At 51.5% G+C, this 68,578-nt stretch overlaps 2 protein-coding genes across 2 annotated transcripts; one reads left to right on the top strand and one right to left on the bottom strand.

Moving 5' to 3' along the window:
• Window positions 1-11,098: 11,098 nt before the first annotated feature.
• Window positions 11,099-12,480, bottom strand: LOC146171459 (uncharacterized). Its single transcript, XM_084586524.1, has one exon. The coding sequence runs from the start codon at window positions 12,478-12,480 to the stop codon at window positions 11,221-11,223; it is 1,260 nt and encodes a 419-aa protein (XP_084442650.1). The 3' UTR covers window positions 11,099-11,220.
• A 7,840-nt stretch (window positions 12,481-20,320) lies between these two features.
• On the top strand, window positions 20,321-32,119 carry LOC146171458 (uncharacterized). Its single transcript, XM_084586517.1, has 7 exons — window positions 20,321-20,325; window positions 20,984-21,192; window positions 23,447-23,497; window positions 24,796-24,909; window positions 28,176-28,420; window positions 31,089-31,248; window positions 31,869-32,119. The coding sequence occupies exons 1-7, from the start codon at window positions 20,321-20,323 to the stop codon at window positions 32,117-32,119; spliced, it is 1,035 nt and encodes a 344-aa protein (XP_084442643.1).
• The last annotated feature ends 36,459 nt before the right edge of the window (window positions 32,120-68,578 follow it).

Raw genomic sequence — 68,578 nt, 5'->3', positions numbered from 1 at the left:
GATGGCAATAATGGACCAGTTTCTCGGACATTCTCTCTGCCTTGGATCTGCCATTCTTTGAAGTTGGCAATAACGGACAAGTTTTTCAAAATTTTTCCCTGCACTGACTGTGCCATTTTTGGACGACGGCAGTATACTAGACAATTAATTTTCTACAATCGCTTTCCGAAGTAGGCCTCGCCGCGTTAAAACGTTTGCTACAGAGGAACATCGCTTGCTGCGTCGTTCGACTTTTTCTTACTCTGCGAGATCGACGCGATATTATTTTGCATGGCGTACATGAGCTCGCAGCTTGTGGGATATATACATGTATATCTTCTGCGTTAACTGCAGTAATTATCCATAAAAAAGGATACCTCGATCCGTATACCCATTCGATTCTCGGCAAAAGCAGGCGGACGTCAACACAAGGTAATGCAGCTGAAGTAACGTATGTCCATTTGTTACTATCTAATCGCTTGCTATAGCGCGTATACCTGACGCCCAGTCTTCGAGACTCTCGTGGAGCTGCTGAAAAGAGTTTTGTACGGCGCGCATTGCTGTCACTTATACGCGCGCGCTGGCTGTAGGCGAAGCTACGTATGTGTACCAGCAGGTACACGCATCACATTCGCGAGCCGTTCAAAATAAAGTGTCATCTCGATCTGCTGCACCGATCGCCGAAGACTGAGTGCCGGCACAACACAAAAAGTTGTGATCTGTGTATGAAACTTCTTTGCTACTTCTTTACGTGCACGCCAAATCTCCTAGAGGCGTTTGGCGATGACCAGCAGGTGGTGGTGGAAAACATATCTGATACAAATACAAGAGCTGACCATGAGCAGGCCGTCGAGGAATGTCGAGGCGAAGACGCGCTGCATCGCAATGCATGCGATTGTATACAGCAGGTAGCGCGAATAATCGATCTGTTTCCATACGAAGCAGTTTCTCTGCCGAAATTTTCGCGTACAGCAAGCAGCTTAAACCCCTGTAGGTTCAACGTAGCGCGAGTCGATCGAGTGGCGCCCCTCAGCCGTCGTCACACTTCGGTAAATCCCCATATAAATAGCCAGAAATAAATACTACAGTTCAACGCTGCTGTCCAGCGACTTGTGTGAAGCAGTGTATACAAACGGAAGACACGCTGGTTTTCACGCACGCGCGCAGCACAAACTGACAATTTATTGGTGGCACACTCGAACTTCGAATAGGACACCAATCGCCGCATTTCGGGCAGTGTGTAGACACAAGAAAAACAGTCGCTAAAGTTACCCACCACGCGGCTCACATTTGAGCAGTTGTGTCAACTTGGTTTGTCCTATAGTTACTACCAATAATAGATCGAAGCACATATGTGCAGCATCGTATCTGTCGTACCAAACCTATGCGAAAATCTCAGTTGATATGTCAGATATGCCGAACTTCAAATACTGACGTACCCGGGGTAAATCTTTAGGCTGGTGCGACGCATTTTTAGTTACAGCACCTAAATACAGCCGTATCTGAAAAAAAAAACGCATCAGGTCCTTGCGATGTACCTGTATCCATAGCCCCTTTAACAGTTTTTTTTAAGTGAAAATGCGCAGTTTCTTCGGAGGCATGCGAGTGCCCCCTTTTGATTGTCTCCTATTCGTCCTTTAAAGCAATGTGCAGTCATGCAATTATTGAAGTGACTGTGACATGAGACTGCTCAGCAGTAACAGAAGCATATTTAGCGTGCAGGTTTGATAGAACTTCGCCTTACTGGCTATATTTCATTTTCAACAAATTCAGTCAGATATATGTCTGCAAATTAATTGCCTCCACAACTGATCTTTTGGTTCAAATTTAAATAACTAGGTACAGAAACAAGTTATAGAAGCAACTCGATTATACCGTTAGATTTGCTGTTTGGTCATGCACTTGGATATCACCAACGCTTTTGTCAGTACTTCTATGACATTAGCAAAACTGCACAAGAACACATATACATGGCAGAACTTCGGTGCCAAGACGACATAAGACAGATCGAATTTAGGAAGCAGTAAGTGATACAGCATTACATAATGTGCACTAATTGCTCCTTGATACAACAGCTGAACATGTACTTATACAAGAAAGGAGACATTGGCTTATGACAAAAGGGCCATTTGTTCAACCTAAACCAGCTACACCAGTGTAGGAAATGTCAGATACCTATAATGTATTTTTGCTGCACTGGTGCAGCAGGTGTAGATTTAAAAAAATGGCCCTAAAATGACACCAAATGAAGTGTCCATTCCGCCACACTTTAGTAGCACTTGCAAGAGCTAACTTTTCTCTTCATCCTCCAGAATGTGCTACATCTTCCTTGCTATCATCTAATGCTTACATCTGCTTTTGAAGACGAGTAAAGATGGAAGTTCTATATTATTTAGAGTAGCTAACTTCCCACTGCATAATCAAAAGGAAAAAGTGTCTATAGATGTGTCATTTATTGCTGACACGTTGCAATGCTCATAACACGATTGAGATTCGTGATGGCACAATTACACAAAATGAAACATCCACAAGTAATTAAGCATTTCCATTGTTTTCTGCTAGCATTGAAGTTACATAAATGCATTTACTTAAACAACATCATTTCAAAAATGGCAGGATGAGCTTGAACACAAATTTGAATGCCAGGCGACTTCCACCAACATGTACAGCTGAGGAAAGAAAAATATAAACCTTGCTTTGGCATTCACATGCTTGTTCCTTTCATGTGCAAGGAGAAAAGCAAACCAGAACCTGTAATATGCACCTAACAAATAATGTTTTCAGAGTAATAGATCACAATATTTTAACCGCTGAAAAGTTCACGCCATCTGAAACTGATGAAAGCCATAGCTCTAGTATTCTTGAACTTGTAGTGTATTCGGTGTGCAGCAAGAAATTGTATTAGGTGCACAATCAATTTGCCTTCTTCGTACGGCACGGACAGATACATCAAGGCAGCCAATAAAATGCATTATAAAATCATGGTGTATATGCTTCCAATAAAATGCTTGATCGCACGTTCTATGCCGAGATACGCGCAGGTTACTTTGCTCGATATTCGTCAGCATTATGCACGTAGAACCCGTTGTTGCTATCAAAAAGGATGGATACTAATTTGAGATGTGTATGGTCACTGCACGCTATCTAGCAGTTTAATTGTATTCACTTCATCCATCAGATCTGATGGAACAGGGCATTACAGGAAGCTCACAACACGCCTGTGCGAATGAATGTTTACCAAGCTGTATTCTAATATAAGGCACGTTTTCATATATCTTATGTGACTCCAGTAGGTTAGGTATATAATAACTTGGATAAACTGTATAAGGGCATACACTTGTCAGTTTTGTGATGAGTGTGAGTTGACACTTCAAATGATAAATGTCTCGCTGCAATTAGCTCATGAACACCTATCAAGTTTTTCGTTTTCATTGTAACACTGTCGTCTTGATAAGAAAATTTGCCCACTGAAGAAACTGAATGTATGTTCTTTCATTGAAATAAGTTCATGAACTTTGAATGTCTCGGACTGAGAGAGTAATGAGACGTACTGCACACCTTTATAAAAATTCACTTTTCCCACAGTACACATTTCAGATTGAATTGAGTACAGATCCAAATTGAAGGCACCATTTATGGCTGCTTCTGAAGATATACCATCACAGACGAGAGAAGTGAATAAGTTTTGCACAGTATAGTTAAGATTCCAGGTCCACACCGATATGAAGACAAAAAGATATTTCCACGTTCTTTTATAAATTTGCCTTCATGTGCAACATTTTGTACTGTACACTGCATTTAGACTCATATGCACCAGGTTAGAGCCACCATGAAATTCTGACCTCTAAAGCTGCACACTTGTGGAGAACTAATAAATCATTACCTTTCATTTGACATGTAGTTTTACACAGCATCCCATTGATACAAGCCTAGTAATAATATAAGATAACAGCAATCCAGTTTAACCTAGAACAAAAATTATATAGTATGACAGTTCCATATGGCTGGTTGAAATAACTAGCCTGCCTTGTTCAGAATTAGTTGTTACCAGTACAATAACTGCTCAGGACTACATTTCTAACTGATGCTCCACCTGCAGCACTGAAGCCCTCTCATAATTCTCATAATTTCATCCACATGGTAGGAACAGCTCTTCTGCTAATTATGATAACCTGAACCAAATGATAGTTGTGCAATATTATCAGCACCACTGGTTCATGGCGAGTATTGCATTTGTGACCATTCAATTCTGCAAAAAAGGCAATATGGTGATTGCATGCATTAACAGCCTCACAAGGAAAATAAAAGGAAGTTAGTCTTTGGATACATCTGTGCCAAGTGACACGCAGAGGCTTGCATGTTATCATTGAAACATCTGTTGCATTCAGCAGATCCTCACTGACATTCACTGACCAATAGTGCTGGATTAAGGAAAACGGGGGCCCTAGGCTAAAGTGCATGTAACTCCCCCACCCCCCACCCCCGTGTTGTTCCTTCCTCAATCCCATACTACACTTCTGCAGTATACTCCATTTCATTCTAACTGCACAAACATAAAAAAAAATCAAGATGTGATCCCTGTGATTAGTGCAAGAGTGGTGCGTTAGCAGCACACAGAATACAAGCGCAGTAATTAACATTCAGACATAGAAGTAACAAATACTATTCTATCCTATTCTTGGACTCATTCTGACTTTGCCTATTTTTCTCCCCTAAAGTGGCAGAAAAGAACTGAAGGAACTTCGTGAGAGATATGTAGGGTAATAGAAATGCTGGCAGTGGAAATTTTCCTTCTTATTTCCTCTATTATTCCAACTGCATATTTTTTTTTATGTTATGCACCACCACAGGATAGAGGGACCAACAGGAAACACTCTCCAATCCTATAAGCAATTGGTGCAGATAACCTCACGTGAAAGGGACTAGCTCCGAGAGTGGTGGGGAATTCCTACTTTTGCAGCTCAACAAGGTCTCACCAACTGCTAAACAATTAAGTCCAATTAGGTGGAGGCCCTATCTCTTCATTCTGTTTTTTTCTCTCCAAACCTGTTGCTCATAAGTTTCATTGCTTATGAGTCCATATATGGAGCAGGTAAGAATGGGCCCCCTCCCCCTACCCTTGGAGATGAGGCCTGGGCTGCAGCCTTCACTTTGATCGAGTGCAGCTGACCAACACAGTCATGAAGCATCTTTTCTTGCAATTATGGCTGTTCTATTTGAATAACTTTATCACATGGTCAGGTAATGATAAGAACAAGTGGGCAAGTTGGTCAGACGTAGTTTCAACTGAGGCTGCTTAACAGCACAAGGCCTAGAAGAGATTTTCAGTACTGTATTCGTCCTGTAATATCCTCTAGGCCTTGTGATACTTCACTATGTCACTTGAAACTAGTCAGGTAATTAAATGAAATCTGGAATGATGCAAGCATACAGTAGCAATGGATATCACAAGACTAGGCCAGCTGCACAACACCAAGAGTCTATATGCCCCTGCAGTTTGCATAACCGTGCCAGGAATGGTGCCAATAATAAATTTCATTATATAAACTATACAGTTTTCCACTTAGATCATCATGTTCAAGCGCATGTCTTAAGCTTTATTTAATGTGTACTATAATGTTTGCACCTCTGCACTCATACATACTATCATTTGCATAAGTCATGAATTGGTGGCATATATTCACCATATATTTATTTGCACATGGTCTTATATGCAGTTGCTCACTTCAGGGTATTGCATTAAAATGCAACCGTTATTTTAATATTTTTCACATTGAGTAAATATTCGTTGGAGCATCCTTCACGAAATCAATAACCTTTAAGGTGCTGTAACTAGTATTGTGGTTTCCTTACCGAAATGCTAAAAAGTTCCTAAAGAGCACTGAGCTGGAAAGCACGTTTTACATGCAAGACCAGTGCACTTTCTCGCGTAGGCTAGAAATTTCAGCAAGCTAAAGATTGGCAGGTCATCTTTTGGCTTGTATTATTCATCATTGATTGCCTTTGTGTAACTCCTCTTGATCGCATTCTTGTTTATGGCATAGTACAGCAGTTAAAAGCTTATTTCACTCTAGTTATAGCAGGATGCTGGTTTACGGGGCACTGCTTTAGTTCCTTTAACCTAATATATTCTATAAATTGTTTCCATGGAGCCTGAGGGTTCCTTGGAGTGTTTATAGGGCTCCCCAAGAATCTCTATTTATGTATTACTTGAATTACTATAAAACCCCGGCCCTCAGTCCCCAGCGACTGCGAAACAATTGACCACGGCGGCGGTCAGACCTGTGACGCAGCAGGGGGGCTAAGAATTTCTGGCTCCGCTGGACAGGCCGCCATTAGAAACTGACCCTGGAAACGTTTAACGTTAGAACCCCAGCTAGTGAAGCAAGTCTAGCAGTGCTGTTAGAGGAACTAGAGAGTATGCAGCAATAGGATGTCATAGGGCTTAGTGAGGTTAGGAGGCCGAATGAGGCGTATACCGTACTGAAGGATGGGCATGTACTGTGTTATCGAGGTTTACCGGAGGGGCGAGATCTAGGAGTAGGTTTCCTTGTCAATAAGTGCATAGCGGGCAATATTGATGAATTCTATAGTATTAATGAGAGGGTGGCAGGCATAGTAGCTTAATAAGCGGTATAAACTGAAGGTTGTACAGGCCTATGCACCCACATGTAGTTATGATGACCAGGCAGTTGAAAGCTTTTATGAAGATGTATTATCGGCAATGCAAAAAGTAAAGACGCAGTATACTGTACTAATGGGCGACTTCAATGCCAAAGTAGGGAAAAAGCAGGCAGAAGACCAGGCAGTAGGTGACTATGGCATTGGCTCTAGGAATAGCAGGGGGGAGTTACTAGTTGAGTTTGCAGAGCACAATAACTTAAGAATCATGAATACCTTCTTCAGCAAACGGAAGAACCAGAAATGGACATGGAAAAGTCCAAATGGGGAGACTAAAAATGAAATTCACTTCATACTATGTTCAACCCCCACCATTATGCAAGATGTAGAGGCAATTGGGAAAGTGAGATGCAGTGACCACAGGATGGTGAGGTCCCGAATTAGCCTAAATGTGAATAAGGAACGCAGCAGATTAGTAAGAAAGAAACCCACCAACGAATTAGCGGTGAGGGCAGAAGAGTTCAGGATCTCGCTACAGAATAGATATTCAGCTCTAACCGAGGATGGCGACATTACCCTAGAAGCAATGAACAGTGACTTCAGAGATATCATTACTGAGTGCGCTGTAGAAGTAGGCGGCAGGATAGTTAGAGAGGATACCGTTAAGCTGTCTAAGGAGATGAAAGATTTGATTAAGAAATGCCAGAATATGAAAGCTTCAAATCCAACAAACCAGATAGAATTGGCCGAGATATCAAAGCTAATCAATAAGCGCAAGGTGGCCGATATAAGGAAGTATAACATAAAGAAAATTGTGCAAGCTGTGAAGAATGGGGGAGCCTTAAAGCGGTAAAAAAGAAATTGGGCATAGGCAAAAGCCAGATGCATGCGATAAGGGACAAGGCGGGCAGCGTCATCACGAATAGGACAAGATAGTCAAAGTAGCCAAGGAGTTCTATATAGATCTTTACAGTAGCCAAAGTAGTCAGGACCGTTATGAGATTGGCGGTAGGGAAAAATAGTCAGACATTCCTTCAGTGATGAAGGACGAGGTCAAGAAAGCATTAGAAACTATGAAAAGGGGGAAATCAGCTGGAGAGGATCAGATAACTGCAGATTTGTTAAAGGGCGTGGGGATATCGTGCTAGAAAAAGTGGTCACCCTGTATACGCCGTGCCTGGTGTCATCGACGGTACCGGAACCATGGAAGAATGCAAACAATATCCTCATTCATAAGAAAGGGGACTCTAAGGACCTTAAACATTACAGACCAATCAGCTTACTGTCTGTTACATATAAGGTATTTACTAAGATAATCGCTAATAGAATCAGACAACCTCAGACTGCAATCAAGCAAAGGATCAAGCAGGTTTTCGGAAACGGTACTCTACTATTGATCATATCGATACCATCAACCAGGTGATAGAAAAATGCTCGGAATATAACCAGACCTCATACATAGCATTCATTGATTATGAAAAAGCATTTGACTCAGTTGAAACCTCGGCGGTGATGCAGGCATTGCGAAATCAGGAGGTAGACGAGCCGTACGTGAAAGTGCTGGAAGATGCTATATATAGTGGCTGCACAGCAACCATAGTTCTGCACAAAGAAAGGTGTTAGGCAAGGAGACACGATCTCCCCAGTACTATTGACAGCTTGCTTAGAAGAAGTGTTCAGAGATTTGTAATGGGAGCAGTTAGGGATAAGGGTAGATGGAGAATATCTCAGTAATTTGCGATTTGCTGATGACATTGCCTTGCTAAAGTAACTTGGGGGATGAACTGCAAATAAAGATCGATGACCTCGACAAGTAGAACGGTAAGCTTAAAAATCAATATGCTGAACACTAAGGTAATGTTCAACAGCCTCGGGAAGGAACAGCAGTTTACGTTAGGTAGCGAAGCACTGGAAGTGGTAGGCGATTATGTCTACTTAGGACAGGTAGTAACTGCAGATCCAGACCATGAAAAGGAAATAACAAGAAGAATAAGATTGGGATGGAGCGCATTTGGTAAGCACTCGCAGATTATGACTAGCAGCTTACCGGTATTACTCAAGAGGAAAGTACACAACAGTTGCATCTTACCTGTAATCACCTATGGGGCTGAAATGTGGAGGCTAACCAAAAGGGTTCAACTTAAGTTGAGGACAACTCAGAGGGCTATGGGACGAAAAATGGTAGGGGTAACATTAAGAGATAGGAAGCTGCAAAGTGGGTCAGAGAAATAACTCAAGTTACTGACATTCTAGTGGAAATTACGAAGAAGAAATGGGCATGGGCAGGACACGTAGTGCTATGAGAGGATAACCGGTGGTCGCTTAGGGTTACAAACTAGATTCCAAGGGAAGGAAAGCGTAGCAGAGGGTGGCAGAAAGTTAGGTGGGCGGATGAGGTTAAGAAGTTCGCAGGGGTCAAGTGGATGTAGCTTTCACAGATCCGGGTTAATTGGAGAAATATGGGAGAGGCCTTTGCCCTGCAGTGGGTATAGTCAGGCTGATGACGATGAGGACGATGACGACGATGAATCTTTTTGTACTAAACTTTATTTTCTGCAAAGTGGCTTGTTGAGAGAGTTGGTTGGGCATTATATTAAAACAGTGCTAGGAACATGGACATTTTTTTATTTTCTGACTCATCACGTTATTTATTTGAGACTTTCATTATGCAGCTGGCCCACATAACTGATTGTGAGCATTTTTTAACTACTGTGAATCTGCAGACTTTCTTTTCAAGGTAGGTAGGCATGACAGTAAGAAAGACAAATGGAGTTTCTCAGCCGTAATTGAAAGCTATTTGTTTTCTTGACAGTTGAAATGATTGACTCCTGATTAACCGATCATTAGGTTCTGAGGTTGCTACTCATAATTTTTAGCATTGCATCTGTGGCAATCAGGCAGTACCCTTGAATGACCTAAACTTAAAAAAAAAGCCGAAATAAATATTTGATTAAATGGTGAGTACTATTGCAAACTGAAGTGTTGCATGACCCACATGTGTGTCATTGCAGCAGTTCAGATCTGCTTTCCTGGACACTGCAAACACATCTATTATACTGGGCACGGGGGTTTATGACCCTTTCAGGACCAAAAACTTATGGCCAAAGAAACTTGCATGACTACGATAACTTCATGAACACGTCATTTCCTGCCACAGCAATGTGTATGGTACAAAAGGAAATATGAGCCCTCTCAACTTTTTAAAGCGTGCAAATGAGGCTGACAAAAACACACTTGAAAAGAGTTTCTTCACGTGGAGCACGGAGCCAAACTGGTTGATGTCAGAGCACAGGACTTATTTGGCATGTGGTAATGTGATAAATGCCAAACCCCTCTATTTTTGAATCAATGTTATATTCTTATGATCAGTCGATTTTCCCTTTATTTGCAGAAGCCAGTGTTATTTTAATGTTATTCTTGCAGTTTTTAGGAATGAAATGCAATGTGTCACCCTATACATCTGCACTGCACTTTAGTTGTGAGAGCACATGCTGCCAGAAATGCCTGTAAATATCTGTATGTAATCTAGCATATAAAAGCCCTATCTTCAGTGAAAGTAACCTGTCATGAAAATGGAGTAATATATCAAACAGGTGAACAGATTTGTGATTTGTGAAGTTTAACATCTCAAAGGGACACTAGAGCTATGAGGTCTATTAAGTTACATCCTCCTATTACATTAATTTTTTGTAATAATGTCCATTGTGCACCACTTCATGCAGTTATGCCGCATATACCAATTTCTCTCACCCAAAACTTATCAATCCACATTAATATAGCCTTGTGTGCTCAATCCTTCATTGTTTTATTCTGTATGTCTATTTTATTAAATAGAATGAGAGATTTTGGTGAAAATGGGGAGCAGTCGAAGGCCCAACTGCAGCCATGCCAGCACGTTTGGGTGGCTCTGAAAAGAGCCGTTATCTTCGAAGTCCAAGCTCCAATGTGAGGCTGTAAGAAATGATGATCTACAAGTTGCTGTCCTTGGCACCAATAACTGTGGCCTGCATCTGAATATGAGGCTGCAAGTCCGATTCTCAGCAGCATTTCGATGAAGGCAAAAGACACGGAGGCATACCATGCTGTTCCCTCTTGATAGAGGTACATATTTTTTCATGCTGAAATAGCCATCTGACCCGTCGCAGTGACTTAATGGTTAAGGCGCTTGGCTGCTGAACCCAAGGAAGTGAGTTTTATCTTGCGGCCTTTTTTCAATGGACGCAAAAAGCAAGGAGCCCATGTAGTGTGTGATGTCAGTGCATATCAAAGAACCCCAAAGTGGAAGAGCTTCCCAGACAATTCCTGTATGGTACCCGCCGGGATGGCGCAGTGGTTACGGCACTTGACTACGGTTCCCAAGGATGCAGGATCGAATCTCGGTATCGGCGGCCGCTTTTCGATGGAGCCGAAAAGCAAGGCGTCCATGTGCTGTGCGATGTCAGTGCACGTTAAAGAACCCCAGGTGGTCGAAATTTCCGGAGTTCTCTACTGTGGCGTCTCTCATAGCCTGAGTCGCTTTGGGACGTTAAACCCACAAACCAAAACAAACTTCCTCTATGGTGGTTCTCATAGCCTAAGTTGCTTTTGGGCATGAAAGCAAACCAACAGCAATAAGAGATTTCACTGCAAGTGGAGAAGAGGAAAAATAATGTGCCCTCGCTTGTATTTAAGCTTCAAGCATTGAACTTGGTTCCTGATATACGAGAGAGGCCACATCTTAGCCTCTTGACTGAGAGCGCTGTAACGCCTTATGTGTAGCCGAGAGCTCTCAATTGGTGTTTTGAAGAAATCTCTGCCATTTGGCAAGATGCCAGCCTTGACATTATCTTCATGCACTTCAACAATGAGAACAGCACAGTTGTCTATTAAGAAGTAGTCGCCCACTTTCACATGTCGGTCAACTCTTGTACAAGTCTGTGTGCACTCCCTTGCTTCTGACATTCTGCGGCTGAGCTGTGCCAGTGGCTTGTTCGTAGTTCTCAGCTTCTTCTTAACCTTTCCTAAGTAACTTTCGAAAGGAAAAGCACTGAAATCATCCACAGGCCCATGCTGAAGACACTGATCTGCCAAGTGCACCAAACTGTGTACGTTGTACACCAGCTGCTTCACCCCATATAGTACACCGAACTGCTGAACAAAATACCTCAGCAAGTCCCGGGCAAAGCTGTTCAGAACTACATGGTATTCAGGTGCAGCGAGTATTCGCAAAGCCACATGTAACTGTAGGAAGTGTTCATACTTTTCTTTGGGCAGGAGAGATTTCAGAACAACAGGTCCTGGGTAGAGCAGAAATGTTCTGAATTCAGTCGCTTTCCAACGATCCAACTCCTCTGTTGCTCTGGGTTTTCGCTGGAAGGAACTTGGAAAAGCTTTAGCTGTTTCTCGCAACCTGTTGTTGAGTTCACTTCGCTCATCTCTGCTCAGTCGGGCAGCGTGCCCTTGCGAGACCCAATTTCTTAACAGCCGCCGCATTACACCCAGACAGACAAGGTGCATGTATTCCGTAGGAAAGCATGCCACCATATCAATATCCAACTTGGTGAAAGGGGAAACACCAGTGTGGTGCCGCTTATCTTCTTGTGCACGAAATGATACATCACTTCGCTGCGGTGCGTGAAGGTCAGGAAATGTCAGCCTGTTTTCCACATAGCGACCCTTTTGGCTGCATCTTTCACAAGCATGGTAGCCTCCGTGTCCTATAATTGCCTTTACAAAGCTCCTTGCTGGGGCATCGCAGATCACAGCTGTCAGTGTCACAGTGGCACTAGTCCCTTTCACAAGTAAACCGCTGCTGCTCAGACTGTAGACTTCGTCTAGGAATGGAGCGAGAAATTGCTCCAGACAAGGTGGCTTCCCTGCACCACAGTACACAGTGACCATAAATGGTGCAGAGTTCTTGAAGTTCGTTATGCAGCAAAGTATTGGCCACAAACCAGTCTGGCTGCTTTTATACAACGGCAGGCCATCTATGTTAGCATGCAGCCTGATGTTCTCGGGCACAGGTCCTTGCCCAATCGCTTGCTGGATGCCTTTGGCAAGGCCGAAATGAGCAAATGTGTCATTCTGCTCCAGCTGTGATCTCCTTTGCGTCCGCAGCACGGTCCTTGCATCTTTTGGGAGCTCCGGAATCCCGCGACGACGGCAAAAGTCGAGCATATCATTAAGCAAAGCATGTGTGATGTTGTGCTTGTTAGCTATGACAGCCAACTCCTCAGTCGCCGAGAGACTATGAAGAAAATTTTCATCAGGCTGACCCACATTCTCAGCCGCTGGACTGCTAGATGTCTCATCAGTTGACTCTTCCGAGCTTGTGGCATGATCATTTCTTGAATGTTCTGCAGCATATGAATCATCCATAGAAAGGTCTGAGCTTGAAGCCTCATCACTTAGCCTGCTGGCTGTGCTCAATGTGCTGCTCCCTGATGCATTATCACACTCGCGCACATATGGTGCTGGTGGATCTGCAGGTGGCCCGCTTCTACTGGTGCAAGCGTCGTCGGCGCAGACTCCGATTCTCCGACGCGTGGTTGCCTCGGACGGTGGCAGGGTGCGAACGTCGAGTAACGGTGCTTCACTCTGCGATTGTTTTCTGTCCCCGCGTTCTAAGCGTGACGACGCAGAATCGACCGGCCGCCCCGGAATACCGAGCTCTTGCAAGATCTCCCGGTATTCTTTCTCGACGATGCGGTACTTACGCCTTTTTGCGCTCATGACGAAACGCAACGCTCAGCGGTGAGAGACGAGGACCGAAACAGGTGCACAAAAAGACAACAGATGGATACGGGCCGCACCTCTACGCCGCAAAAACACAGCGATGAGAAGCGAGCGCGCGCTCGGAACCGCGTTGGAAGAAAGAGGTGCTCCGAAGGCGCCGTGCGGAGCCGAAGCAGCCACTTAGTGTGGGCGCCAGTGCACTGAACTATGGTCACCATAACTGTACTGTTCCGCACGGAGCGGCCGCCAAGGGCAGTGCCGGTGCTGAGGGTCGCTCGTTTTGCTGGCGCTTCTAACTGGGCGAACCTGCCACAGGCGCTTCATTTCGACGCGTATGATGTTCGCTTGCATGAAACTACTACTTTCGCATTCCACTCAACAATTAGACCCCTAATTCTCGAAACAACTGTCTCCTTCACGCTTGGCTAGATTTCAATGTATACTTTAACAGCTAGAGCAACTGCTTATATAACGGTACTGAGCTGAGAACATATAGAAGTTGCGGTTTGGCGCTGCTTTCACGCGTATATCGTGTTACGGCACATGTTAAATGGTGTAATAATTGATTTCAGAGTTTTCGTTTGTGAAAAGCAGCATCCATCTATACCAGGATACTTCTAAAACACCACGTAAGATACAAAAAAAGTATAAGCGATGAAGCGCAGGAAAACGACTGCGCATGTGATTGGTGTAAGCTTGGGATGCATATCAACTATCGGCAAGCACGTATGAGTATACATATACGCCGTAGGTATAAGCTGTCTACGAAACATCTGATGCCGATACAAAAAGTACAAGAAAGACTGTTGGCGGCGCACTATAACGGGATGGCACTTTAATTGCATATCACTGTATGCGCTTCCGATGCCCCGCGCGCGCCAGGCGTCTTCTGCTCGAGCACAGACGTTTCCCATACAGGAATAGCAAATACAGTTTATTTGCGCAGAAGGCAGTGTGAAAATTTATACCAGCTCATAATTAGGTGTTTACATAACGAAAAGAAGCATATATCATGTTAGAGGTGCCTGAATGCTAACTGAGGTTACAAAATTTCAGCGCGCCTGCCGCTGCTCCGTCCACTGACTCTGGCGGCCTCTTCCGAGCACACCAGCCAAGCTTTTTCGCGGCCCAGGCTTCGAAGCACTACTCTCTTACACTATGCAAAGAACCTCCTCGATCCGGACGCATGGAGAGAGAGAGAGAGAGAAAGAAAAAGAAATACCCGGATGCAAGTTGTCACGAAAAAGCGCCAACACTGTGCAGAAGAAGAAAAAAAAAAGGCTTGCAAACAGTAAACAGTTGTCACGAAAGAAAGCCAACATTGTGCAGAAAAAAGTAAAATGATTTAACGTTACGAGCGGTACGTAAATTAGATATAGCCACAGCAATTTTACCCATGAGCATAAATAATGCATATTTCCTTCATAACATCCATTCGTTTACAACTTCATCTACTTCAGCACTACGGCATTAGGTAAACACGCGTGTGTTTGCTTTCGTAACTTGCAAAAAAAAAACACGATGTGTAGCTCTTTAAAAAAAAAATGAAGTGCAGTAAGAACATAAAAACAAATCATGGTGCCGTTGTCAGCACTCAGCTTCAAAGAGCTGTTCTCCACTGCTTTACGCACTATCCCTGTAGGCATCCCTGGGCATCCCTTTAGCGCGCAAACCCGTTATCCCATTATTCCCCCGGTCATTTCGTGGTTCGTCTCCGTCGGCTACGGAAGCGCTTGCTTTGTTTTAGGCTGAACTTTGGCGTGGCGACTCGTCTGGGTGACCCACAGGAGCACGAAGGAACTTTTTACGTAAGTATGCATGTCGATCTTCATCCCCTTGCATATTAGTGGTCAATTAACAGCTAATTACTCGTGAACTTAATGCCACGAGAAACAATGAGCCCGACTCGCAAGTAGCCCTTATCTGTCCGTAGACATCATTGGTTGTATTTTGATTAACGCGTCTCTGTGCATCGCTTCTGCGAGGTTTCGTTTATATCGGGTGTGTGCATGGATATTATAACAAGCCTATAATTTTTGGCGCTAAACGAATGTTATGCTACTACTGCTCGTCATGGTTGCGATGACAGGCAAGTGCGAAGTAGTCGACAGCTTTTCATCGCAATTTTCGCGTTTGTAACGCTAATCGCTATTTAATATATGCGCTGTCATAGAAACCAGCCTACATGTCTTGTGCTTGAATGACGAATGTTTCCACGGCAGTGCTTTGTTTCGTTGCGAGTCCTTGTATGATGAGACAAATGTGAGCAGAACAGATGAGCGAACACAATTCTTTTTCAGCGCTGCCAGAAGCAATGCAAAACCTGCCAGTTATCTGCTCCAGAAGGAGTTTATTTATTTATCTATTTATTTATTCGTTAATTTATTTATACAGGTGCCTGCAGCACCTCAAGGGCATTACTGCTGAAGGGGGGAGGGGGGGGGGAGGTGACAACTGGAAGAAAACATGTATTCAATAAACATGAAAAAAAAAACTTAACAGCACAGTACAGTTGCTAAAAGCAAGAAAGTAACTTTTTGTCCCCTCCCACTTAACTGAGTTTTCTATCGCAAACCACGGTAAAAATTTTCCCACTCGTTTCCTGCTGGCATCCTACTGGTTCCCAGTAGTATTAGAACCACCAGCAGCTACTAGTAACAGTAGCTGATGGAATGTGTAGCAGCTGGGTTTCTGTCGTGAGCTGCTGAAAGTCAGACTTTGGTGCATTGTTTTCATGGGGTCCTTTTGGCCTAGGAATCATGGTGCAGCAGCTACCTTGGGCCATACAACCAAAACAATGATGACGGCAGAGGTTTTATTTCATGAATCATGCTTTATTATTACTTATGCCTACATAAGCTCTGCAGTTCGCTTGGCCACCCCTTAGTTTGAGATTGTGGTACTACCGCAGGTGTGCTCCAGCTCCAAATCAGATGGCGCCATGAAGTTAGCTGCACAGAAAAGGACTTGTTCCGAAAAACATGCTAGCAACACCATGCTACTGTTATTTACATTTTGAAAGCAGCCACTCATGAACCACACATGTGGTGAGAATCCACACGGGATCAGGTCAAGTGTAGTACAGTCAAGTCTACTTATAACAGATGCACTTATAATGAACGCTCACTCGTTATGAACGAGGGTCGGGGTACCGTCAAAATATGCATTAGGGCTACGAAACTGTCTCAGATTAAATGAACAACCGTGACCATACCACTTTGTTACAATAAAAAGAAAGGGGAAGCCTGGTGACCTGCCACACCACTGCAGTTGAAAGACGCACGCTTGCTGCGAATGCGGAGAACAACGAGCACATCCCAGGTATTGGCGCATCTAGTGTCCACCTACCATAGGACAGGTTACAAGGTCTGTCGGTGCACGTGTACCCTGGATGGGTAAAGAACCTAATGTAAAAGCAAATGAGTGGCAATCACGTAAAAGGACCAGTCAAAAACCACCATCTCCGATTTGAGTTATGAATAATAGTCGAGGTATGCGGTGCTCGCCCACCAAGACCGGCGTGTGTGTCATTGACAGAGTCGAATCTCGAGCTTCTGCACTGCTGCCACGTGGAGGCGGCACACAAGAAAACAGATGTGTAGTATGTCCTGTGCACACATGCACTGTAGTAGCTTGGGCACTGCTATCTTGTGGAGAATCGAAGAGTTGGGGGGCGAACTACGAAATAGCATAAGCGCCTCATTAGCTATCGCTATTCCGCGTTCATCAAGCAGCTGGTCCGCAGACTGTTTCGGGCAGGAGCATATGATCACGCTGCAAAGCTTAGAAGGCAGCTTGATAGTGTCCGATTTGAATAAACAGATGTCCAAAAACGACTCTTGGAAAAAAAACAAATGCCACTTTTGTAGAAGTTTGCATTATTTTGGCTGAAATAAGGGGAGTCCACTTCACATGAACTTTGGATACAACGAACAACATCCGTGCGATTGTTATAAGTGGGCTTGACTGTATAATCACATAGCCTTTAATGAAAATTTTTCATGAATGGTGCTCCACCAGAACTTGAGAAAGGGTGAAGGTGGGTCACACATTGTGTGCACTAGTGCATATTGAACCTAAACCCACACATACCAACTGTGTTCACTCAACACTGAGAACACCATTTCTAGGAGCAGTGTAAGTACATGGCCTTAGCATGAGGCCGTAAGTGCTGGTGCTACCAGTGAGGTTACAGGTATACACACCGTTAGCCAGACCTGGCTGCTCAGTGCTGAATGCTTTTGTCTTGTATGGAATGCCACACAAGACACACCTATACGCTGCAGTAGCTATAGTAGTATCAAGACATCCAAAAACGAATATCATTGAAAGCTAGCCTACTTGGGCTTCGATTGGCATTACTGTAAACAGTGCAGTCAATAACCAAGTGATGAAGTGGGGCACTTGTGTGACACTGCAGCAAGTGTCGCAAGGATTATATTACCTAATTGCTTCTGAGAACAGCCCACATAGTATCGCAGTGTATGCAACAGATCGAGCATCCAAATGCTGCTACACAGCGTATGCCATTAAAATTATTGTGGTACACATTACCAGAAAGCTAGCAAGAGTTCACGGTCACCAGTACTCTGCAAGCAAGTCTGTAATAACCTTTCTGTACATTGGATTCAGGTGGCATCACAGACACCATGACCAAGTCCAAGACATAGCTTCCACAGTGCATGTCGAAACATGCACCAATAAGCAGATTAGGGAAACCTTCAGCTTTCCACCAAGCTTCTAGTTTCAAACGCAGTGCCTGATGCAATGTCCGTGCTGCCAATCTAAACAATAGATAACAAAGAAGCCAACAGACACAGAGGGAGGCATAGGAGAAGGGTAAAAAAAATCCCTTATGCTTTCCTTTGTTTCAATGGCTGTTGGCTCCTTTGTTGTCTGTCATAACGAAGCCCCTCCCTACATTACTTTGCAAATCTGAAACATGTTACACAATAGTACACATTTCATTGAAGGTTATCACACCCGGAAGAGTTGCTTGTGATTAGCATCTAAAATTTTCATAAAAATCCATTTTCAAAAAAACAACTTGTAACAATTTTTGATGTGAGAGTGCAGTTTAAGGTAGCAACACAACGAAAACAACAATGCTCTCATCATAACAAATTGCCATATGCAGAACAGCAACAGCAAAGCACTGAAGAAAAAAAAAGATTTTCTGGATTGTTTTAGATGTGCTACAATGACGTATTATCATAGAAGTATTCACAAAATCCCTTTGTCTGTGCTTTGCTCCGTTCTCGTCCTTGCCGCTCTGAGCGCAGTACTCCTTTTTGTACCAAGGTAAGCGGTGAAAATAAATTAAATATATCGACTATAGCATTAATATCAGTACTGCGCGTTCTGCCTTCCGCGAAACTGCCGACGAAAGTAACTTTCCTCTGAGCATGCTGAGCTTTTTTCTCGCAAAGCTGCACTGCGATGTAGCTCCTCGAACTATAACCATAACCAGTAAAGGCGAGCATAACTTAGTTTTGAAAACGAACATCGTACTCTACTGCTACTGCGGCGTAGCGCATTAGCTCGGCCGGAGCTTCTGCTTTTTTTTTTTTCTTTCTTGCCTGTTTATATATCTCCAGGCTTGCTTCGTAGTTTAAACGTAACTATTATAGTACCGCTTCACGGGCAGCACTAACTCCAGGCTTGCTTCGTAGTTTAAACGTAACTATTATAGTACCGCTTCACGGGCAGCACTAACAATCAGAGGCTTTTAAGGTCACGTTTTATTATTATTTTTTCTTTTTTTTTTACTTGCGTACAAAAATACGGCCCATTTGGAATTACGGGGTCATACCACCTCACTTCGGTAGTTCGCTCCGTTTTCATCAGTAGTGGCCATCACTGCCGGACATGCTTGCGTTACGGTTGGTCTTCCCCAGTGTCATAAATTAGTCCTCGCAAATCTGCCAGGTAGCAACAATCCAATCGGACATGTGTTTTTACGGGTCACAGATAAGTCAAATATACTTAGGCAGAACTACGAGCCAACAAAAGTGATCACCTCACTTGGTAGTTCACTCGATTTTGATCAGCGGCGGTCATCATTGCCGGGCTTACGTGCCTGAGAACCGCTGTGCCCGTTTGCGTTGCTGTTTTCCATTCATTTAAATGAGTCTTAGCAAAACCGCCGGACCTGAGCCCTAACGCGTTACACAAGTCGTGAAGACCCACAACACGAGAGAGAAATAAGCTTTTACTCACAATTGCAGCGCGGTGCAAGGCCTTGTAGAAGAGTCGTTTTACATTTTTGCGTCTTGCCAGATTGTCATATCGCTCAAATTTACGTAGAAATGCTCTAAAATAATTCATACCAAACATGTTAAAAGCGCAAAATACTCGCGGTGCATCGCGCTCGTAAACACGCATTGGTACACAGGCACGAACATCTGTCGCCAAATTCGGCACTCCCTCAAGATATTACACTGCGTAGACTTCAGGACAGCCACTTTTGGCTTGTGGAGGCTCAAGTGGCTCAAGCCTATGGCTCAAGCCGTAGGACGTGGTCACAGGTGCTAGAAACCTGCAATTGTCAAACTGTAATGCAAGAAATACGTGACATATTAAAAATTATTTACATTATTTAAAAAATAACTTCTTGTACATAATTGTATTCGCTGCACTTAGAGAGTTAATGCCGATTTGTCATAAGACGCGTGCGTCGTCTGCTGCGCTAGCAGACAGCAGAAGTAAACAGTAACGTGCACTATGCTATAATAAAGGAAATGTTTCTTCTAAATGATAAAACTTCTTGTGTCCCTGACGCTTGGAATACCTCATAGCGATATTCCACTATGTGGCTACTGCTCGAGAGAAAAAAAAAAAAACAGACATATGCTTAGCTTGTTTGGAAAATTGCCTGTTCTTCGATCGTCTACCGTTGTATTTCAGCCCACTATAATTCTTATAATGTAACCTAGACTTACCAGAACCATGTTTTAAATATTGGTACATAGTTTCCGTTCTTTTTTTTTTAGTGAAATGCGTAGAAATGCGGTAAGTGTATGCAACAAGCTTTTGTATGGGACTGCATAAACTCAAATGCATGCTTTTGTACACCTTCAAGCCAACTGAAGATCGTCGGGTCGTCTGCTGGTTTCAGCAGACACCAGTACAAACCAGTAGCTCCCAGCCAGCACGAAACGAGCAGGAAATTTTCACCTGATTTTCATGGTTAGGATACATGTGACATGAAATACTGGGTGAAAATCTCAAGCAATGTGTTTCCTGTCTCTCTTGCTCGTTTGGCCTTTTCTTGCATTTTGCTTTTTTTTTCATCCCCGTGCTCCTGGTAAAGTGCACTCAGTGCAATATTCAAGTTTTATGCTATGATGCTGGCTGTGATATGTGCATTTCGTTCGCATGACGACAGGCAGAAAGATTGCTTAAATAAATCCCAGATTGCAAGCACTTGTGACACACGTAACTGTCAACTTGCTTTTGATGAAAGTTCAGGAGTGTGGTGCGGCACAGAACGAGGTGGATGTGAGAGTAGCGACGTCAGTTGTAGAGGGGCACTATAGTTTATGGCTAGCCTAACAGGAGTACTTAGAGAATATCACAATAATTCTCTTGGCTGTAGGGCTTAGACACTGGGCTGCAAAAAGTTTTTTACACTTCTCTATTAATATTTTGTCCTGTTTTCTCCACGCAGCATGTCGAAACCATTCGCATTGGTGAAATTCCCAGATGAGGAGGACAGCTTGGCAGCTGTGCCGGTGGGCTGGCTTGATGGCGACAGCCATTGCTTCTGGCCTATGGCCAGCCCAACGGCAGTGATTCGCCTGGCAAAGAGCCAGGCTGATAGAAATGCCAGCGGGCACCAATGGACACGGTGCCCAGTGACAGTGGTTGCCTCTTGCCGTAAGTATAGTCACATTGTAGACTATGTAAAGATGATGATGATCTGGCTAGCAATCGTAAAGAGCTCTTTAAGAAATTCTTTGAGCCTTCAACTCTATGTGACTAAATTACGACTAAGAAGTTGTAATTTAGCAGCCACTTAGCCAGTTATAAAAAAACAAAGAGGAATGAACTGTTCTCTGTAAGCCGATCGAAGGCGACTTTTGAAACATACTAGTGCCTTATTCTTGAAGTCCTACAGTTTTCAGCGTAACTGCTGGAGTCAACATGCAAAATAATTACAGTTAAGACAGAAAAGTTTAATGCGGTTCAGTTTTTTTTTCTTCCAGTTTTAAGTAAGCGTGCTGCAGCAGCTAAGCGTCAGGCACTTTGCTGCTGGGACGAGTCCCTGTGTTACGTGCATGCAGTGAAATGGAGCAGTGCAGAATGTGCTTGTGCAGTATAGTATCAGTGCTTGTTAAACTATCCCACTTGATGTAAATTAGTGTTCTTTCACAATGTTGTCCTTCTTTGCAAGCATTGACCTTGATGCCCCTTTTACACTACACGAGCTTGAAGCTGCACTTCTTGCTAACGCCACTCGGTCGGCTCCTGGTGAAGATGGAATCACTTACTCTGCTAACGCAAAAGATAACGCAAAAGAGTACCTTCTCAACCTCTATAACACCGCCTGGGAAGAAGGCTCTCTGCCATCTCCTCCGTAGCCATGTGTTGCATAGTTTTTAAACCCTAGAAATTGGAAACACGTTTTAATTGTAAATATAAAAGAATGCCTCTGCCACATGAGTGTTTCAATGGCATTCAAACATGGATGGAGTCTGTTGGCTGAACTGACTGGTGACTGCAGTTACAAGGGCAGCTGAACAAGCGTCAATTCGGCAAAGTAGCCTAGAACTTCTTTTACATACAGCAGTATCATGCACTTTCGGATGTGTATGTGTTATGGCCAAGCGTTGAGGAATGATATCAATGAAATTTATAAAGAAGGGCAGGTCGTTCAACCAATTGCATGTTTGTGCTTCTATGGAAGTCTATGATCCTACTTCCAAGTTTCGATGACCGGGGTTGTTGCATATTCTAAAAAATGCGATATGTAATTGTGATCAGGAAGCCCCTTCCATTAAGAGTGACCGCCATAATTAAATGCTCACAAGATGTCATGACAGACAGCAGAGCGTCAGCAATGAGGTAATATGTCAAAGAACAGATTTCTTTTATTTTTATACATGACTAGCCATATTAGCAGTGTGCATCTTAGGGGAGTGCTTGACGAACATTGCTACCAAGCAAACAATAAATGTAATATGTGTTTTTGCCGGCATAAAGGCATGATCAGTTGGGCTGGGCAATAGATGTCTTACATATAGCTTATTATGCGGCAATCTGCCGCGTCATACCGGCAGCTACAGCAGCACTATCAGCAGTCTAGTGCTTTCAGACCCGCAATGCCAAAGAAGCTGATCAGCAGATGGTTGCTTGATCTGTCATAGGCTGATCGAAAACCACTTCGTTGAGGCAATGGCCTAAGTAGTTGCACTTGTCTGTGCCTTAACCATTTAAGAAAATGAAATAAACAGCACTTCAATGTTCAAACTTTAACGTTTATGAGCAGTGAGCTATGCCAGAAATTTCAGTCAACATGGCCAGTTCTACAACAGGTAAACCTAGCAAAACATTGAGTTGGCCATGCTAGTTGGCACAGCTATACCAACTAGCTGTATACCAACCTATGGTCATGATACTACAGCGTAAGAAAAGAAAGAGGGATCAGAGAAAGGAAAACACGGGACAAGCGCTGACTTACAATTAAGGGTTTTCTTTACCAATGATTTGGTATATAAAGAAACACTCAAAGGTGTGAAAGTGTTGATGCAGATAAACCATATAACACAACACTAAAGCCCACTCTGATATGTATGCAACCTCCAAGCATTCTCAAGAAAGGCAATCTCCCTGTCACTTAGAAAACTTTTTTTGCCTACGCAGTTATCTTGATCCAATATATAAATCCTCAACCAGTTCCTGTGTTGTCTAATCATCATGGGTGTAGTGCAGGTGTAGTACAAATTTCATTCATTTCATATTAATTCTTTGCAGGTTCTTACAAGAGCGCCGAAAAAAAGATGCGAAAATATGAATTCACATCTGCTGTGGAGACGTCGGCAGTTTCTGGTAATTATAATTCCTGGAGTTATAATTAACAAAAAATTATTTGCATACTGAAGATGATATTAATGTGCAATTCTTTCTTTAGGAAACGAGGGCCATGAAGATTTGCCCGTGGAAGTGGAGCTGCCATCACCTCGTATGTTATGAATTGTCATCGACATTTAATCTATAAGCTTGATTTTAGTTCAGATTGTGAATATATGGCAGTAGGTGCTTGCAAGAGCTGCAAAAAAAAAAACTGTAGCTCATTGCACTCTCAGAGAAATAGAACACATTTACCGTATATTCTCATGTCAGTATACAGATGTCAGTAACCATTTCTTGGCAAACTGCCAGTTGCCCGCAGTTCTAGGGTAATTTTAGTTTACTCAAGAGGTAAAGATGCAGTGTTGAAATTTCTAGTAGACTGCTTGAAATTGGAATGATTAAATTTCTTGAGTTAGGCAAGCATGGCCAGATGTACACGTGTCACATGCTCATTTAGTATTGAGTGATTTTGGCTCCTTGAATAAGGAAAAAATAGTAATATCTTGTTAATTTGGCCTTCAAGGGATCAAGAAAAATATTCAAATTATTGAATGATACTATATACTGCCAAAAACCTCCTGCATCACAGTAGTTTTATGTGATGAATGCCAGAAATATGGTTGTCTGTACTTGAGAGGTAAAAACTTATTAACATTGATCATTTTCCATGGCTACATCAAGTACTTTGCTTTGTGCACAATGTCAGGAGTGTTGAACAATTGCTATAATATGATGCCTGCATAGCCCTTTTCACAGTGCAGTACAGTAGCAGTAATGCCTCTTCACAAATGGCACTGCTGTGTTTCAAAAATGCTTGCATGGACCATGGCTCTTGATGGCAGCGGCAGAATGTTGTGAATTTAACAAAAGTGAAACAGTGCTGCTGGGATATATTTGACAGACGGGGGACTTTTTATCCTAGTCACTCTTCTGCTATAGTGTGCATGATTGATGCGTGTGCACGGGCGCCACTGTTCCATGCGACTCAAGCTGAGAGGTCTATTTTGGGAATTGCTGTCTTTCTGGGTTGCATAAATTAACACAACTTGGGGTTTGAAATAGGTGCCTTTTACTGTTACCTGGCAAAGAATGGTCAAACAAAACACCACCTCACTTTAATCTGGACAGTATGAAGGAGCACTGAACAGGGTAAATGGGGTACACCTCAGTTTGCAGGTCGAGCCAACGTTTCGACAAGAGAATTTGTCTCCGCCTAGACGAAGACAAGTCCACTTATCGAAACGTTGGATCGACCTGCGAACTGAGGCGTACTCCACTTACCCTTGTTCAGTGCTCGTTCATACCGTGTAAACCATCTTCTTCCTCTCGTTCTACCTTTAATCTGGACAGTTTGTTTATTATTTTTTGTGCCTCCTGCATTACCACTAATGATGTTTCGTGTTCCAGCACCTCTGAATGAAGGCGCTGAAGTGCCAGCAGTGGCACTTTCTGAAGCTGTCGGCAGGGAAAGTGCAGCCCTGAGCTCCGAGGAGGCTGCCAATGAAAGTGGGACTGTTGAAGGTGAAATTTTCACTTTGTTTTCTTTTTTTAATGTAAAATAACCTAGAGCAAAAAAACAGGAATGCTAGCCAAACATGGGGACAATGTGAGAGGATGGGACAAATGTTTGTCCTGTCTTACCAATTTTTCCCCGTCTGATTTTCACTCCTATTTCTCTGCTATCAAGTAATGCTCTCAGCTAGAGGTTAGACCTGTTTAGCCTTAAAAAAAAGCAGCAAATTTTATTTTCCTCAGTATATCCTATGCTAGTGAACTGAAGTTGGCATTGCCAGAAATATCTAGAGAATAAATATTTAGGAAGGTATTACACGGAGTTCACGATCAGACTGAAATTATGTTCTTTGAAAGTGATAACTCTGAAAATGTTTACTGGTATTCTTCAAAGACAGTCTCTACTGAACCAAAGTAATGCTAAAACATACAACCTAGTATTTCGATTCGCTTTCAGCTTTTGTCATTCATACTGCACTGGCTGCTGTAGTTAGTAACTTTTGTTGTCATCTTTTGGATCCTGGCATTGCTGCTGTCTCTCTCTGCCTACGATCACCAGAAAGCCATCACATTTAATGTACTGCGTGCAGTGGTCCAATGTTCTGTGCTTTTTCTTCTTGCAGAATAATTTATTCACTTCCAGGGGCATACAGGTCAAAGGGGCTCATATTTTAACTTTTGTTGTCTTTGATAGTATCTTAAAAGTTCATTAGCTGGAAGCGAATGCAGTGCCTCAGATGGAGTGTAAAATGTGGAAGAAAATTAATTTGGACATCATGCAGCCCCTGTGCACTCCCTTATAAGGTACCCAAAACCAACAGGGTGGCACGCTCTCATTTAGGAAAGATCTCAGCAGTCTAACCACCTTCTGCAGCATCCGCTGCCATTCATCTTTTCTTGCATACAGCAAGATTTATGTGTGATAAGCATTAATTACGACCTTTTTTATTTCTCAAACATTCGCCTGTGCCTAGCAAGAAATGTCAGTTGGTCGGCAAAAAACAGCCCGCGTTATAGAGATGGTGCCACATTTTCTGACTTAAAATTCCATTTTTATTTGCATACTTCAACTTAAAGTGGCAATAAGCTGAACAGTGTTTACCACAAAATGCTTTCATTTAGTGCACACAAAAATGCTTGCACTATTTATTCTATACTCTCAGAGCGTCTCACATAGGACTGTATGCCATGTATGACGTCATGTTTATCTTGCTGACAGATGCCAACAATGAGTCACTAGATGATCATGTTTGACATATATGCTGGCAAAAGTTTGCTGTTTGAAAGAGGCAGTTGTTTCAAGCTGATTTTCCAGCGAGTTAGCTTGTGGATTAATATTTGGGCATCGTTTGAGGCATATGTCTGCTTTATGCCATTGTGATGGAATACTTCATTTAAATGTTGCCAGCATATTCGTGGAACAGGAGATATTAAAAGGGAGTCTTCGCAAATCCCAGTTGGCATGCAATATATTTGCCCCCCCCCCCCCCCCACCTCCTTCTCAAATCGCTATCATCTGGTGTTGCTTGATCATGAACCCACCCTGGTTTTTTTTGTTGTTTAGTTCACTTTTCTAAGCACCTGTTTGTATTCTTGCTTTTGGCAACTACCTTTTTATTCAATGCCTACCTCTCACTTATACTGGAAACTATAAGCAAAATCCAGATGGCAAAACTAGAAACAGTAAACTAGTCACAAGACCAGCACTACATTCAATTCTCGTGTCCAACCCAGCTGGACTGTGCATAGAATCACGCAGCAGCTCACAGGTTATTGGCTGCCCCCTGCTTCGGCATCAGTGCGGCATAGGCATACTTTTGCTCTTTGGCAGTAGAAGCTCGTGGAACCCCTGAGCTCTGCAGAACCCAGTTTGAGAACCCCTGATTAGTGCATAAACAAAAAGAAAGCCTAGGAGTGGTACCTTGCAGCTTGCGCAGTTACTTTGTAAAAGGTATGCAAAACAAGATTACCTGCTTAGAGGTCTGATCAGAACTAAATTTTCTGTTTAGTGATATTGCAGATGACTATAGTGTAGCTCCTAGCCTTTGAAACATGTTACTGTGCATCACCCTTTATGCACTGCATTTTGCATTGGAATGTGATGAATTACTGTGGCAAATTTTTCTTAGCGTTCCTTTTTCAGAATTCTGTGTTGTTCCTTTTTGTCATAAGCAATAGGCAACTGTGTGCAGTGTCTGCAGTTCGATAGTGCAGAGATGTATGAAGAAAGCCTATCTGAAATATTGAACATAATATAGGGGTGCCAGCGGAAACACAAAGATGCGTACACAAGAACGAAGAGGTAGCTACAGCACAAAAACACACATCTGACGCATGCGCATCTGCGGTGGCGCTGCAGATGCGCATGTGTCGGATGTGTATTTTTGTGCGGCAATGCTTCTCCAATAAACCACGGTTGATAGTCCAGCATCCGTCTGTAGCTACCTCTTCGTTCTTGTGTACGCACCTTTGTGTTTCCGCTGGCACCCCTGTAATTATGTTCAACATGCACCAACTGGCCCAAGAGCTAATGTTATTGTATCTTATATATTTCCTGTATTTATTTACGTCTACATGGTGGTGGGCTCATCTTGGATTTAATCTTTACTTTGTCCTCTGATGTGGAACTTGACACATGATTCACCTTTTTGTTGCATTTTGTTTATCAGCCAAGGACAACAGTGCAATAGAGATCTTTCCTGCAGCAAGTGTAATGCATTAGCTCCCAAAAGTACTTGTAGTTACACAGAACAGACTCCTACCTCCAGAATTTTTCTAATATCATCTTGCCATGAAAAACACTTTTCAAATGATGCAAAGCTAAATTACAGGCGAAGGCCTGCTCTGCTTTCTGACTCCCTATTAGCATGTGCTTCTCATGAGAGTAGAAGAATACATTAATCCTTTCTGCAATGCAGTAGCAGTGGAAATGCTTCTGAAGTGCCATAACCATTGGCAGAAGCCCAGACTGAGGAGGCATTTGCAGAACAATATCGCAGCTCTTTTGCTATCTGTCACTCGTAGAGGAGCTCTGTTTGACCGAAGTGTTCATCAGTGTGATGACATTTATAACTTTTACATTAGGCTGGCAAGGAATAGATGCATGTGTTATGAGTGTCTCTGTGAAAGCTGTAGAAAGTTAGGAGCATAAGCAGCATGTTGCTTCTTGCTGTTTACACTCATACTGTTTTATTGGTGCCTAGGGCATAAGTGATGCTATCGGCCTTAGGAAGCTGTACTCTCACTGAATTTATTATTAATTGCTTCAATTACAGCTGCAGTGCTCAGGGTGCTGAGGATTTTGCTTGAGGTCCGACAGCAGCAGCGGGAGCTGATCCAGCGCGTGCAGCGCATTGAAGATAGCCTGCTGCTGCGGTCGGACCGAGAGCCAGGCCCAAGCACTGCGCAGCCAGTCTCCCCACCAGCACCTCCTCCCGCCCTTGCTCTGCCCGCCTACACTACAAAGGAGCTGGAGGCAGCCGACGCTGCCTTGCAAGATGATGGTGTGGCAGCTGCACTAGTAATCTAATGCTTTTTAATAATTCTTAACTGAGAAAAATGAGTACCTAGTCAGGGTTTGCAATATAAAGTAATTCAGATGTTTGTGAAAAAGGTGCATGCCATGCTCTGTGGATAACATGCTCATCATATTCATAATTCTTACTGATTTGCTTGAGTATGTTGTCACTTCTGCATGTTTTATTAATGTAAATATCTTGTGCATGAAAGCTGCATATACAGATTACTGGGTGCTTCAGTGAACATTTTCAAAAATTCTGAATAAGGGGAGGCTAGAAAAAATAGATTGTAGGAACGCATTTCCTGATGCAACAGGCACAATGTACGGCTGAACTTTAGTAATTACATGGTTAACTAAACTCAGTTATTAAATCTTTAATTTAATTGCGATTTGGTGGTTAGTGGCAGTGGGGAGTTCAATTCCATCAATCGTGCCATACTTTTTTTCAATAAACAAGTTTCGAAAGCACTGCAGCATGAGGAAATTACACACTTTTTCACTTGAAAATGGAAATTATTGTAAGAGGCGTGGAAGCTCAGTGAGGATGGCAACGTTTGCTGAGGCTTGTTGCAGTGACCATGGCACTAAATTCGAACTTTGCTTTATTTCTCTTTATTGCTCTAAGAAAGTAACGTCTACACATATGGCTATTACTGTCCTTTTCTTTCCATGTAAATCTGATGCAAAAGTGCTTGCAGTTTGAACTGAGCACTGCAACATGTCCGAAGTGGGTGTCACATCTGCAGCGACACTCCTGCATGTCTAATGCATAAAGTTTCAGTTTTGCTTCAGGAAGCATTACAATTGCTCGTGCTGCAGGGCTTTTGGCAATTACATTTTCATTTCAGGAATTGATACTACTACATGGTCTTGTATATGGTCTCAAACCGCTTTTGACACTATACCACCAAACTGTGCAACAACACTGATGTTTGGGCCCGTTGATGTTGATTCAGCAACGTGTAGTGCTCACAGCACGAAAAAATGAGGACATGAAGAAACACGCAGCAGGACGAACTTCCAACTAATTTTTGTATAAAATAAAAACAAGCTTAAGTATGGTGCTGTTATTGCCATGTGGTAGTCAACCGTGTTTGTCCTGAAAGGCCATTTCATTATCATACAGAAACAATGAGGGGGGCTGACACATTGATCTTCCGCTTTTCTGATATGATATACCTCAACAATATCTCTTTCAGTCTGATCTTTCTCGCACCCAAGAAACTTGGTTTTTCGAAAAATTAGCTTACACTTACAGTTTCTGCATTCAGTGGCAAGATTACTCCCTTTACCGTCTTTGACTTAATCATATTGCTCCCTGGCTCTCTCATTAAAACAGTGTCCTGTTTGACCAATGTAAACTCTATTACAAGTGAGTGGAACACTGTAAACTACCTTTGTAGTGCACCGGGTGAACCAGAGTTGGTGCTTGATACTACAATGCGGCTTTTGCTCTTTCATCATCATTGGACAAATTTTTTAGAGCTTACTTGATGCAGAGAAGAGCATGTTTACATTGTATCTTTTTGCAACCTTCTTAAATTATGGGATACTTTGCGAATGCACGGAATGACTTGTGTTGTCAGCCTCTGATCTTGCTTATCTTGCTTTTTACTGATCTTTTTCTTTTTTAGCAGGCTGTCTGCAACTGCTAAGTATCTGGAGGATAGCCGGACATGTGCAAACGCTGTGCTTGTATTTTAACGCTCTGAGATATTTGATGACAACATGATTTTTCCAACGTGTAATTGAGGCAATTCATGGCAACTGCTCATTTTACTACCTTCCAATGAGCACTACTATAGGGGAGGAGTGCCTTTTGCGATCTAGGATTATACATCCAACATATGTGCCCTTTCAAAATTGAAATTCTTAGGTCACGGAACTGTATGCTGTCTTCATGTGGGAGCTCATGCACAGCCCATGAGTTCACAGCCCTGTGTTTTGTTTGTTGTGGTGTCAAGTCCTTGTTTTTGAGCTGTTTTTTATCCCCACTTTTTCCTCTCTTGCCCATATCATGCTTTCTTTCATTACTTGATCTGCTGCCAAAAACAGGAATGTTAAGACTGCTTAAAGAAAAGTGGTTGCTAGGCATGCAGCTTTACTCATGTGCTTGGGGTACATAATATTAGATCATGCTCAGTTTCGGGATAATGGGCCCCGTGGCAGCGGCTCAGTCACTCAACTGCTGAACCCAAAAAGAGTTAAACCTGGCTGCAGCAACCACTTTTCCATGGAGGTGAAAAGCAAGGTGCACGTGTGCTGTGCGATGTCAGTGCACGTTAAGGATTCCAGATGGTTAAAATTTGCAAACCCCTCTTCTACAGCATGCTCTTAGCCCGAATTCCTTAGGGACTGCAGCCCAAATACATCCAGCACACATATCTGCTAAAAGCCTCAAGTTATAACATGATAAGAGCGACCACTTTTGCTCAGCACCTAAATTTGTCTGCTCCTAGTAAATTAGAAAAAAAAATGTCTTTGTTTGCAGTGGTAGAGAGCTGTTGCATCATACAAGAATGATGCATTAAATAGCAGGCACAATTGTATGAGCTGCTGACAATTGGTCACACAGTTATCTCAGTTATTCTATTCAGAAATAAACTAACAGTACTTGTTATTTTATGTCTAATAGCATTTGCACAACTATGATTTTCTTTCTTTTCAGCGACAGCAGCTGCTCCGCCTGGGGAAAAAAGGGCTAAAGGAGGTGGCGGCCAACGCCATGACGGCCATCATGGGGGTGTCCGTACAACGCCTGTACAGTCTGCACGGCCGGAAAGGAAAACTTTCCTTTATCGGCCTTAGATTGTGCAGCGTGGTCACAGGTATAGTTTTTTATTAATTACAGTAGCTTTTAATTTTAAAACATGAGCGAAAGCACATGTAACAGGCTTTGCTGCACTTTGTTTCCATCTGTAAAATCTGTTACCACTTTACCCAGCTTACGACTTCTTTTTTATAACAGATGAATATTTTGTTACTGCAATTGTTTGTGGGGCTGGTTGCAGTTTTCCTCAGTGGGCATCTAAGGAATGAACAGCAGATGTATTTTGAAAAAGCCCTCAAACCAGTCAAGTCCATCTTTTCTCGCAGCATTGCAGTCATGTTGCACTGGCCAGCTATTTGTGTTCCCCCTCTAGTCCTTGAAAGGTGGACCATAGTGTCATAGTAGCTATATACAGTTGGTTAGAAGAGCTTTCTTGCGAGAGCTTTTTCTAAAGTTGCATTTGGTTGCCTATAGTCCTTGAATTATGAGGCCCATTCCGTGTAACATTTACTTGTGTGTCCTCTTCTGTTTTTTTCAATAAAACTTGTTGCTGGGCTGGTTCCTCGTCCTTTTGCGCTACCTTTTATTCTTCTGTTCTTCTTTCAGTGAAATAAGCTTGATTTCTGTGAGCCAACAAAGTGTTCCTGTTGGCCTAAAATGTCCATTTATCTTGTGCAGATGTCATCTGCCAAAATACAGGCGTGGATGTTGCTGAAGCGCACGGCTTCATTAAGAAGTGGTTGCCAGGGTCAGTGGACCGTGGTGGCGGTAGAAAGCGGCGCTTTGCCGAAACACTAAATACAAGTTCTGCCGCCAGCCTGGCAACCACACCGAACCCCTGTGCTTCGGCGACGTCCAGTACGGCACCCTCACTGCCTCACCCGGCCCACACCTCCAGTGCTGCCCTGCAGGGCCCTGCTGGCACCTGAGGCTGCTCATGAGTTGCCTCTACCCAGTGTGCCAGCGCTCTTCTTGGTGTTCTACCGCTCCTCCTCCCGTCCGTGACCACCGAAACGACTCATATGGCCCTGCTCCCCTAGCTCGTTCCCACTACAGGGCGCCACCTCCTCCGCAACAACCCCAGCGGCTGGACTTTGCTGATCGCTGCGATCCTGTTACCGAGGGCTATTATTTGGACCGTGCTCGTGAACCACCCGTCTGTTACCGCTGTGGTATGCTTGGCCACATATCCAGATTCTGCCGCCGCCGGTACCCGCCACCACGCTACCAGTGCCAATGGACAAATCGCCGTTCTGCTGTGAGCCCAGAAGTCCATGACCCGACCTATCCCCCTCCTTCGGGCTCCTACCGCTACGTACCACCACGCAACGACTCGCCAGTTTCTGATCGCAGCCTGACTCCTCCTGCCCGCCGCTCCCGACAATCGCCTTCTCCCCGCCGTTCTCCGCCACCGGGAAACTAGCGTGTGCGGCCGATGGAGGTGCGGTCGCCAGGTCATCGATATTGCCAATTCCTCTACCGGTCGTTATGCTGAAGAACTACTTGGAAGTGTCAGTGAATGGTGTTTGTGTTATGGCCTTAGTGGATACTGATGCTACAGTTTCCGTGATGAGCTTAGATTTTAAGAACCGTCTCGGCCGCAAAATTATGTTTGGCTGGGATAGAACTGTCATATATCGAGGTGTAGGGGGAGAATCGTTGGTTCCGCTTGGTATTTGTTATGTAAATGTAGCGATGGCTGGACACGAGTTTAGAACTGAATTTACGGTGCTCCCTCGGTTTACGCACGACGTTATTCTAGGAATTGACTTTTTACAGCAGTGTGGCGCAACTCTCGACTTCAACAGTGGCGAGATATCAATAAGCCCCAGCCTTCGATCGGCCCTCATAGAAGAATCGCAGCGGGCGGTCCAAGCGTTTTCTGTCTTCGAAGATACCGTCGTTCCGGCGATGTCCGCCATCTTCGTCCCAGTTGTGTCTTCGGGTGCGGTTCCCAATGCCTTCGACGCTCTGGTGGAACCCACTTCCCTTTCCGGTGCCAAAAAGAGTGTGTTGGTGCCCCGCAGCGTTGTTCGAGTGAACGAGGGCCGTACCATGCTTTGGACTGTCAACCATACCAATGAACCCGCCGTATTGCCGCGTGGTTTCAAACTCGCCGACTTTGAAGAACGCCTTTCTATGCACATCCCTGCGTTCAATGAAGGCGTTGCTCGTTCAACTAGACGTCCCGATCATGCTGATTCCCAGTTTAAGTCTATGATAAATGAATCGCTACCCACCAACGACCAGCGAATATTGATGGAGGTTCTTATGAAACATGCGGACGTGTTCGACTTTGCTCGAGATCAGCCACCACCGATTCCGCCTTCCCGCACCCATCACATGATCGACACTGGATCTGCACACCCGATTAGACAGACACCATACCGTGTTTCACCTTCAGAACGTAAGATAATTGACGAACAGGTCCGTGATATGATGCAAAGAGGAAGTAGTTCATGTAGTTCACAGGTAGTTCATGTCGCAAGAATGTACACAGGTAGTTCATGCCGCAAGAATGAAGCGCTGCCACTCTCGCTCGGGACTCTGACAGCCCAGGGGCTTCGTCTGCCAAGGGGGAAATGTCAGGGATGCGCACAGAAGAGGAGAAGGAAGTGCAAAAAGAGGCTCTCCGGGATAGAGAAAGAAGAAGAAGAAGCTCAACATCTGTTACTTAGCACATCAGGCTAAGGTGCAGAATCGCTCTTTAAATAAACCCTAACAATATGTTATTTTTAAATAAATGATAACACTGATTTTTGTTGCGCCTCATTTTATGCATGTGTATATAAAGGGTGCAGTTTGGCAGTAGTAAAGCATGTGGCTTGTATAATGCAAATATTAGCTGGAATGCACTGAAAATGCATGGCCTGAATTCTGGGCCAGCTTTAACAGATAGGCTAAACAATTGTCTAATTGTGGCATGTCCACTTTTGGTAGACTGGCTGAATGCAGGTTCAATCATGGCATGAATGTCGGGCCAATGTTATCACATCGGCATAACACTGGTCTAATCATGGGTGAACGGCGGGCCAACATGAATATATGGGCAGTACAGTGGTTCAATCATGGGTGAACGGCGGGCCAACATGAATATATGGGCAGTACAGTGGTTCAATCATGGCATAATGTCGGACAAATGTAGGCCGGAGAGCGGTCCAATCGTGGCATGAACGTCGGCCCAAGGTTGGAAAAAGTCTCTTTTGGCCTAAATGCCAATGACGGTCCAACTTTCGTGCCGTTTTTTACCAATGTAACGCCAGCGCTGGTCCATTGTTGGTGTGCTGCTTGGGCAGCAGCAGCTAGGAGCAGCAGCAGCTAGTGGCAGCAGTAGCAGCTAGCAGTAGCAGCAGCAGCAGCAGCTAGCAGCAGCAGCACCTAGCAGAAGCAAGCAGCAGCAGTAGCAGCTAGCAGCAGCTGGCAGCAGCAGCAGTAGCAGCAGCTAGCAGCAGCAGCAGATAGCAGAAGCAGCAGCAGCAGATAGCAGAAGCAGCAGCAGCTAGCAGCAGCTGGCTGCAGCTAGCAGGAGCAGCATCTAGCAGAAGCAGCTAGCAGCTAGCAGAAACAGCAGCTAGCAGCAGCAGCTGGCAGCAGCTAGCAGCAGCAGCAGCAGCTAGCAGGAGCAAGCAGCAGTAGCAGGCGCAGCAGCTAGCAGCAGCAGCAGCTAGAAGAAACAGCAGCTAGCAGCAGCATGCAGCAGCAGCAGCTGGCAGCAGCAAGCAGCAGCAGCAAGCAGCAGCAGCTAGCAGAATCATCAGCAGCACCTAGCAGCAGCAGCAGCAGCTAGCAGCTAGGAGCAGCAGCAGCAGCAGGAGCAGCAGCAGCAGGAGCAGCAGCAGCTATCAGCTAGCAGCAGCAGCAGCTAGCAGGAGCAGCTAGCAGCAGCTGGCAGCATCTAGCAGAAGTAGCAGCAGCTAGCAGCAGCACCTAGCAGAAGCAGCAAGCTAGCAGCTAGGAGCAGCAGCAGCTAGCAGCAGCAGCAGCAGCTAGCACCAGCAGCAGGAGCAGCAGCAGCAGCTAGTGGCAGCTGGCAGAAGCTAGCAGAAGCATCAGCAGCAACTAGCAGCAGCAGCTAGCAGCAGCAGCAGCAAACAGCAGCAGCAGCTAGCAGCAGCAGGAGGAGCAAGCAGAAGCAGCTAGCAGCAGAAGCAGCAGCAGCTAACAGCAGCAGCAGCAGCAGCAGCTAACAGCTTCAGCAGCTGGCAGCAGCTAGCAGCCGCAGCAGCTAGCAGAAGCAAGCAGCAGCTGACAGCAGCAGCAGTAGTAGCAGCTAGCAGAAGCAGCAGCAGACAGCAGAAGCAGCAGCTGGCAGCAGAAGCAGCAGCAGCAGCTAGCAGAAGCAGCAGCTAGCAGCAGCAGCAGCTAGCAGCAACAGCAGCTGGCAGCAGCTAGCAGCAGCAGCAGCTAGCAGAAGCAAGCAGCAGCAGCAGCAGTAGCAGCAGCTAGCAGAAGCAACAGCTAGCAGCAGCAGCAGCAGATAGCAGAAGCAGCAGCAGCTAGCACCAGCAGCAGAAGCTAGAAGAAGCAGCCGCTAGCAGCAGCAGCAGCAGCTGGCAGCAGAAGCAGCAGCAGCAGCTAGCAGCAGCAGCAGGAGCAGCTAGCAACAGCAGCAGCAGCAGCAGCAGGAGATAGTAGAAGCAGCAGCAAGCAGCAGCAGCTAGCAGCAGCAAGCAGCAGCAGCAGCTAGCAGCAGGAGAAGCAGCAGCTAGCAGCAGCAGCAGCAGCAGTACAGGCACCTAGCAGAAGCAGCAGCTAGCAGCAGCTGGCAGCAGCTAGCTGCAGCAGGTAGCAGCAGCAGCTGCAGCAACAGCAGCTGGAGCTGCCAGCAGCAGCAGCTAGCAGCAGCAGCTAACAGCAGCAGCTAGCAGCAGCAGCAGCAGCTAACAGCAGCAGCAGCAGCAGCTGGCAGTAGCTTGCAGAAGCAAGCAGCAGCAGCATAGCAGCTAGCAGCAACAGCAGCTAGCAGCAGCAGCAGCTGCAGCAGGCCGCAGCTAGCAGTAGCAGCAGCTAGCAGAAGCAAGTAGCTAGCAGCAGCAGCAGCTAGCAGAAGCAGCAGCCGCAACAGCAGCAGCTAGCAGCAGCTGGCAGCAGTTAGCAGCAGCAGCAGCAGCTAACAGCAGCAGCTAGCAGCAGCAGCAGCTAACAGCAGCAGATAGCAGCAGCTAGCAGCAGCTGGCAACAGCAGCAGCAGCAGCTGGCCGCAGCTAGCAGGAGCAGCATCTAGCAGTAGCAGCAGCTAGCAGTTAGCAGAAGCAGCTGGCAGCAGCTAGCAGCAGCAGCAGCTAGCAGAAGCATGAGCAGCTTCTAGCAGCAGCAGCAGCAGCAGCAGCAGATAGCAGCAGCAGCAGCAGCAGCAGATGGCAGAAGCAGCAGCAGCTAGCAGCAGCAGCAGGAGCAGCAGCAGCAGGAGCAGCAGCAGCTAGTGGCAGCTGGCAGCAGCTAGGAGCAGCAGCAGCTAGCTGCAGCTGGCAGCAGCTAGCAGCAACAGCAACTAGCAGGAGCAAGCAGCAGTAGCAGCAGCAGCAGCTAGCAGCAGTTGGCAGCATCTAGCAGGAGTAGCAGCAGCTAGCAGAAGCATCAGCAGCACCTAGCAGCACCAGCAGCAGCTACCAGCAGCAGCAGCTGGCAGCAGCTAGCAGCAGCTAGCAGCAGCAGCAGCAGGAGGAGCAAGCAGAAGCAGCTAAAAGCAGCATCAGCAGCTGGCAGCAGCTAGCAGCTGCTAGCAGCAGCAGCAGCAGCAGCAGCTAGCAGCAGCTGGCAGCAGCTAGCAGCAGGAGCAGCTAGCAGAAGCAAGCAGCAGCAGCAGTAGCAGCTAGCAGCAGCTGCCAGCAGCAGCAGTAGCAGCAGCTAGCAGAAGCAGCAGCTAGCAGAAGCAGCAGCAGACAGCCGGAGCAGCAGCGAGCAGCAGCAGCAGCAGCAGCTAGCAGTAGCAGCTAGTAGCAGCAGCAGCTAGCAGAAGCAGCAGCTAGCAGCAGCAGCTAGCAGCTAGCAGAAGCAGCAGCAGCAGATAGAGGCAGCAGCAGCAGCAGATAGCAGAAGCGGTGCAGCTAGCAGAAGCAGCAGCAGCACCTAGCAACAGCATCAGCAGCAGCTAGCAGCAGCAGCAGCTAGCAGCTAGGAGCAGCAGCAGCAGCTAGCGGCAGCAGCAGCAGCTAGCAGAAGCAGCAGCAGGAGGAGCAAGCAGAAGCAGCTAGCAGCAGCAGCTGGCAGCAGCTAGCAGCAGCAGCAGCAGCTGGAAGCAGCTAGCAGAAGCAAGCAGTAGCAGCTAGCAACAGCTGGCAGCAGCAGCAGTAGCAGCAGCTAGCAGAAGCAGCAGCCAGCAGCAGCAGCAGCTGCAGCAGCAGCAGCAGATAGCAGAAGCAGCTAGCAGAAGCAGCAGCTAGCAGCAGCAGCAGCAGCTAGAAGAAACAGCAGCTAGCAGCAGCAGCTGGCAGCAGCAGCTAGAAGAAACAGCAGCTAGCAGCAGCAGCTGGCAGCAGCAAGCAGCAGCAGCAGCAGCAGCAGCAGCTAGCAGCAGCAGGCCGCAGCTAGCAGTAGCAGCAGCTAGCGGAAGGAAGCAGCTAGCAGATAGCAGCAGCAGCTAGCAGCAGCAGCAGATAGCAGCAGCAGCTAGCAGCAGCAGCAGCAGCTGGCAGCAGCAGCTAGCAGAAGCATCAGCAGCACCTAGCAGTAGCAGCAGCTAGGAGCTAGGAGCAGCAGCAGCTGGTGGCAGCAGCAGCAGCTAGCTGCAGCAGCAGCAGGAGCAGCAGCAGCTAGTGGAAGCTGGCTGCAGCTAGCAGCAGCAGCAGCAGGAGGAGCAAGCAGAAGCAGCTAGCAGCAGCAGCAGCAGCTGGCAGCAGCTAGCAGCAGCAGCTAACAGCAACAGCAGCCGCTAGCAGCAGGAGCAGCTAGCAGAAGCAAGCAGCAGCAGCAGGAGCAGCTAGCAGCAGCTGCCAGCAGCAGCAGTAGCAGCAGCTAGCAGAAGCAGCAGCTAGCAGAAACAGCAGCAGACAGCAGAAGCAGCAGCTAGCAGCAGCAGCAGCTAGCAGAAGCAGCAGCAGCAGATAGAGGCAGCAGCAACAGTAGATAGCAGAAGCAGCAGCAGCTAGAAGAAACAGCAGCAGCAGCAGCAGATAGCAGGAGCAACAGCAGCTAGAAGAAACAGCAGCAGCAGCAGCTAGCAGAAGCAGCAGCAGCTGGCAGCAGCTAGCAGCTGCTAGCAGCAGCAGCAGCAGCAGCAGCAGCTAACAGCAGCAGCAGCAGCTGGCAGCAGCTAACAGCAGCAGCAGCAGCTGGCAGCGGCTAGCAGAAGCAAGCAGTAGCAGCTAGCAGCAGCTGGCAGCAGCAGCAGTAGCAGCAGCTAGCAGAAGCAGACGCAGATAGCAGAAGCAGGAGCTAGCAGCAGCAGCTAGCAGCAGCAGCAGCAGCTAGCAGCAGCAGCAGCTAGCAGGAGCAGATAGCAGAAGCATGCAGCTAGCAGCAGCAACTAGAAGAAACAGCAGCTAGCAGCAGCAGCAGCAGCAGCAGCTAGCAGAAGCATCAGCAGCACCTAGCAGCAGCTAGCAGCTAGGAGCAGCAGCAGCTAGCAGCAGCAGTAGCAGCTAGCTGCAGCAGCAGCAGCTGGCAGCAGCTAGCAGCTGCCAGCAGCAGCAGCAGCAGCTAACAGCAGCAGCAGCTGGCAGCAGCTAGCAGCAGCAGCAGCTAGCAGAAGCAAGCAGCAGCAGCAGTAGCAGCTAGCAGCAGCAGTAGCAGCAGCAGCAGCTAGCAGCAGCAGCAGATAGCAGAAGCAGCAGCAGCTAGCAGCAGCTGGCTGCAGCTAGCAGGAGCAGCATCTAGCAGATGCAGCAGCTAGCAGCTAGCAGAAACAGCAGCTAGCAGCAGCACCTGGCAGCAGCTAGCAGCAGCAGCAGCAGCTAGCAGGAGCAAGCAGCAGTAGCAGGCGCAGCAGCTAGCAGCAGCTGGCACCACCTAGCTGCAGCAGCGGCTAGCAGCTAGGAGCAGCAGCAGCTTGCAGAAGCAGCAGCTAGCAGCAGCAGCAGCAGCTGGCAGCAGCAAGCAGCAGCAGCTAGCAGAAGCATCAGCAGCACCTAGCAGCAGCAGCAGCTAGCAGCTAGGAGCAGCAGCAGCTAGCGGCAGCAGCAGCAGCAGCTAGCAGCAGCAGCAGCTAGCAGCAGCAGCAGCAGCAGGAGCAGCAGCAGCTAGCAGCACCTGGCAGCAGCTACCAGCTAGCAGCAGCAGCAGCTAGCAGGAGCAGCTAGCAGCAGCTGGCAGCATCTAGCAGAGGTAGCAGCAGCTAACAGCAGCACCTAGCAGAAGCAGCAGCTAGCAGCTAGGAGCAGCAGCAGCTAGCAGCAGCAGCAGCAGCAGCTAGCACCAGCAGCAGGAAAGCAGCAGCTAGTGGCAGCTGGCAGCAGCTAGCAGAAGCATCAGCAACAACTAGCAGCAGCAGCAGCAGAAGCAGCAAACAGCAGCAGCAGCTAGCAGCTAGCAGCAGCAGCAGCAGCTAGCAGCAGCAGGAGGAGCACGCAGAAGCAGCTAGCAGCAGAAGCAGCAGCAGCTAACAGCAGCAGCAGCACTAGCAGCTGCTAGCAGCAGCAGCAGCTAACAGCAGCAGCAGCAGCTGGCAGCATCAGCAGCTGGCAGCAGCTAGCAGAAGCAAGCAGCAGCTGACAGCAGCAGCAGTAGCAGAGGCAGCAGCTAGCAGAAGCAGCAGCAGACAGCAGAAGCAGCAGCTAGCTGCAGAAGCAGCAGCTAGCAGAAGCAGCAGCAGCAACAGCAGCTAGCAGCAGCAGCAGCAACTAGCAGCAGCAGCAGCAGCTAGAAGAAGCAGCCGCTAGCAGCAGCAGCAGCAGCAGCAGCTAGCAACAGCAGCAGCAGCAGCTAGCAGCTAGCAGCAGCAGCAGCAGATAGTAGAAGCAGCAGCAGCTAGACGAAGCAGCTGGCAGCAACAAGCAGCAGCAGCAGCTAGCAACAGCAGCAGCAGCAGCTAGCAGCTAGCAGCAGCAGCAGCAGATAGTAGAAGCAGCAGCAGCTAGACGAAGCAGCTGGCAGCAACAAGCAGCAGCAGCAGCAGCTAGCACAGGAGAAGCAGCAGCTTGCAGCAGCAGCAGCAGTAGCGGCAGCTAGCAGAAGCAGCAGCTGGCAGCAGCTAGCTGCAGCTGGTAGCAGCAGCAGCAGCAACAGCAGCAGGAGCTGCCAGCAGCAGCAGCTAGCAGCAGCAGCTAACAGCAGCAGCTAGCAGCAGCAGCTAAAAGCAGCACCAGCAGCAGCTAACAGCAGCAGGAGCAGCTAGCAGCAGCAGGAGCTGGCAGTAGCTTGCAGCTGCAGCAGCTAGCAGAAGCAAGCAGCAGCAGCATAGCAGCTAGCAGCAACAGCAGCTAGCAGCAGCAGCAGCAGCAGCAGTAGCAGCATCTAGCAGAAGCAGCAGCTAGCAGGTAGCAGAAGCAGCTGGCAGCAGCTAGCAGAAGCATGAGCAGCACCTAGCAGCAGCAGCAGCAGATAGCAGAAGAAGCAGCAGCTAGCAGCAGCTGGCAACAGCAGCAGCAGCAGCTAACAGCAGCAGCAGCAGCTAACAGCAGCAGCCAGCAGCAGCTGGCAACAGCAGCAGCAGCAGCTATCAGCAGCTGGCCGCAGCTAGCAGGAGCAGCATCTAGCAGAAGCAGCAGCTAGCAGTTAGCAGAAGCAGCTGGCAGCAGCTAGCAGAAGCATGAGCAGCACCTAGCAGCAGCAGATAGCAGCAGCAGCAGCAGATAGCAGAAGCAGCAGCAGCTAGCAGAAGCAGCAGCAGCAGCTAGAAGAAACAGCAGCTAGCAGCAGCCGCAGCAGCAGCAGCTAGCAGAAGCAATAGCAGCACGTAGCAGCAGCAGCAGCAGCAGCAGCTAGCAGCTACGAGCAGCAGCAGCAGCTAGCAGCTAGGAGCAGCAGCAGCTAGCAGCAGCTGGCAGCAGCTAGCAGCAGCAGCTGGCAGCAGCTAGCAGCAGCAACAGCAGCTAACAGCAGAAGCAGCTAGCAGCTAGCAGCAGCAGCAGCAGCTAGCAGCAGCAGCAGCAGCTAGCAGCAGCAGCAGCAGCTAGCAGCAGCTACCAGCAGCAGGAGGAGCAAGCAGAAGCAGCTAGCAGCAGAGGCAGCAGCAGCTAACAGCAGCAGCAGCAGCTAGCAGCATCAGCAGCTGGCAGCAGCTAGCAGCCGCAACAGCTAGCAGCTATCAGCAGCAGCAGCAGCAGCTGGCAGCAGCTAGCAGCAGCTGGCAGCAGCAGCAGCAGCTAGCAGAAGCAGCAGCTAGCAGCAGCAGCAGATAGCAGAAGCAGCAGCTAGCAGTAGCAGCCAGTAGCAGCAGCTGCTAGCAGAAGCAGCAGCTAGCAGCTAGCAGCAGCTGGCCGCAGCTAGCAGTAGCAGCAGCTAGCAGAAGCAAGCAGCTAGCAGCTAGCAATAGCAACAGCAGCTAGCAGCAGCAGCCGCAGCAGCAGCAACAGCAGCAGCAGCAGCAGCTGGCAGCAGCTGGCAACAGCAGCAGCAGCTAGCAGAGCAGCAGCAGCAGCTAGCAGCAGCAGCTGGCAGCAGCTAGCAGCAGTAGCTGCAGCTAGCAGAAGCAGCAGGAGCACCTAGCAGCAGCTGGCAGCAGCTAGCAGCGGCAGCTAGCAGCTAGGAGCAGCAGCAGCTAGCAGCAGCAGCAGCAGGAGCAAGCAGAAGCAGGTAGCAGCATCAGCAGCAGCAGCAGCCGCCGCTAGCAGCAGCTGGCAGGAGCCGCAGCAGCTAGCAGCAGCAGCACCAGCTAGCAGCAGCAGCAGCTAGCAGAAGCAAGCAGCTCTCAGCAGTAGCAGCAGCAGCAGTAGCAGCAGCAACTGCAGCTAACAGCAGCAGCAGCTAGCAGCTAGCAGCAGCAGCAGCAGCTACCAGCAGCAGGAGGAGCAAGCAGAAGTAGCTAGCAGCAGAGGCAGCAGCAGCTAACAGCAGCAGCAGCAGCTAGCAGCATCAGCAGCTGGCAGCAGTTAGCAGCCGCAACAGCTAGCAGCCGTAGCAGCTAGCAGAAGCAAGCAGAAGCTGACAGCAGCAGCAGTAGCAGCAGCTAGCAGAAGCATCAGCTAGCAGAAGCAGCAGCAGACAGCAGAAGCAGCAGCTAGCAGCAGAAGCAGAAGCAGCAGCTAGCAGCAGCAGCAGCAGCTTGAAGAAACAGCAGCTAGCTGCAGCAGCAGCAGCAGCAGCAGCAACTAGCTGAAGCAGCAGCAGCACCTAGCATTAACAGCAGCAGCTAGCAGCTAGCAGCAGCAGCAGCAGCAGCTGGCAGCAGCAGCAGCAGCTAGCAGAAGCAGCAGCTAGCAGCAGCAGATAGCAGAAGCAGCAGCTAGCAATAGCAGCCAGTAGCAGCAGCAGCTAGTAGAAGCAGCAGCTAGCAGCAGCACCTAGCAGCAGCAGCAGCAGATAGCAGAAGCAGCAGCAGCAGCTAGAAGATACAGCAGCTAGCAGCAGCCGCAGCAGCAGCAGCAGCTAGCAGCTGCGAGCAGCAGCAGCTAGCAGCTGCGAGCAGCAGCAGCAGCAGCTAGCAGCTAGGAGCAGCAGCAGCTAGCAGCAGCTGGCAGCAGCTAGCAGCAGCAGCAGCAGCAGCTGGCAGCAGCTAGCAGCAGCAACAGCAGCTAACAGCAGAAGCAGCTAGCAGCTAGCAGCAGCAGCAGCAGCTAGCAGCAGCAGCAGCAGCAGCTAGCAGCAGCTACCAGCAGCAGGAGGAGCAAGCAGAAGCAGCTAGCAGCAGCGGCAGCAGCAGCTAACAGCAGCAGCAGCAGCTAGCAGCATCAGCAGCTGGCAGCAGCTAGCAGCCGCAACAGCTAGCAGCCGCAGCAGCTAGCAGAAGCAAGCAGAAGCTGACAGCAGCAGCAGTAGCAGTAGCTAGCAGAAGCAGCAGCAGACAGCAGAAGCAGCAGCTAGCAGCAGAAGCAGCAGCAGCAGCTAGCAGAAGCAGCAGCTAGCAGAAGCAGCAGCTAGCAGCAGCAGCAGCTAGCAGAAGCAGCAGCAGCAGATAGCAGCACCAGCAGCAGCGGCAGAAGCAGCAGCAGATAGCAGAAGCAGCAGCTAGCAGCAGCAGCAGCAGCTTGAAGAAACTGCAGCTAGCAGCAGCAGCTGGCAGCAGCAAGCAGCAGCAGCAGCAACTAGCTGAAGCAGCAGCAGCAAGCAGCAGCAGCACCTAGCATTAACAGCAGCAGCTAGCAGCTATCAGCAGCAGCAGCAGCAGCTGGCAGCAGCTAGCAGCAGCTGGCAGCAGCAGCAGCAGCTAGCAGAAGCAGCAGCTAGCAGCAGCAGCAGCTAGCAGAAGCAGCAGCTAGCAGCAGCTGGCAGCAGCTAGCTGCAGCTGGTAGCAGCAGCAGCAGCAGCAGCAGCAACAGCAGCAGGAGCTGCCAGCAGGAGCAGCTAGCAGCAGCAGCTAACAGCAGCAGCTAGCAGCAGCAGCTAAAAGCAGCACCAGCAGCAGCTAACAGCAGCAGGAGCAGCTAGCAGCAGCAGGAGCTGGCAGTAGCTTGCAGCTGCAGCAGCTAGCAGAAGCAAGCAGCAGCAGCATAGCAGCTAGCAGCAACAGCAGCTAGCAGCAGCAGCAGCAGCAGCAGTAGCAGCATCTAGCAGAAGCAGCAGCTAGCAGGTAGCAGAAGCAGCTGGCAGCAGCTAGCAGCAGCAGCAGCTAGCAGAAGCATGAGCAGCACCTAGCAGCAGCAGCAGCAGATAGCAGAAGCAGCAGCAGCAGCTAGCAGCAGCTGACAACAGCAGCAGCAGCAGCAGCAGCTAGCAGCAGCTGGCAACAGCAGCAGCAGCAGCTATCAGCAGCTGGCCGCAGCTAGCAGGAGCAGCATCTAGCAGAAGCAGCAGCTAGCAGTTAGCAGAAGCAGCTGGCAGCAGCTAGCAGAAGCATGAGCAGCACCTAGCAGCAGCAGATAGCAGCAGCAGCAGCAGATAGCAGAAGCAGCAGCAGCTAGCAGAAGCAGCAGCAGCAGCTAGAAGAAACAGCAGCTAGCAGCAGCCGCAGCAGCAGCAGCTAGCAGAAGCAATAGCAGCACGTAGCAGCAGCAGCAGCAGCTAGCAGCTACGAGCAGCAGCAGCAGCTAGCAGCTAGGAGCAGCAGCAGCTAGCAGCAGCTGGCAGCAGCTAGCAGCAGCAGCTGGCAGCAGCTAGTAGCAGCAACAGCAGCTAACAGCAGAAGCAGCTAGCAGCTAGCAGCAGCAGCAGCAGCTAGCAGCAGCAGCAGCAGCTAGCAGCAGCAGCAGCAGCTAGCAGCAGCTACCAGCAGCAGGAGGAGCAAGCAGAAGCAGCTAGCAGCAGAGGCAGCAGCAGCTAACAGCAGCAGCAGCAGCTAGCAGCATCAGCAGCTGGCAGCAGCTAGCAGCCGCAACAGCTAGCAGCTATCAGCAGCAGCAGCAGCAGCTGGCAGCAGCTAGCAGCAGCTGGCAGCAGCAGCAGCAGCTAGCAAAAGCAGCAGCTAGCAGCAGCAGCAGATAGCAGAACCAGCAGCTAGCAGTAGCAGCCAGTAGCAGCAGCTGCTAGCAGAAGCAGCAGCTAGCAGCAGCTGGCCGCAGCTAGCAGTAGCAGCAGCTAGCAGAAGCAAGCAGCTAGCAGCTAGCAATAGCAACAGCAGCTAGCAGCAGCAGCCGCAGCAGCAGCAACAGCAGCAGCAGCAGCAGCTGGCAGCAGCTGGCAACAGCAGCAGCAGCTAGCAGAGCAGCAGCAGCAGCTAGCAGCAGCAGCTGGCAGCAGCTAGCAGCAGTAGCTGCAGCTAGCAGAAGCAGCAGGAGCACCTAGCAGCAGCTGGCAGCAGCTAGCAGCGGCAGCTAGCAGCTAGGAGCAGCAGCTGTATCAGCAGCAGCAGCTAGCAGCAGCAGCAGCAGGAGCAAGCAGAAGCAGGTAGCAGCATCAGCAGCAGCAGCAGCCGCCGCTAGCAGCAGCTGGCAGGAGCAGCAGCAGCCGCAGCAGCTAGCAGCAGCAGCACCAGCTAGCAGCAGCAGCAGCTAGCAGAAGCAAGCAGCTCTCAGCAGTAGCAGCAGCAGCAGTAGCAGCAGCAGCTGGCAGCACCTAGCAGCAGCAGCCGCAGCAGTAACAGCAGCAGCAGCAGCAGCAGTAACAGCAGCAGCTGGCAGCAGCTAGCAGGAGCAGCAGCCGCTGGCAGCAGCTAGCAGCAGCTGGCAGCAGCTAGCAGAGCAGCAGCAGTAGCAGCTAGCAGCTGCAGCAGCTAGCAGGAGCAAGCAGCAGTAGCAGCAGAAGCAAGCAGCAGCAGCAGTAGCAGCTAGCTAGCAGCTAGCAGCAGTAGCATCAGCTAGCAGAAGCAGCAGCTAGCAGAAGCAAGCAGCAGCAGCAGTAGCAGCTAGCAGCAGCTAGCAGCAGTAGCATCAGCTAGCAGAAGCAGCAGCTAGCAGAAGCAGAAGCTAGCAGCAGCAGCAGATAGCAGAAGCCGCAGCTAGCAGCAGCAGCAACAGCAGGCAGCAGCTAGCACCAGCTGGCAGCAGCTAGCAGCAGAAGCAGCAGCAGCTGGCAGCAGCTAGCAGAAGCAGCAGCAAAAGCAGATAGCAGAAGCAGCAGCTAGCAGCAACAGCAGCTAGAAGAAGCAGCAGCTAGCAGCAGAATCTAGCAGCAGCTAGCAGCAGCTTGCAGCAGCAGCAGTACTAGCATCAGCAGCACCTAGCAGGAGCAGCAGCAGCACCTAGCAGGAGCAGCAGCAGCAGCTAGGAGCTAGGAGCAGTAGCAGCAGCAGCAGCTAGCAGCCGCAAGCAGCAGCAGCAGCTAGCAGCAGCAGGAGCAGGAGCAAGCACAAGCAGCTAGCAGCAGCAGCTAACAGCAGCAGCAGCAGCTGGCAGCAGCTAGCAGAAGCAAGCAGCACCAGCAGTAGCAGCTAGCAGCAGCTGGCAGCAGCAGCAGTAGCAGCAGCTAGCAGAAGCAGAAGCTAGCAGCAGCAGCAGATAGCAGAAGAAGCAGCTAGCAGCAGCTAGCAACAGCAGCAGCTAGAAGAAGCAGCAGCAGCAGCAGCAGTCAGCAGAAGCAGCAGCTAGCAGCTGGCCACAGCTAGCAGCAGCAGCAGCAGCTGGCAGCAGCTAGCAGCTAGCAGCAGCAGCAGCTAGCAGAAGCAGCAGCAGCAGGGGCAAGCAGAAGCAGCTAGCACCAGCAGCTGGCAGCTAGCACCAGAAGAAAGCAGCAGCAGCAGTAGCAGCTAGCAGCAGCTGGCAGCAGCAGGAGCAGCAGAAGCCGCAGCAGCAAGCAACTAGGAGGAGCAGCAGTAGCAGCAGCTGGCAGCAGCTAGCAGCTAGGAGCAGCTAGAGCAGAAGCAGCTAGCAGCAGCAGCAGGTGGCAGCAGCTAGCAGCTGCTAGCAGCAGCACAAGCTAACAGCAGCAGCTAACTGCAGCAGCAGCAGCAGCTAGCAGCAACAGCAGCTGGCTGCGGCTAGCAGCAGCAGCAGCAGTAGCAGCAGCTAGCAGAAGCAGCAGCTAGCAGCAGCAGCAGCAGCAGCAGCAGTAGCAGCATCTAGCAGAAGCAGCAGCTAGCAGGTAGCAGAAGCAGCTGGCAGCAGCTAGCAGCAGCAGCAGCTAGCAGAAGCATGAGCAGCACCTAGCAGCAGCAGCAGCAGATAGCAGAAGCAGCAGCAGCAGCTAGCAGCAGCTGACAACAGCAGCAGCAGCAGCAGCAGCTAGCAGCAGCTGGCAACAGCAGCAGCAGCAGCTATCAGCAGCTGGCCGCAGCTAGCAGGAGCAGCATCTAGCAGAAGCAGCAGCTAGCAGTTAGCAGAAGCAGCTGGCAGCAGCTAGCAGAAGCATGAGCAGCACCTAGCAGCAGCAGATAGCAGCAGCAGCAGCAGATAGCAGAAGCAGCAGCAGCTAGCAGAAGCAGCAGCAGCAGCTAGAAGAAACAGCAGCTAGCAGCAGCCGCAGCAGCAGCAGCTAGCAGAAGCAATAGCAGCATGTAGCAGCAGCAGCAGCAGCTAGCAGCTACGAGCAGCAGCAGCAGCTAGCAGCTAGGAGCAGCAGCAGCTAGCAGCAGCTGGCAGCAGCTAGCAGCAGCAGCTGGCAGCAGCTAGCAGCAGCAACAGCAGCTAACAGCAGAAGCAGCTAGCAGCTAGCAGCAGCAGCAGCAGCTAGCAGCAGCAGCAGCAGCTAGCAGCAGCAGCAGCAGCTAGCAGCAGCTACCAGCAGCAGGAGGAGCAAGCAGAAGCAGCTAGCAGCAGAGGCAGCAGCAGCTAACAGCAGCAGCAGCAGCTAGCAGCATCAGCAGCTAGCAGCAGCTAGCAGCCGCAACAGCTAGCAGCTATCAGCAGCAGCAGCAGCAGCTGGCAGCAGCTAGCAGCAGCTGGCAGCAGCAGCAGCAGCTAGCAGAAGCAGCAGCTAGCAGCAGCAGCAGATAGCAGAAGCAGCAGCTAGCAGTAGCAGCCAGTAGCAGCAGCTGCTAGCAGAAGCAGCAGCTAGCAGCAGCTGGCCGCAGCTAGCAGTAGCAGCAGCTAGCAGAAGCAAGCAGCTAGCAGCTAGCAATAGCAGCAGCAGCTAGCAGCAGCAGCCGCAGCAGCAGCAACAGCAGCAGCAGCAGCAGCTGGCAGCAGCTGGCAACAGCAGCAGCAGCTAGCAGAGCAGCAGCAGCAGCTAGCAGCAGCAGCTGGCAGCAGCTAGCAGCAGTAGCTGCAGCTAGCAGAAGCAGCAGGAGCACCTAGCAGCAGCTGGCAGCAGCTAGCAGCGGCAGCTAGCAGCTAGGAGCAGCAGCTGTATCAGCAGCAGCAGCTAGCAGCAGCAGCAGCAGGAGCAAGCAGAAGCAGGTAGCAGCATCAGCAGCAGCAGCAGCCGCCGCTAGCAGCAGCTGGCAGGAGCAGCAGCAGCCGCAGCAGCTAGCAGCAGCAGCACCAGCTAGCAGCAGCAGCAGCTAGCAGAAGCAAGCAGCTCTCAGCAGTAGCAGCAGCAGCAGTAGCAGCAGCAGCTGGCAGCACCTAGCAGCAGCAGCCGCAGCAGTAACAGCAGCAGCAGCAGCAGCAGTAACAGCAGCAGCTGGCAGCAGCTAGAAGGAGCAGCAGCCGCTGGCAGCAGCTAGCAGCAGCTGGCAGCAGCTAGCAGAGCAGCAGCAGTAGCAGCTAGCAGCTGCAGCAGCTAGCAGGAGCAAGCAGCAGTAGCAGCAGAAGCAAGCAGCAGCAGCAGTAGCAGCTAGCTAGCAGCTAGCAGCAGTAGCATCAGCTAGCAGAAGCAGCAGCTAGCAGAAGCAAGCAGCAGCAGCAGTAGCAGCTAGCAGCAGCTAGCAGCAGTAGCATCAGCTAGCAGAAGCAGCAGCTAGCAGAAGCAGAAGCTAGCAGCAGCAGCAGATAGCAGAAGCCGCAGCTAGCAGCAGCAGCAACAGCAGGCAGCAGCTAGCACCAGCTGGCAGCAGCTAGCAGCAGAAGCAGCAGCAGCTGGCAGCAGCTAGCAGAAGCAGCAGCAAAAGCAGATAGCAGAAGCAGCAGCTAGCAGCAACAGCAGCTAGAAGAAGCAGCAGCTAGCAGCAGAATCTAGCAGCAGCTAGCAGCAGCTTGCAGCAGCAGCAGTACTAGCATCAGCAGCACCTAGCAGGAGCAGCAGCAGCACCTAGCAGGAGCAGCAGCAGCAGCTAGGAGCTAGGAGCAGCAGCAGCAGCAGCAGCTAGCAGCCGCAAGCAGCAGCAGCAGCTAGCAGCAGCAGGAGCAGGAGCAAGCACAAGCAGCTAGCAGCAGCAGCTAACAGCAGCAGCAGCAGCTGGCAGCAGCTAGCAGAAGCAAGCAGCACCAGCAGTAGCAGCTAGCAGCAGCTGGCAGCAGCAGCAGTAGCAGCAGCTAGCAGAAGCAGAAGCTAGCAGCAGCAGCAGATAGCAGAAGAAGCAGCTAGCAGCAGCTAGCAACAGCAGCAGCTAGAAGAAGCAGCAGCAGCAGCAGCAGTCAGCAGAAGCAGCAGCTAGCAGCTGGCCACAGCTAGCAGCAGCAGCAGCAGCTGGCAGCAGCTAGCAGCAGCAGCAGCTAGCAGAAGCAGCAGCAGCAGGGGCAAGCAGAAGCAGCTAGCACCAGCAGCTGGCAGCTAGCACCAGAAGAAAGCAGCAGCAGCAGTAGCAGCTAGCAGCAGCTGGCAGCAGCAGGAGCAGCAGAAGCCGCAGCAGCAAGCAACTAGGAGGAGCAGCAGTAGCAGCAGCTGGCAGCAGCTAGCAGCTAGGAGCAGCTAGAGCAGAAGCAGCTAGCAGCAGCAGCAGGTGGCAGCAGCTAGCAGCTGCTAGCAGCAGCACAAGCTAACAGCAGCAGCTAACTGCAGCAGCAGCAGCAGCTAGCAGCAACAGCAGCTGGCTGCGGCTAGCAGCAGCAGCAGCAGTAGCAGCAGCTAGCAGAAGCAGCAGCTAGCAGCAGCAGCAGCAGCAGCAGTAGCAGCATCTAGCAGAAGCAGCAGCTAGCAGGTAGCAGAAGCAGCTGGCAGCAGCTAGCAGCAGCAGCAGCTAGCAGAAGCATGAGCAGCACCTAGCAGCAGCAGCAGCAGATAGCAGAAGCAGCAGCAGCAGCTAGCAGCAGCTGACAACAGCAGCAGCAGCAGCAGCAGCTAGCAGCAGCTGGCAACAGCAGCAGCAGCAGCTATCAGCAGCTGGCCGCAGCTAGCAGGAGCAGCATCTAGCAGAAGCAGCAGCTAGCAGTTAGCAGAAGCAGCTGGCAGCAGCTAGCAGAAGCATGAGCAGCACCTAGCAGCAGCAGATAGCAGCAGCAGCAGCAGATAGCAGAAGCAGCAGCAGCTAGCAGAAGCAGCAGCAGCAGCTAGAAGAAACAGCAGCTAGCAGCAGCCGCAGCAGCAGCAGCTAGCAGAAGCAATAGCAGCACGTAGCAGCAGCAGCAGCAGCTAGCAGCTACGAGCAGCAGCAGCAGCTAGCAGCTAGGAGCAGCAGCAGCTAGCAGCAGCTGGCAGCAGCTAGCAGCAGCAGCAGCTGGCAGCAGCTAGCAGCAGCAACAGCAGCTAACAGCAGAAGCAGCTAGCAGCTAGCAGCAGCAGCAGCAGCTAGCAGCAGCAGCAGCAGCTAGCAGCAGCAGCAGCAGCTAGCAGCAGCTACCAGCAGCAGGAGGAGCAAGCAGAAGCAGCTAGCAGCAGAGGCAGCAGCAGCTAACAGCAGCAGCAGCAGCTAGCAGCATCAGCAGCTAGCAGCAGCTAGCAGCCGCAACAGCTAGCAGCTATCAGCAGCAGCAGCAGCAGCTGGCAGCAGCTAGCAGCAGCTGGCAGCAGCAGCAGCAGCTAGCAGAAGCAGCAGCTAGCAGCAGCAGCAGATAGCAGAAGCAGCAGCTAGCAGTAGCAGCCAGTAGCAGCAGCTGCTAGCAGAAGCAGCAGCTAGCAGCAGCTGGCCGCAGCTAGCAGTAGCAGCAGCTAGCAGAAGCAAGCAGCTAGCATCTAGCAATAGCAACAGCAGCTAGCAGCAGCAGCCGCAGCAGCAGCAACAGCAGCAGCAGCAGCAGCTGGCAGCAGCTGGCAACAGCAGCAGCAGCTAGCAGAGCAGCAGCAGCAGCTAGCAGCAGCTGGCAGCAGCTAGCAGCAGTAGCTGCAGCTAGCAGAAGCAGCAGGAGCACCTAGCAGCAGCTGGCAGCAGCTAGCAGCGGCAGCTAGCAGCTAGGAGCAGCAGCTGTATCAGCAGCAGCAGCTAGCAGCAGCAGGAGCAAGCAGAAGCAGGTAGCAGCATCAGCAGCAGCAGCAGCCGCCGCTAGCAGCAGCTGGCAGGAGCAGCAGCTAGCAGCAGCAGCACCAGCTAGCAGCAGCAGCAGCTAGCAGAAGCAAGCAGCTCTCAGCAGTAGCAGCAGCAGCAGTAGCAGCAGCAGCTGGCAGCACCTAGCAGCAGCAGCCGCAGCAGTAACAGCAGCAGCAGCAGCAGCAGTAACAGCAGCAGCTGGCAGCAGCTAGCAGGAGCAGCAGCCGCTGGCAGCAGCTAGCAGCAGCTGGCAGCAGCTAGCAGAGCAGCAGCAGTAGCAGCTAGCAGCTGCAGCAGCTAGCAGGAGCAAGCAGCAGTAGCAGTAGCAGCTAGCTAGCAGCTAGCAGCAGTAGCATCAGCTAGCAGAAGCAGCAGCTAGCAGAAGCAAGCAGCAGCAGCAGTAGCAGCTAGCAGCAGCTAGCAGCAGTAGCATCAGCTAGCAGAAGCAGCAGCTAGCAGAAGCAGAAGCTAGCAGCAGCAGCAGATAGCAGAAGCCGCAGCTAGCAGCAGCAGCAACAGCAGGCAGCAGCTAGCACCAGCTGGCAGCAGCTAGCAGCAGAAGCAGCAGCAGCTGGCAGCAGCTAGCAGAAGCAGCAGCAAAAGCAGATAGCAGAAGCAGCAGCTAGCAGCAACAGCAGCTAGAAGAAGCAGCAGCTAGCAGCAGAATCTAGCAGCAGCTAGCAGCAGCTTGCAGCAGCAGCAGTACTAGCATCAGCAGCACCTAGCAGGAGCAGCAGCAGCACCTAGCAGGAGCAGCAGCAGCAGCTAGGAGCTAGGAGCAGCAGCAGCAGCAGCAGCTAGCAGCAGCAGGAGCAGGAGCAAGCACAAGCAGCTAGCAGCAGCAGCTAACAGCAGCAGCAGCAGCTGGCAGCAGCTAGCAGAAGCAAGCAGCACCAGCAGTAGCAGCTAGCAGCAGCTGGCAGCAGCAGCAGTAGCAGCAGCTAGCAGAAGCAGAAGCTAGCAGCAGCAGCAGATAGCAGAAGAAGCAGCTAGCAGCAGCTAGCAACAGCAGCAGCTAGAAGAAGCAGCAGCAGCAGCAGCAGTCAGCAGAAGCAGCAGCTAGCAGCTGGCCACAGCTAGCAGCAGCAGCAGCAGCTGGCAGCAGCTAGCAGCTAGCAGCAGCAGCAGCTAGCAGAAGCAGCAGCAGCAGGGGCAAGCAGAAGCAGCTAGCACCAGCAGCTGGCAGCTAGCACCAGAAGAAAGCAGCAGCAGCAGTAGCAGCTAGCAGCAGCTGGCAGCAGCAGGAGCAGCAGAAGCCGCAGCAGCAAGCAACTAGGAGGAGCAGCAGTAGCAGCAGCTGGCAGCAGCTAGCAGCTAGGAGCAGCTAGAGCAGAAGCAGCTAGCAGCAGCAGCAGGTGGCAGCAGCTAGCAGCTGCTAGCAGCAGCACAAGCTAACAGCAGCAGCTAACTGCAGCAGCAGCAGCAGCTAGCAGCAACAGCAGCTGGCTGCGGCTAGCAGCAGCAGCAGCAGCAGCAGCAGCAGCAGCAGCTAGCAACAGCAGCAGCAGCAGCAGCAGGAGATAGTAGAAGCAGTAGCAAGCAGCAGCAGCTAGACGAAGCAGCAGCTAGCAGCAAAGGGCAGCAGCAGCAGCTAGCAGCAGGAGAAGCAGCAGCTTGCAGCAGCAGCAGCAGCAGCAGCAGTAGCGGCAGCTAGCAGAAGCAGCAGCTAGCAGCAGCTGGCAGCAGCTAGCTGCAGCTGGTAGCAGCAGCAGCAGCAGCAACAGCAGCAGGAGCTGCCAGCAGCAGCAGCTAGCAGCAGCAGCTAGTAGCAGCAGCAGCTAAAAGCAGCAGCAGCAGCAGCTAACAGCAGCAGCAGCTAGCACAAGCAAGCAGCTAGCAGCAGCAGCTGCTAGCAGAAGCAGCAGCAGCTGGCAGCAGCTAGCAGCAGCAGCAGCAACAGCAGCAGCTAGCAGCAGCTAGCAGCAGCTGGCAGCAGTTAGCAGCAGCAGCAGCTAACAGCAGCAGCTAGCAGCAGCTGGCAACAGCAGCAGCAGCTAACAGCAGCAGCTAGCAGCAGCTGGCAACAGCAGCAGCAGCAGCTAGCAGCAGCTGGCCGCAGCTAGCAGGAGCAGCATCTAGCAGATGCAGCAGCTAGCAGTTAGCAGAAGCAGCTGGCAGCAGGTAGCAGAAACATGAGCAGCACCTAGCAGCAGCAGATAGCAGCAGCAGCAGCAGATAGCAGAAGCAGCAGCAGCTAGCAGAAGCAGCAGCTAGCAGCAGCAGCAGCTAGCAGCAGCAGCAGCTAGAAGAAACAGCAGCTAGCAGCAGCCGCAGCAGCAGCTGGCAGCAGCAGCTAGCAGAAGCAATAGCAGCACGTAGCAGCAGCACAGCTAGCAGCTACAAGCAGTAGCAGCAGCTAGCAGCAGCAGCAGCAGCTGGCAGCAGCTAGCAGCTGCTAGCAGCAGCAACAGCAGCTAACAGCAGCAGCAGCTAGCAGCTAGCAGCAGCAGCAGCAGCTACCAGCAGCAGGAGGAGCAAGCAGAAGCAGCTAGCAGCAGAGGCAGCAGCAGCTAACAGCAGCAGCAGCAGCTAGCAGCATCAGCAGCTGGCAGCAGCTAGCAGCCGCAACAGCTAGCAGCCGCAGCAGCTAGCAGAAGCTGACAGCAGCAGCAGTAGCAGCAGCTAGCAGAAGCATCAGCTAGCAGAAGCAGCAGCAGACAGCAGAAGCAGCAGCTAGGAGCAGAAGCAGCAGCAGCAGCTAGCAGAAGCAGCAGCAGCAGCAGCAGCTAGCAGAAGCAGCAGCTAGCAGCAGCAGCAGCAGATAGCAGAAGCAGCAGCTAGCAGTAGCAGCAGCAGATTGAAGAAACAGCAGCTAGCTGCAGCAGCAGCAGCAACTAGCTGAAACAGCAGCAGCACCTAGCATTAACAGCAGCAGCTAGCAGCTATCAGAAGCAGCAGCAGCAGCTGGCAGCAGCTAGCAGCAGCTGGCAGCAGCAGCAGCAGCTAGCAGAAGCAGCAGCTAGCAGCAGCAGCAGCAGATAGCAGAAGCAGCAGCTAGCAGTAGCAGCCAGTAGCAGCAGCAGCTAGTAGAAGCAGCAGCTAGCAGCAGCAGCTAGCAGCAGCAGCAGCAGATAGCAGAAGCAGCAGCAGCTAGCAGAAGCAGCAGCAGCAGCTAGAAGAAACAGCAGCTAGCAGCAGCCGCAGCAGCAGCAGCTAGCAGAAGCAATAGCAGCACGTAGCAGCAGCAGCAGCAGCTAGCAGCTACGAGCAGCAGCAGCAGCTAGCAGCTAGGAGCAGCAGCAGCTAGCAGCAGCTGGCAGCAGCTAGCAGCAGCAGCAGCTGGCAGCAGCTAGCAGCAGCAACAGCAGCTAACAGCAGAAGCAGCTAGCAGCTAGCAGCAGCAGCAGCAGCAGCTAGCAGCAGCAGCAGCAGCTAGCAGCAGCTACCAGCAGCAGTAGGAGCAAGCAGAAGCAGCTAGCAGCAGCTGGCAGCAGCAGCAGTAGCAGCAGCTAGCAGAAGCAGAAGCTAGCAGCAGCAGCAGATAGCAGAAGAAGCAGCTAGCAGCAGCTAGCAACAGCAGCAGCTAGAAGAAGCAGCAGCAGCAGCAGCAGTCAGCAGAAGCAGCAGCTAGCAGCTGGCCACAGCTAGCAGCAGCAGCAGCAGCTGGCAGCAGCTAGCAGCAGCAGCAGCTAGCAGAAGCAGCAGCAGCAGGGGCAAGCAGAAGCAGCTAGCACCAGCAGCTGGCAGCTAGCACCAGAAGAAAGCAGCAGCAGCAGTAGCAGCTAGCAGCAGCTGGCAGCAGCAGGAGCAGCAGAAGCCGCAGCAGCAAGCAACTAGGAGGAGCAGCAGTAGCAGCAGCTGGCAGCAGCTAGCAGCTAGGAGCAGCTAGAGCAGAAGCAGCTAGCAGCAGCAGCAGGTGGCAGCAGCTAGCAGCTGCTAGCAGCAGCACAAGCTAACAGCAGCAGCTAACTGCAGCAGCAGCAGCAGCTAGCAGCAACAGCAGCTGGCTGCGGCTAGCAGCAGCAGCAGCAGTAGCAGCAGCTAGCAGAAGCAGCAGCTAGCAGCAGCAGCAGCAGCAGCAGTAGCAGCATCTAGCAGAAGCAGCAGCTAGCAGGTAGCAGAAGCAGCTGGCAGCAGCTAGCAGCAGCAGCAGCTAGCAGAAGCATGAGCAGCACCTAGCAGCAGCAGCAGCAGATAGCAGAAGCAGCAGCAGCAGCTAGCAGCAGCTGACAACAGCAGCAGCAGCAGCAGCAGCTAGCAGCAGCTGGCAACAGCAGCAGCAGCAGCTATCAGCAGCTGGCCGCAGCTAGCAGGAGCAGCATCTAGCAGAAGCAGCAGCTAGCAGTTAGCAGAAGCAGCTGGCAGCAGCTAGCAGAAGCATGAGCAGCACCTAGCAGCAGCAGATAGCAGCAGCAGCAGCAGATAGCAGAAGCAGCAGCAGCTAGCAGAAGCAGCAGCAGCAGCTAGAAGAAACAGCAGCTAGCAGCAGCCGCAGCAGCAGCAGCTAGCAGAAGCAATAGCAGCACGTAGCAGCAGCAGCAGCAGCTAGCAGCTACGAGCAGCAGCAGCAGCTAGCAGCTAGGAGCAGCAGCAGCTAGCAGCAGCTGGCAGCAGCTAGCAGCAGCAGCAGCTGGCAGCAGCTAGCAGCAGCAACAGCAGCTAACAGCAGAAGCAGCTAGCAGCTAGCAGCAGCAGCAGCAGCTAGCAGCAGCAGCAGCAGCTAGCAGCAGCAGCAGCAGCTAGCAGCAGCTACCAGCAGCAGGAGGAGCAAGCAGAAGCAGCTAGCAGCAGAGGCAGCAGCAGCTAACAGCAGCAGCAGCAGCTAGCAGCATCAGCAGCTAGCAGCAGCTAGCAGCCGCAACAGCTAGCAGCTATCAGCAGCAGCAGCAGCAGCTGGCAGCAGCTAGCAGCAGCTGGCAGCAGCAGCAGCAGCTAGCAGAAGCAGCAGCTAGCAGCAGCAGCAGATAGCAGAAGCAGCAGCTAGCAGTAGCAGCCAGTAGCAGCAGCTGCTAGCAGAAGCAGCAGCTAGCAGCAGCTGGCCGCAGCTAGCAGTAGCAGCAGCTAGCAGAAGCAAGCAGCTAGCATCTAGCAATAGCAACAGCAGCTAGCAGCAGCAGCCGCAGCAGCAGCAACAGCAGCAGCAGCAGCAGCTGGCAGCAGCTGGCAACAGCAGCAGCAGCTAGCAGAGCAGCAGCAGCAGCTAGCAGCAGCTGGCAGCAGCTAGCAGCAGTAGCTGCAGCTAGCAGAAGCAGCAGGAGCACCTAGCAGCAGCTGGCAGCAGCTAGCAGCGGCAGCTAGCAGCTAGGAGCAGCAGCTGTATCAGCAGCAGCAGCTAGCAGCAGCAGGAGCAAGCAGAAGCAGGTAGCAGCATCAGCAGCAGCAGCAGCCGCCGCTAGCAGCAGCTGGCAGGAGCAGCAGCTAGCAGCAGCAGCACCAGCTAGCAGCAGCAGCAGCTAGCAGAAGCAAGCAGCTCTCAGCAGTAGCAGCAGCAGCAGTAGCAGCAGCAGCTGGCAGCACCTAGCAGCAGCAGCCGCAGCAGTAACAGCAGCAGCAGCAGCAGCAGTAACAGCAGCAGCTGGCAGCAGCTAGCAGGAGCAGCAGCCGCTGGCAGCAGCTAGCAGCAGCTGGCAGCAGCTAGCAGAGCAGCAGCAGTAGCAGCTAGCAGCTGCAGCAGCTAGCAGGAGCAAGCAGCAGTAGCAGTAGCAGCTAGCTAGCAGCTAGCAGCAGTAGCATCAGCTAGCAGAAGCAGCAGCTAGCAGAAGCAAGCAGCAGCAGCAGTAGCAGCTAGCAGCAGCTAGCAGCAGTAGCATCAGCTAGCAGAAGCAGCAGCTAGCAGAAGCAGAAGCTAGCAGCAGCAGCAGATAGCAGAAGCCGCAGCTAGCAGCAGCAGCAACAGCAGGCAGCAGCTAGCACCAGCTGGCAGCAGCTAGCAGCAGAAGCAGCAGCAGCTGGCAGCAGCTAGCAGAAGCAGCAGCAAAAGCAGATAGCAGAAGCAGCAGCTAGCAGCAACAGCAGCTAGAAGAAGCAGCAGCTAGCAGCAGAATCTAGCAGCAGCTAGCAGCAGCTTGCAGCAGCAGCAGTACTAGCATCAGCAGCACCTAGCAGGAGCAGCAGCAGCACCTAGCAGGAGCAGCAGCAGCAGCTAGGAGCTAGGAGCAGCAGCAGCAGCAGCAGCTAGCAGCAGCAGGAGCAGGAGCAAGCACAAGCAGCTAGCAGCAGCAGCTAACAGCAGCAGCAGCAGCTGGCAGCAGCTAGCAGAAGCAAGCAGCACCAGCAGTAGCAGCTAGCAGCAGCTGGCAGCAGCAGCAGTAGCAGCAGCTAGCAGAAGCAGAAGCTAGCAGCAGCAGCAGATAGCAGAAGAAGCAGCTAGCAGCAGCTAGCAACAGCAGCAGCTAGAAGAAGCAGCAGCAGCAGCAGCAGTCAGCAGAAGCAGCAGCTAGCAGCTGGCCACAGCTAGCAGCAGCAGCAGCAGCTGGCAGCAGCTAGCAGCTAGCAGCAGCAGCAGCTAGCAGAAGCAGCAGCAGCAGGGGCAAGCAGAAGCAGCTAGCACCAGCAGCTGGCAGCTAGCACCAGAAGAAAGCAGCAGCAGCAGTAGCAGCTAGCAGCAGCTGGCAGCAGCAGGAGCAGCAGAAGCCGCAGCAGCAAGCAACTAGGAGGAGCAGCAGTAGCAGCAGCTGGCAGCAGCTAGCAGCTAGGAGCAGCTAGAGCAGAAGCAGCTAGCAGCAGCAGCAGGTGGCAGCAGCTAGCAGCTGCTAGCAGCAGCACAAGCTAACAGCAGCAGCTAACTGCAGCAGCAGCAGCAGCTAGCAGCAACAGCAGCTGGCTGCGGCTAGCAGCAGCAGCAGCAGCAGCAGCAGCAGCAGCAGCTAGCAACAGCAGCAGCAGCAGCAGCAGGAGATAGTAGAAGCAGTAGCAAGCAGCAGCAGCTAGACGAAGCAGCAGCTAGCAGCAAAGGGCAGCAGCAGCAGCTAGCAGCAGGAGAAGCAGCAGCTTGCAGCAGCAGCAGCAGCAGCAGCAGTAGCGGCAGCTAGCAGAAGCAGCAGCTAGCAGCAGCTGGCAGCAGCTAGCTGCAGCTGGTAGCAGCAGCAGCAGCAGCAACAGCAGCAGGAGCTGCCAGCAGCAGCAGCTAGCAGCAGCAGCTAGTAGCAGCAGCAGCTAAAAGCAGCAGCAGCAGCAGCTAACAGCAGCAGCAGCTAGCACAAGCAAGCAGCTAGCAGCAGCAGCTGCTAGCAGAAGCAGCAGCAGCTGGCAGCAGCTAGCAGCAGCAGCAGCAACAGCAGCAGCTAGCAGCAGCTAGCAGCAGCTGGCAGCAGTTAGCAGCAGCAGCAGCTAACAGCAGCAGCTAGCAGCAGCTGGCAACAGCAGCAGCAGCTAACAGCAGCAGCTAGCAGCAGCTGGCAACAGCAGCAGCAGCAGCTAGCAGCAGCTGGCCGCAGCTAGCAGGAGCAGCATCTAGCAGATGCAGCAGCTAGCAGTTAGCAGAAGCAGCTGGCAGCAGGTAGCAGAAACATGAGCAGCACCTAGCAGCAGCAGATAGCAGCAGCAGCAGCAGATAGCAGAAGCAGCAGCAGCTAGCAGAAGCAGCAGCTAGCAGCAGCAGCAGCTAGCAGCAGCAGCAGCTAGAAGAAACAGCAGCTAGCAGCAGCCGCAGCAGCAGCTGGCAGCAGCAGCTAGCAGAAGCAATAGCAGCACGTAGCAGCAGCACAGCTAGCAGCTACAAGCAGTAGCAGCAGCTAGCAGCAGCAGCAGCAGCTGGCAGCAGCTAGCAGCTGCTAGCAGCAGCAACAGCAGCTAACAGCAGCAGCAGCTAGCAGCTAGCAGCAGCAGCAGCAGCTACCAGCAGCAGGAGGAGCAAGCAGAAGCAGCTAGCAGCAGAGGCAGCAGCAGCTAACAGCAGCAGCAGCAGCTAGCAGCATCAGCAGCTGGCAGCAGCTAGCAGCCGCAACAGCTAGCAGCCGCAGCAGCTAGCAGAAGCTGACAGCAGCAGCAGTAGCAGCAGCTAGCAGAAGCATCAGCTAGCAGAAGCAGCAGCAGACAGCAGAAGCAGCAGCTAGGAGCAGAAGCAGCAGCAGCAGCTAGCAGAAGCAGCAGCAGCAGCAGCAGCTAGCAGAAGCAGCAGCTAGCAGCAGCAGCAGCAGATAGCAGAAGCAGCAGCTAGCAGTAGCAGCAGCAGATTGAAGAAACAGCAGCTAGCTGCAGCAGCAGCAGCAACTAGCTGAAACAGCAGCAGCACCTAGCATTAACAGCAGCAGCTAGCAGCTATCAGAAGCAGCAGCAGCAGCTGGCAGCAGCTAGCAGCAGCTGGCAGCAGCTAGCAGCAGCTGGCAGCAGCAGCAGCAGCTAGCAGAAGCAGCAGCTAGCAGCAGCAGCAGCAGATAGCAGAAGCAGCAGCTAGCAGTAGCAGCCAGTAGCAGCAGCAGCTAGTAGAAGCAGCAGCTAGCAGCAGCAGCTAGCAGCAGCAGCAGCAGATAGCAGAAGCAGCAGCAGCTAGCAGAAGCAGCAGCAGCAGCTAGAAGAAACAGCAGCTAGCAGCAGCCGCAGCAGCAGCAGCTAGCAGAAGCAATAGCAGCACGTAGCAGCAGCAGCAGCAGCTAGCAGCTACGAGCAGCAGCAGCAGCTAGCAGCTAGGAGCAGCAGCAGCTAGCAGCAGCTGGCAGCAGCTAGCAGCAGCAGCAGCTGGCAGCAGCTAGCAGCAGCAACAGCAGCTAACAGCAGAAGCAGCTAGCAGCTAGCAGCAGCAGCAGCAGCAGCTAGCAGCAGCAGCAGCAGCTAGCAGCAGCTACCAGCAGCAGTAGGAGCAAGCAGAAGCAGCTAGCAGCAGAGGCAGCAGCAGCTAACAGCAGCAGCAGCAGCTAGCAGCATCAGCAGCTAGCAGCCGCAACAGCTAGCAGACGCAGCAGCTAGCAGAAGCAAGCAGAAGCTGACAGCAGCAGCAGTAGCAGTAGCTAGCAGAAGCAGCAGCAGACAGCAGAAGCAGCAGCTAGCAGCAGAAGCAGCAGCAGCAGCTAGCAGAAGCAGCAGCTAGCAGCAGCAGCAGCTAGCAGAAGCAGCAGCAGCAGATAGCAGCACCAGCAGCAGTGGCAGAAGCAGCAGCAGATAGCAGAAGCAGCAGCTAGCAGCAGCAGCAGCAGCTTGAAGAAACAGCAGCTAGCAGCAGCAGCTGGCAGCAGCAAGCAGCAGCAGCAGCAACTAGCTGAAGCAGCAGCAGCAAGCAGCAGCAGCACCTAGCATTAACAGCAGCAGCTAGCAGCTATCAGCAGCAGCAGCAGCAGCTGGCAGCAGCTAGCAGCAGCTGGCAGCAGCTAGCAGAAGCAGCAGCTAGCAGCAGCAGCAGATAGCAGAAGCAGCAGCTAGCAGTAGCAGCCAGTAGCAGCAGCTGCTAGCAGAAGCAGCAGCTAGCAGCTAGCAGCAGCTGGCCGCAGCTAGCAGTAGCAGCAGCTAGCAGAAGCAAGCAGCTAGCAGCTAGCAATAGCAACAGCAGCTAGCAGCAGCAGCCGCAGCAGCAGCTAGCAGAGCAGCAGCAGCAGCTGGCAGCAGCTGGCAACAGCAGCAGCAGCTAGCAGAGCAGCAGCAGCAGCTAGCAGCAGCAGCTGGCAGCAGCTAGCAGCAGCTAGCAGCAGTAGCTGCAGCTAGCAGAAGCAGCAGGAGCACCTAGCAGCAGCTGGCAGCAGCTAGCAGCGGCAGCTAGCAGCTAGGAGCAGCAGCTGTATCAGCAGCAGCAGCAGGAGCAAGCAGAAGCAGGTAGCAGCATCAGCAGCAGCAGCAGCCGCCGCTAGCAGCAGCTGGCAGGAGCAGCAGCAGCAGCACCAGCTAGCAGCAGCAGCAGCTAGCAGAAGCAAGCAGCTCTCAGCAGTAGCAGCAGCAGCAGCAGTAGCAGCAGCAGCCGCAGCAGTAACAGCAGCAGCAGCAGCAGCAGCTAGCAGCAGCTGGCAGCAGCTAGCAGGAGCAGCAGCAGCTGGCAGCAGCTAGCAGCAGCTAAAAGCAGCAGCAGCAGCAGCTAACAGCAGCAGCAGCTAACAGCAGCAGCAGCTAGCAGAAGCAAGCAGCTAGCAGCAGCAGCTGCTAGCAGAAGCAGCAGCAGCTGGCAGCAGCAGCAGCTGGCAGCAGCAGCAGCTGGCAGCAGCTAGCAGCAGCAGCAGCAGCAACAGCAGCAGCTAGCAGCAGCTAGCAGCAGCTGGCAGCAGTTAGCAGCAGCAGCAGCTAACAGCAGCAGCTAGCAGCAGCTGGCAACAGCAGCAGCAGCTAACAGCAGCAGCTAGCAGCAGCTGGCAACAGCAGCAGCAGCAGCTAGCAGCAGCTGGCCGCAGCTAGCAGGAGCAGCATCTAGCAGAAGCAGCAGCTAGCAGTTAGCAGAAGCAGCTGGCAGCAGGTAGTAGAAACATGAGCAGCACCTAGCAGCAGCAGATAGCAGAAGCAGCAGCAGCTAGCAGAAGCAGCAGCTAGCAGCAGCAGCAGCTAGAAGAAACAGCAGCTAGCAGCAGCCGCAGCAGCAGCTGGCAGCAGCAAGCAGCAGCAGCTAGCAGAAGCAATAGCAGCACGTAGCAGCAGCAGCAGCTAGCAGCTACGAGCAGTAGCAGCAGCTAGCAGCAGCAGCAGCTAGCAGCAGCTAGCAGCAGCAGCAGCTGGCAGCAGCTAGCAGCTGCTAGCAGCAGCAACAGCAGCTAGCAGCTAGCAGCAGCAGCAGCAGCTACCAGCAGCAGGAGGAGCAAGCAGAAGTAGCTAGCAGCAGAGGCAGCAGCAGCTAACAGCAGCAGCTAGCAGCATCAGCAGCTGGCAGCAGCTAGCAGCCGCAACAGCTAGCAGCCGCAGCAGCTAGCAGAAGCAAGCAGAAGCTGACAGCAGCAGCAGTAGCAGCAGCTAGCAGAAGCATCAGCTAGCAGAAGCAGCAGCAGACAGCAGAAGCAGCAGCTAGCAGCAGAAGCAGCAGCAGCAGCTAGCAGAAGCAGCAGCAGCAGATAGCAGCACCAGCAGCAGCGGCAGAAGCAGCAGCAGATAGCAGAAGCAGCAGCTAGCAGCAGCAGCAGCAGCTTGAAGAAACAGCAGCTAGCTGCAGCAGCAGCAGCAGCAACTAGCTGAAGCAGCAGCAGCACCTAGCATTAACAGCAGCAGCTAGCAGCTATCAGCAGCAGCAGCAGCAGCTGGCAGCAGCTAGCAGCAGCTGGCAGCAGCAGCAGCAGCTAGCAGAAGCAGCAGATAGCAGAAGCAGCAGCTAGCAGTAGCAGCCAGTAGCAGCAGCAGCTAGTAGAAGCAGCAGCTAGAAGAAGCAGCAGCTAGCAGCAGAATCTAGCAGCAGCTAGCAGCAGCTTGCAGCAGCAGCAGTACTAGCATCAGCAGCACCTAGCAGGAGCAGCAGCAGCAGCTAGGAGCTAGGAGCAGCAGCAGCAGCAGCAGCTAGCAGCCGCAAGCAGCAGCAGCAGCTAGCAGCAGCAGGAGCAGGAGCAAGCACAAGCAGCTAGCAGCAGCAGCTAACAGCAGCAGCAGCAGCTGGCAGCAGCTAGCAGAAGCAAGCAGCACCAGCAGTAGCAGCTAGCAGCAGCTGGCAGCAGCAGCAGTAGCAGCAGCTAGCAGAAGCAGAAGCTAGCAGCAGCAGCAGATAGCAGAAGAAGCAGCTAGCAGCAGCTAGCAACAGCAGCAGCTAGAAGAAGCAGCAGCAGCAGCAGCAGCAGTCAGCAGAAGCAGCAGCTAGCAGCTGGCCACAGCTAGCAGCAGCAGCAGCAGCAGCTGGCAGCAGCTAGCAGCTAGCAGCAGCAGCAGCTAGCAGAAGCAGCAGCAGCAGGGGCAAGCAGAAGCAGCTAGCACCAGCAGCTGGCAGCTAGCACCAGAAGAAAGCAGCAGCAGCAGTAGCAGCTAGCAGCAGCTGGCAGCAGCAGGAGCAGCAGAAGCCGCAGCAGCAAGCAACTAGGAGGAGCAGCAGTAGCAGCAGCTGGCAGCAGCTAGCAGCTAGGAGCAGCTAGAGCAGAAGCAGCTAGCAGCAGCAGCAGGTGGCAGCAGCTAGCAGCTGCTAGCAGCAGCACAAGCTAACAGCAGCAGCTAACTGCAGCAGCAGCAGCAGCTAGCAGCAACAGCAGCTGGCTGCGGCTAGCAGCAGCAGCAGCAGTAGCAGCAGCTAGCAGAAGCAGCAGCTAGCAGCAGCAGCAGCAGCAGCAGTAGCAGCATCTAGCAGAAGCAGCAGCTAGCAGGTAGCAGAAGCAGCTGGCAGCAGCTAGCAGCAGCAGCAGCTAGCAGAAGCATGAGCAGCACCTAGCAGCAGCAGCAGCAGATAGCAGAAGCAGCAGCAGCAGCTAGCAGCAGCTGACAACAGCAGCAGCAGCAGCAGCAGCAGCTAGCAGCAGCTGGCAACAGCAGCAGCAGCAGCTATCAGCAGCTGGCCGCAGCTAGCAGGAGCAGCATCTAGCAGAAGCAGCAGCTAGCAGTTAGCAGAAGCAGCTGGCAGCAGCTAGCAGAAGCATGAGCAGCACCTAGCAGCAGCAGATAGCAGCAGCAGCAGCAGATAGCAGAAGCAGCAGCAGCTAGCAGAAGCAGCAGCAGCAGCTAGAAGAAACAGCAGCTAGCAGCAGCCGCAGCAGCAGCAGCTAGCAGAAGCAATAGCAGCACGTAGCAGCAGCAGCAGCAGCTAGCAGCTACGAGCAGCAGCAGCAGCTAGCAGCTAGGAGCAGCAGCAGCTAGCAGCAGCTGGCAGCAGCTAGCAGCAGCAGCTGGCAGCAGCTAGCAGCAGCAACAGCAGCTAACAGCAGAAGCAGCTAGCAGCTAGCAGCAGCAGCAGCAGCTAGCAGCAGCAGCAGCAGCTAGCAGCAGCAGCAGCAGCTAGCAGCAGCTACCAGCAGCAGGAGGAGCAAGCAGAAGCAGCTAGCAGCAGAGGCAGCAGCAGCTAACAGCAGCAGCAGCAGCTAGCAGCATCAGCAGCTAGCAGCAGCTAGCAGCCGCAACAGCTAGCAGCTATCAGCAGCAGCAGCAGCAGCTGGCAGCAGCTAGCAGCAGCTGGCAGCAGCAGCAGCAGCTAGCAGAAGCAGCAGCTAGCAGCAGCAGCAGATAGCAGAAGCAGCAGCTAGCAGTAGCAGCCAGTAGCAGCAGCTGCTAGCAGAAGCAGCAGCTAGCAGCAGCTGGCCGCAGCTAGCAGTAGCAGCAGCTAGCAGAAGCAAGCAGCTAGCAGCTAGCAATAGCAACAGCAGCTAGCAGCAGCAGCCGCAGCAGCAGCAACAGCAGCAGCAGCAGCAGCTGGCAGCAGCTGGCAACAGCAGCAGCAGCTAGCAGAGCAGCAGCAGCAGCTAGCAGCAGCAGCTGGCAGCAGCTAGCAGCAGTAGCTGCAGCTAGCAGAAGCAGCAGGAGCACCTAGCAGCAGCTGGCAGCAGCTAGCAGCGGCAGCTAGCAGCTAGGAGCAGCAGCTGTATCAGCAGCAGCAGCTAGCAGCAGCAGCAGCAGGAGCAAGCAGAAGCAGGTAGCAGCATCAGCAGCAGCAGCAGCCGCCGCTAGCAGCAGCTGGCAGGAGCAGCAGCAGCCGCAGCAGCTAGCAGCAGCAGCACCAGCTAGCAGCAGCAGCAGCTAGCAGAAGCAAGCAGCTCTCAGCAGTAGCAGCAGCAGCAGTAGCAGCAGCAGCTGGCAGCACCTAGCAGCAGCAGCCGCAGCAGTAACAGCAGCAGCAGCAGCAGCAGTAACAGCAGCAGCTGGCAGCAGCTAGCAGGAGCAGCAGCCGCTGGCAGCAGCTAGCAGCAGCTGGCAGCAGCTAGCAGAGCAGCAGCAGTAGCAGCTAGCAGCTGCAGCAGCTAGCAGGAGCAAGCAGCAGTAGCAGCAGAAGCAAGCAGCAGCAGCAGTAGCAGCTAGCTAGCAGCTAGCAGCAGTAGCATCAGCTAGCAGAAGCAGCAGCTAGCAGAAGCAAGCAGCAGCAGCAGTAGCAGCTAGCAGCAGCTAGCAGCAGTAGCATCAGCTAGCAGAAGCAGCAGCTAGCAGAAGCAGAAGCTAGCAGCAGCAGCAGATAGCAGAAGCCGCAGCTAGCAGCAGCAGCAACAGCAGGCAGCAGCTAGCACCAGCTGGCAGCAGCTAGCAGCAGAAGCAGCAGCAGCTGGCAGCAGCTAGCAGAAGCAGCAGCAAAAGCAGATAGCAGAAGCAGCAGCTAGCAGCAACAGCAGCTAGAAGAAGCAGCAGCTAGCAGCAGAATCTAGCAGCAGCTAGCAGCAGCTTGCAGCAGCAGCAGTACTAGCATCAGCAGCACCTAGCAGGAGCAGCAGCAGCACCTAGCAGGAGCAGCAGCAGCAGCTAGGAGCTAGGAGCAGCAGCAGCAGCAGCAGCTAGCAGCAGCAGGAGCAGGAGCAAGCACAAGCAGCTAGCAGCAGCAGCTAACAGCAGCAGCAGCAGCTGGCAGCAGCTAGCAGAAGCAAGCAGCACCAGCAGTAGCAGCTAGCAGCAGCTGGCAGCAGCAGCAGTAGCAGCAGCTAGCAGAAGCAGAAGCTAGCAGCAGCAGCAGATAGCAGAAGAAGCAGCTAGCAGCAGCTAGCAACAGCAGCAGCTAGAAGAAGCAGCAGCAGCAGCAGCAGCAGTCAGCAGAAGCAGCAGCTAGCAGCTGGCCACAGCTAGCAGCAGCAGCAGCAGCTGGCAGCAGCTAGCAGCTAGCAGCAGCAGCAGCTAGCAGAAGCAGCAGCAGCAGGGGCAAGCAGAAGCAGCTAGCACCAGCAGCTGGCAGCTAGCACCAGAAGAAAGCAGCAGCAGCAGTAGCAGCTAGCAGCAGCTGGCAGCAGCAGGAGCAGCAGAAGCTGCAGCAGCAAGCAACTAGGAGGAGCAGCAGTAGCAGCAGCTGGCAGCAGCTAGCAGCTAGGAGCAGCTAGAGCAGAAGCAGCTAGCAGCAGCAGCAGGTGGCAGCAGCTAGCAGCTGCTAGCAGCAGCACAAGCTAACAGCAGCAGCTAACTGCAGCAGCAGCAGCAGCTAGCAGCAACAGCAGCTGGCTGCGGCTAGCAGCAGCAGCAGCAGCAGCAGCTAGCAACAGCAGCAGCAGCAGCAGCAGGAGATAGTAGAAGCAGTAGCAAGCAGCAGCAGCTAGACGAAGCAGCAGCTAGCAGCAAAGGGCAGCAGCAGCAGCTAGCAGCAGGAGAAGCAGCAGCTTGCAGCAGCAGAAGCAGCAGCAGCTGGCAGCAGCTAGCAGCAGCAGCAGCAACAGCAGCAGCTAGCAGCAGCTAGCAGCAGCTGGCAGCAGTTAGCAGCAGCAGCAGCTAACAGCAGCAGCTAGCAGCAGCTGGCAACAGCAGCAGCAGCTAACAGCAGCAGCTAGCAGCAGCTGGCAACAGCAGCAGCAGCAGCTAGCAGCAGCTGGCCGCAGCTAGCAGGAGCAGCATCTAGCAGATGCAGCAGCTAGCAGTTAGCAGAAGCAGCTGGCAGCAGGTAGCAGAAACATGAGCAGCACCTAGCAGCAGCAGATAGCAGCAGCAGCAGCAGATAGCAGAAGCAGCAGCAGCTAGCAGAAGCAGCAGCTAGCAGCAGCAGCAGCTAGAAGAAACAGCAGCTAGCAGCAGCCGCAGCAGCAGCTGGCAGCAGCAGCTAGCAGAAGCAATAGCAGCACGTAGCAGCAGCACAGCTAGCAGCTACGAGCAGTAGCAGCAGCTAGCAGCAGCAGCAGCAGCAGCTGGCAGCAGCTAGCAGCTGCTAGCAGCAGCAACAGCAGCTAACAGCAGCAGCAGCTAGCAGCTAGCAGCAGCAGCAGCAGCTACCAGCAGCAGGAGGAGCAAGCAGAAGCAGCTAGCAGCAGAGGCAGCAGCAGCTAACAGCAGCAGCAGCAGCTAGCAGCATCAGCAGCTGGCAGCAGCTAGCAGCCGCAACAGCTAGCAGCCGCAGCAGCTAGCAGAAGCTGACAGCAGCAGCAGTAGCAGCAGCTAGCAGAAGCATCAGCTAGCAGAAGCAGCAGCAGACAGCAGAAGCAGCAGCTAGGAGCAGAAGCAGCAGCAGCAGCTAGCAGAAGCAGCAGCAGCAGCAGCAGCTAGCAGAAGCAGCAGCTAGCAGCAGCAGCAGCACATAGCAGAAGCAGCAGCTAGAAGTAGCAGCAGCAGATTGAAGAAACAGCAGCTAGCTGCAGCAGCAGCAGCAACTAGCTGAAACAGCAGCAGCACCTAGCATTAACAGCAGCAGCTAGCAGCTATCAGAAGCAGCAGCAGCAGCTGGCAGCAGCTAGCAGCAGCTGGCAGCAGCTAGCAGCAGCTGGCAGCAGCAGCAGCAGCTAGCAGAAGCAGCAGCTAGCAGCAGCAGCAGCAGATAGCAGAAGCAGCAGCTAGCAGTAGCAGCCAGTAGCAGCAGCAGCTAGTAGAAGCAGCAGCTAGCAGCAGCAGCTAGCAGCAGCAGCAGCAGATAGCAGAAGCAGCAGCAGCTAGCAGAAGCAGCAGCAGCAGCTAGAAGAAACAGCAGCTAGCAGCAGCCGCAGCAGCAGCAGCTAGCAGAAGCAATAGCAGCACGTAGCAGCAGCAGCAGCAGCTAGCAGCTACGAGCAGCAGCAGCACCTAGCAGCTAGGAGCAGCAGCAGCTAGCAGCAGCTGGCAGCAGCTAGCAGCAGCAGCAGCTGGCAGCAGCTAGCAGCAGCAACAGCAGCTAACAGCAGAAGCAGCTAGCAGCTAGCAGCAGCAGCAGCAGCAGCTAGCAGCAGCAGCAGCAGCTAGCAGCAGCTACCAGCAGCAGTAGGAGCAAGCAGAAGCAGCTAGCAGCAGAGGCAGCAGCAGCTAACAGCAGCAGCAGCAGCTAGCAGCATCAGCAGCTAGCAGCCGCAACAGCTAGCAGACGCAGCAGCTAGCAGAAGCAAGCAGAAGCTGACAGCAGCAGCAGTAGCAGTAGCTAGCAGAAGCAGCAGCAGACAGCAGAAGCAGCAGCTAGCAGCAGAAGCAGCAGCAGCAGCTAGCAGAAGCAGCAGCTAGCAGCAGCAGCAGCTAGCAGCACCAGCAGCAGTGGCAGAAGCAGCAGCAGATAGCAGAAGCAGCAGCTAGCAGCAGCAGCAGCAGCTTGAAGAAACAGCAGCTAGCAGCAGCAGCTGGCAGCAGCAAGCAGCAGCAGCAGCAACTAGCTGAAGCAGCAGCAGCAAGCAGCAGCAGCACCTAGCATTAACAGCAGCAGCTAGCAGCTATCAGCAGCAGCAGCAGCAGCTGGCAGCAGCTAGCAGCAGCTGGCAGCAGCTAGCAGAAGCAGCAGCTAGCAGCAGCAGCAGATAGCAGAAGCAGCAGCTAGCAGTAGCAGCCAGTAGCAGCAGCTGCTAGCAGAAGCAGCAGCTAGCAGCTAGCAGCAGCTGGCCGCAGCTAGCAGTAGCAGCAGCTAGCAGAAGCAAGCAGCTAGCAGCTAGCAATAGCAACAGCAGCTAGCAGCAGCAGCCGCAGCAGCAGCTAGCAGAGCAGCAGCAGCAGCTGGCAGCAGCTGGCAACAGCAGCAGCAGCTAGCAGAGCAGCAGCAGCAGCTAGCAGCAGCAGCTGGCAGCAGCTAGCAGCAGCTAGCAGCAGTAGCTGCAGCTAGCAGAAGCAGCAGGAGCACCTAGCAGCAGCTGGCAGCAGCTAGCAGCGGCAGCTAGCAGCTAGGAGCAGCAGCTGTATCAGCAGCAGCAGCAGCAGGAGCAAGCAGAAGCAGCTAGCAGCAGCAGTAGCAGCAGCAGCTAGCAACAGCAGCAGCAGCAGGAGATAGTAGAAGCAGTAGCAAGCAGCAGCAGCTAGACGAAGCAGCAGCTAGCAGCAAAGGGCAGCAGCAGCAGCTAGCAGCAGGAGAAGCAGCAGCTTGCAGCAGCAGCAGCAGCAGCAGTAGTGGCAGCTAGCAGAAGCAGCAGCTAGCAGCAGCTGGCAGCAGCTAGCTGCAGCTGGTAGCAGCAGCAGCAGC

The sequence above is a fragment of the Amblyomma maculatum genome, unplaced genomic scaffold (assembly GCF_055883805.1).
Source record: "Amblyomma maculatum isolate TAMU_Amacu unplaced genomic scaffold, ASM5588380v1 scaffold_22, whole genome shotgun sequence".
Lineage (NCBI taxonomy): Eukaryota > Metazoa > Arthropoda > Arachnida > Ixodida > Ixodidae > Amblyomma > Amblyomma maculatum.
Note: the sequence above shows the minus strand (reverse complement) of the source record. Positions and strands in the feature narration are given on the sequence as shown.

Excerpts from the sequence above, each read along its gene's own strand:
- LOC146171459 (XM_084586524.1), bottom strand. The coding sequence starts at position 12,480 with ATGGTCACTGTGTACTGTGGTGCAGGGAAGCCACCTTGTCTGGAGCAA.
- LOC146171458 (XM_084586517.1), top strand. Across the intron at positions 21,193-23,446 it reads GACAGTGGTTGCCTCTTGCC|GAAACGAGGGCCATGAAGAT; the intron begins GTAAGTATAGTC and ends TTCTTTCTTTAG. Across the intron at positions 23,498-24,795 it reads AGTGGAGCTGCCATCACCTC|CACCTCTGAATGAAGGCGCT; the intron begins GTATGTTATGAA and ends TTCGTGTTCCAG.